This window comes from Trachemys scripta, chromosome 5 (genome assembly GCF_013100865.1).
Source record: "Trachemys scripta elegans isolate TJP31775 chromosome 5, CAS_Tse_1.0, whole genome shotgun sequence".
Classification (NCBI taxonomy): Eukaryota; Metazoa; Chordata; order Testudines; family Emydidae; genus Trachemys; species Trachemys scripta.
Genome location: NC_048302.1, coordinates 114,259,147 through 114,331,235, shown reverse-complemented (window position 1 = coordinate 114,331,235; position 72,089 = coordinate 114,259,147). Strand labels below are relative to the sequence as shown.

Sequence of the window (72,089 nt, the reverse complement as noted above, 5' to 3'; positions counted from 1 at the left end):
CACCAGCACGCAACTCAATGGTTAGATGTAAAGCCCAGCAGCACAATTCAGCACTTTATAGTTATGCAATTCAAATAATCAGCATAAACAGACAAACAAGGAGAGGCCTAGTGTCAAGTTATACATTCTGATCACATCTGTAAATACAGAAATTAGTAGTTGGTAAACTTCGATCGGCTACTGCTATTTATTTAGTTGGAGTTCTACAATACGAGCCCATGGTAGCCTCTGGGCTCATGTGAAGGGTTAAAATCCATAGCTTATGTAATAACTTGGTATATGGATCGTCAGCTCTCTTACAGGCCCAAGGTCCAGAGTTTGGTCAAGAGGTCAGAGGCCTAGCAACTAGCGATTAGCTAAGAGAAAGCAGAATAAATAAAGATAACTTTGTAAAAAGCAACAGAGGGTCCTGTGGCACCTTTAAGACTAACAGAAGTATTGGGAGCATAAGCTTTCGTGGGTAAGAACCTCACTTCTTCAGATGACTTTCAGATGAAGATAACTTTGCTTTGCTAAGATGAGCCAGTTCAGCAAAAATACCAGATGTTGGGGCAATAATTGTGTTTTATTCAAAATTGCAAAGAGAACAAATAAGTCCTGTTTCTGTTGTTTTGTTTCTTTGTAGGGAAATGTTCTTCCCAAACACTAACCTTGAGTTTATGAAAGGTTCAAGCATGTCAATATAGGATATGGCCTCCTCCCACCTCCCTTTCCCAGGGACCAAAGCCTGCCTTAAAATGAGCAACTTGAAAGACAATCTTTATTGCCATATACTTTCACTGTTTCTTTGCTTTAACCCCTAGGTATGTATCTGTTCGACAATCAGAGGAGTTGCTTCATTCCTATGGAACCCAAATCAGAATTCAACATATATTTTATACTAATAACATTTTATTAAAGTACTAATTAAATGTTAACTTGTTAACTTGAGACCATGGGCGGAGACATTATGTAACCTTTTGACCATTGGCTAATGTGCTATTTTGTCTTGCTGCTAAACCTATCCGGGGTGTGGAACTGCCTACCCCGTCACTTTCCCCCGCCCATGGAAAATCCATATATTCCATTGTAATCAATTGATTGATAGTGTCTCTGAGCCTAATAAGGTGACACTCCATCAGCGCTGTACGTAATAAACTCCTATGCTTGACTTCTACACGGTGTGGAGTTATGTCCTTCATCATGCATGTTGAAATGGATCTTTAATGGCCCACAGCTGGGCGGATTACCACCAGTACCATTATTCGGAAACCAATATGCTTAATGCACAGTAATTTATCTGAGAAAGAATCACACAAGCAGTTAAGGTTACACAGTACATATCTTTTCCAATAAGCCTCAGCTCCCCAAGCATAAACCCTCAGTAACTATGTTAGCTTTACAAAGTATCCTGATTGGCAAACAAAGCAGGTATATCTACCAATTCTAGATGAAGACTTCTTCTCTGCCCCTCTCAGGTACTTGGTCTATCAAGTGTCCGCTGAAGCAGGGTCTAGGTCATCCTGAGCCCTTCTGGTCCTAGAATCCCGCAAAGGTTCCTCAACGCAGGGCCTAGGTTGCCCTAGGCCCTCCGTCTCACAATGTCTTCAGATGTTAATTTGGGAACTAACTTAACTAATTTACTTTGCTTAGCATTTATACCTTTTGTTCTCAAAGGAGTCATGTCCTAGAAATATGCTCTGTGGGCGTTCATTACTGGTTTTCTTTAATTAACGTTTTAGAAGGGACTGCAAAGCAGACACAGACCATAGCTCAATCAATGTTTACCCTCGCATCCATCATTCACTTAAACTCTTAATGCAATGCCATCCAGAGTGGTCATTTTCACCCAAGTCAGCTTGAACCAAGCCCACTGATTGCATGTTTTTACGTCTTCTTTACTTTTTGAGTTGGTCCCCCAACTGATATTCGAAAGTTCTATGTTGAAACATACACGCAGATTGAGACTTTATTAACCATTCAAGTGCAGTTTCAGCACGTACAGTAATTTTCCACATCATTTATTTAATGCTAAGAGAATCCTGCTCCCAGAATCCTCTAGCAAATTCAGACATACCAAGCTATCCCAAACTCATGCTTACCACATTCATTCACATCAGTCTCAGCAATTCATAATAATTTGGTACCATCTCAACAATGCACACCACCTGAATTGCCAAATTTCAAATAAGTTGGGCCATTCCAACCTCTCATAGCCACTCACAACCTCCCAACCATCGTACACTCAAGCAAAAGCTGTCCTTTGTCCTCCTCTTTCCACATCCTACCCTACTTGTTTCCTACCCCACTTCAGCCCCTTTCCCCTTATCTGTCCAAGTCTTTGGTGGCTCTATCTCAGTTTTCCCAAACATACACAAGTTTTTGGTAGCTTTGCCTCTCTCCATACTTCCCCTATCCCGTGTCTCTCTGGCCCTTTCTTCACCTGCACTCTTATCTTAGTGTATCCACTGGTGACTGGCAAAGTCACTGCTACCATTTGCCTTCTCACATGTCCCTCCTAAGACTGGCTACTCCAGATGGTGCCAAAAGAACAGAGAGGAGGCTGACAGGTAGACGGGTGGGCAGACTGAGAAGGCCCAGTAACTATTTACTCCTCAGAAGAAATAATTTCTTGCAGTGAAAATAGGGATTTACCAGCTTTCCTCACCTCCTGTTCCTGCTTCACAGCCCCTTCTTGTGCCACTTGATACTTCAGAAAGATGGGCAGGCCTTGAAGCTTTATACTTTTCCATATGATTGTAGAAGCAACTGCAGAGCCCCGACCCTCAGAGAGGCTGCTGGTATAGGATTTATGCCTAGCATGTGCTGTTTAGCTGATGTGTAACTGTTGTGATAATGGGGTCTACACATGTGCCCTAATTGTGAGTTTAACTGTAGAAAGAGTGAAAATTTATGTAGTGCCACAAGGGAATCCCACAGGAATTGGTTCTTGGCCTATGCTTTTGACCATTTTTATCAATGACCTGGATGAAAACCTACAATCATCACTGATAAAGTTTACAGATGACAAAAAAAAAAAAAAAATAGGGGAGTGGTAAATAATGAAGACGATGGGTCACTGACTTAGAGCAATTTTGGTAAGCTAGGTGCAAGCAAACAATATATGTTTTAATATGGCTCAAAGCAAATGTATACATCAAGAAACAAATAATGGAGGCCATAGTTACAGAACAGGGGACTCTATCCTGGGAAGGAGTGACTCTGAAAAAAGATTTGAGGGTCATGGCAGATAACCAGCTAAATATAAGCTCCCAGTGTGACCCGGTGGCCAAAAGAGCAAATGTGATCCTGGGCTGCATAAACAGAAGAATCTTGAGTAGAAGTAGAGAAGTTATTTTGTCTCTGTTTGACACTGATGCAGCCAGTGCTGGGATACTGTGGCGATTTCTGGTGCCCACAATTCAAGAAGGATGTTAATAAATGGGAGAGTGTTCAAAGAAGAGCCATGAGAATGACTAAAGGATTAGAAAATATGCCTTCTAGTGAAAGACTTAAGGAGCTCAACCTATTTATCTTAACAGAGAAAGTTAAGGAGTGGCTAGATTATAGTCTCTATAAGTATCTACATGGGAACAAATATTTAATAATGGGCTCTTCAATCTAGCAGAGAAAGGTATAACATCATCCAATGGCTGGAAGTTGAAGCTAGACAAATTCAAACTGGAAATAAGGCATAAATGTTTGAGTGAGAGAGTAATTAACCACTGGAACAATTCACCAAGGGGTGTGGTGGATTCTCCATCACTGCAAATTTTTAAATCAAGATATGCTCTAGGAATTATTTTGGGGAAGTTCTATGGCTTGTGTTATACAGCAGATCAGACTAGATGATCACAATGGTCCCTTCTGGCCTTGGAATCTAGGAATAACCTACAACATCTAATGAGGAAAAATTCAAAAAGCAAGACAGACTGATTTAGTCCAAACTAAAAGGTCCACTGATGTAACTCAAGAACTGTGCTAAGATCTCTTGTTTATCAAGCGATGTGTGGAACCAGAGATCAATGAACCAAAATTGGTATGCTGACAACTAGGCCAACGGATGGACCATATAATGAGAGAACTGGCTATTTAACCCATCATGCCCTTTTGGTGTCCTTAAAGAAACTCTGGAAAAAAAATTAGCTGTTGGAGCAAGATTCACTGTCATGGCTGACACTCCCACCATCTCCTGGTCCCCCAGCCTTAGGGGACTCAGTTATTCTGATCCTGAGAGATGTCCTGACCAGACCAGGCCAGAGAGGGGGACCCAGATACCACTGAGACCTCTGCTGGAATTCAGCCAGAACCAACCACTACCTGGGATGTGAGAGTTCTGCCTACCTCCCACCCCACACGTCCTTTTCTTCCCCACATTATTTTTTCCTCTTTTCTATCTCTCTCCTATTTCCTTCCATATAATAAGGGTCTGGATTAGTCAGACAAAATGGCATATTTTGCAACACAGCTGTAAGCCTGTGTCCAGAAAAAGGCAGCTAAATGTAATACTCGAAATTACCTAATGATGGTACAAATTTGCCGAGTCTCAGAGTGACTAGTAAAACCGTGTGCTGTGCCTTCCTGCACTGAGGCTGCAAGTGAAAGTCAACACCAGAGACAAAAGCCGTATCTTCTGTCTTTGCTATTCTTTTATCTTCCCCGGTGTGTGTTTGTTTTGTTTTGTCTTGTCTTCTTAGGAAATTGGATCAGACTTTAACAGCAGTGGCAATAACAACAGCTCCAGCTCATCATAGTTAACTTTCTCTTTTTCCCCCCCAAAAAGGATAGTTATTACTATCTTTGCTACCATCTAAAAGACTGTCAGACAAGGTGTGGTTTTTTTTCCTTTTAAAAACTCTCTCCAACTAAAGGGAAAGGAACCAAAGGATGTTGTTAAAATGAAAGCCTTACTTAATGCTTCACATTTCAAATGCTTTCCCTATTTTTCCTTCTTTTCTGTATCGGAATAAAAGATTAAAATGACATGTTTACAATGGTACTCAGCAGGCTAAGCTCTCTGTATGCCAAACCTTGTTTAAAACTGGGTTAACACCTTTAATTCTGTGGGTCCCTTTATTCCATCTAAATGAATACAACTGAACTAACCACCAGAGTACCTTAGGGTACGTCTATACTTACCTCCGGGTCCGGCGGTAAGCAATCCATCTTCTGGGTTCGATTTATCGCTTCTTGTCTAGACGCGATAAATCAATTCCAGATCGATCCCAGAAGTGCTCGCCGTTGACGCCGGTACTCCTGCTCCGCGAGAGGAGTACGCGGAGTCGACAGGGGAGCCTGCCTGCCGCATCTGGACCCGCGGTAAGTTCGAACTAAGGTACTTCAACTTCAGCTACGTTATTCACGTAGCTGAAGTTGCGTATCTTAGTTCGAAGTGGGGGGTTAGTGTGGACCAGGCCCAAGTCTCAAATTGTTTCCAGCATGCTTCTAGAACTAATTCACTACAAATCTTTGGGCTAGATTGCGTCTTTAAGTAAAAAGGGGCAACAGAGAGCAGTCCAAGAACAATCCACAGAGAGACCGTGCCTTCAAGAGTGCTGCTCCCTGTGTACGTGGAGTGCAGAGTCCAGCCTATCCATTAGGATAGAGTAGATTATTCCTCCTTACCAGCCGCTTTTTGGAGCATTGCTCCTGAGGATGCAGGGAGCAGCGGGATGGCTATTGTGAGGGGCCCCTATGTGTCCGTGAAAGAGTGGGGAGAATTTCTTGTTTACGCCTCTGCAGCCATGCAGGAACAGGTCAAAACCCGGGCTGATGATAGAGATAAATAAATATTGCTGAAAACACTGTTCACTGTCCAAAAGCTCACTTTTGGTGCTGGGTTAGTGTTGCAAACTGCTCTGCAGAAACCAGTACTGAGGCGTCCCACCTCAGAGCAAATGGAAAACTCCAAAAAGAGAAAAACATGCCACTCCTGTTTTTTTCCCGATGGGAGCACTTCATGTTTGAGCAAAACAGACAATTTACAGTTGACTTATTCAGTAGCATAACCTTGGTTATTACGAACGCAGCAGACAAGATGTTAGCAAGAACCTGGGAGACTGGCATCCATATTTTGGCTATAGTTAATATCCTTTATAGCTTGCTATTTCCAATTTTAATTGAATTTGAAGCTGCTTTAATCTGGGCTAGTAGCCTACAGCAGTAATCTAAAACCAGTGAGACTCCTGTAAGCTTCTCTTGTGAAATACACACACGTATATATCCCAGACAGTGCTGTGCTGGAAAGAAAATATATCAAACTATATCGCTCCTCTGACAATGCAGCTAACCCTATTTTATGTGGTGTAAGTGTATTAACCATATAGCTCGGAGTAGACTAGGAAAATGGCCTGTATGTTGACAATGATAGATTCCCAAAACTGCAGAGGAGCCAGTCACTGCAGAAGCTGCCAAAGCAGGGACTGTTGCCCTTGAGGGGAAGGGTAAAATGGGGCCCAGCCAGGACCACCCCTCACCAGAGTATTGCCCTGGGCACAGTACTATGCAAGGGAGCTTTTCTTTCCATTTAGCAGATCACCTTCTAAGAAAATACAGCCATCATCATCATGGAACTAACATGTCTGATGCCATCACATTGTTCACTCTGCTTGTGTGTTCTACCTCTTCCCACACCCTGTGCCTTGTCTATTTAGATTGTAAGCTCTTTGGGGCAAGGATCTTCTATTACACTGCCTAACATAATGGGCCCCCATTCTGGGTTGGTCCTCAAGCATTTTCTGAATAAACATAATTCACAGTAATAATATTCCCCTCAACTGGCATTGAAAACACTTTAATTGACAATTTTGACAGGATATGTTTTTAAGCGAAGTTACAAAAAACGCAGTTGCCACATTGTCCCAACAGGTCTCAGTCAGACTGTCAGGAATGGTGCTGAAAATGTGTCTCTCCCTTCTATGCCAGCAGTTAAACCATTTTCAACTCCTGAGTTGTTGGGCAGGGAGGATCTACTGCCAGCAACGGGTCTTTATGGTTTTCCTGGAGGAGCTAGTCAATCCCTTCAGATTCAGAAGTTGTGCCAAATGGGCAGTGCAATGTATTGGCATATCGTGGATTTAAACTTGGGTTCTTGACTCAGTCCTAATGTCAACTGGAAGAAAAATGGTTTGTAAGCCTCTTAAGGGTGGGCAGCAGAGTCTGACCTAGAGGACCTAGAGGACCTCTGGGTGGGCGTGGGAAGGAGTAAGATGACAAAAATATTACTGACCAGTATAAAATAAAATGTTGAAGTCTAGAGTTGTGTGCGGTAGTCTTAGTATGGGATTGTGTAAGAATCAACATTTCTACAGCTCATTCATCTCAGAGAAGAGCTGATACAAAGCTGGGCTGCTTTTCATTTTAAAAAGAAATCTCTATTACCAGAAATGCCTATAAAACCGATAAAGCTGGTTATAAGGCTCACATATCTTTACACACATTTATTCAGTTTTATTTCCTGAGTGTAGGCTATAAATCAAACCACCAAACCCTTTTTGAAAAACTGAGTTTTACTCAGGCTATTATTTAAAATGGAGGGGCGGGGGGGAGAATGACCTCTCTCTACATCAGATATTATGAAATGCTGTTCATATTTCAAATAATATGATTTACAAGTTCTGCTTGTGGAGTTAAATTTAATAAAAATGAGACAAGATGCATGAGCCTCATAAAAAAAATTATCTGGCTCTTCTGAAGGAGAGGCTCTACCTTGTTTAATATCAGCTATTCTGTATATTTTGCATGCAGTGAGCCAAATTCTCTGCTGGGGTTATTGATTGACTTCAGTGAAGTTACTGACCTCAATGGACTTAGCCCCTCCATAGATTTTGACCTAATATCTTAAAACTGTTGACAGACAAACTGCATAGTTACCTCTCATCACTTTCTGGTGGATTTCTGATTCAAAACCTGACTGCTTTCCAGTAGTTATGTTACAGAGGGGGAAAGAAACATGAAATCTTGAGTTGAGCTACTGACTAACTTTTTTTCCTTTGATAATTTAATTGCACAAAGAAAGATTTTTTTTAAAAAGTGTAAGGAGATTTGTCATTATGTATTTAACTATATTACTACTTTTATGGCTACAACTGTTAATATTTGGAAGTACCTATTCTATCTAGGGAGGCTCCAGAGAGCCTATAATTAAGTTGTCTTGTCTGGAGAGTCCCCAAAATAAGCTTTTAATTTTACATTTGGAATTCCACATTTTGAATTACTATACGTGCAGGATTTTTGTTGATGTGTTTGAATTTAATCTGTTGAAATCTCAGGGTTATGAGTCAGTCTGTGAATACACTCATATTTTGAAGGCCTGGAGGACAGGTTTGCAAGCAACATAATTTGGCCTTGATTTTTTTTTTAATGATTTTGTGCCCTTGTCCTTCACCTTTAAGGTTTATTTTTATTATTCACTCCAATTTTGGGTGTATTCTGAGTTTATCATGATACACTGAACATGTGTTTATTAATAGAGCTGTTTAGAAACCAGAATTTCCATCCTGTGGGAAATTCTGACATTTTGAAATTAGTTTTCATCCTGAATTGAGCAAAAAAAGTTGAAATACTGATTATTTTTTTCCCACAGAACAGAAATTCTAAAACATTTTAATCTGGAAACGCCAGAGTGTTGTTCTGACATTTTCAATCAAAACAAAATGTTGTGATATTCCTGAATTGAAAATTCTTCATGTTGGTTTTGTTCTACATTAATCTGTGTCCCCTGTGGTGCCTCATAGGAGTTGTAGCTTGGGTTCCTTATGCCTCATTTCCTGTGTTGGAAGGAGTCCCCGATGGACTACAACTCCCATGATGTACCATGTCACGTGACTCCCATAATACACTGTGGCATCTTAACCAGAGGGGAAAAGGGAGTGCATTACAAAAGTTGTAGTCCAGACAAGACAATCAGTCCATAGAGGAGAGTGGGACATGAGGCACCACAGCAGCTCAGGCAAACACAGCTTAATGTTAGACTGACCCAAAATGAAACATTTTGATTTGGTTCAACCTGACCCAAAACAAAGCTAACTACTTCATTTTGATTTTCCTGATGAAAAACCCCAAAAGTTTGCAGAAAATGTTGATTTTATGGAAACTGCATTTTGATGGAAAATTCCTGACCAGCTCTGGTCATCAACATTTATGCTGAGCAACAGAACACTATTGCTGGTATCTACATGCATTTGACTAGGGTTACCATCCGTCCATATTTCCCCAGACATGTCCGGCTTTTACATCTCTAAATAGCCGTCCGGGAGGAATTGGTAACGAGGTTAAAATGTCCAGGGTTTTTTTCTCCCTCGCCTCCCTCCCTCCCTTCCATGCAGAGTGAGGCTGCTGATTGGGCGGCTGGGCTGATTGAGCTGCTCCCATTGGCCTCCAGCAGCCAGAGCCCTCCCCTGTTCCCCCCTCCCTCTGTCTGCAGCCCTGTGTAACACACAAACCGACCCACCGGGCAGCGTGTTTTGCTTACACATGGAGCCAGAATGGTAAGGGGAGTCCAGGGAGGGGGCAGTCAGGGAGCGGGGGACTGTTGGATGGGTCCCCAGCCTCCACCTGCCACCCCCCCTCCGCATCCCACCCCGTGGAACCCCCTCCCTGCCTGCCTCTCCCTTGCCTGCTTGTACTGCCAGAGCCAGCAGCAACTGCTGTCTGCTGCCCCCGGGTCCTAGCGTCCCCCATCCACTAATGGGAAGACAGGCTGCCCTTACCTGGGGGAGAGGGATAGCTCAGTGGTTTGAGCATTGGCCTGCTAAACCCAGGGTTGTGAGTTCAGTCCTTGAGGGGGCCACTTAGGGATCTGGGGCAAAATCTGTACTTGGTCCTGCTAGTGAAGGCAGGGGGCTGGACTCAATGACCTTTCAAGGTCCCTTCCAGTTCTAGGAGATAGGATATCTCCATTAATTTATTTATTTAATTTACCCTGCCCTTCCACCCTAGCCCTGAGCCTCTCCAACACCCCAAACCCCTCAGCCCCCCACACCCTAATCCTCTGCTCCATCCCTGAGCCCCCTCCTGCATCATGAACCCCTCATCCTAAGACCCACAGCCCTCACCCCTGTATTCCCAAACTCCCTCCCAAACCTCCTCCCTCTTCCCACACACCCTCTCCTGCCCTCAAGCTCCCTCCCAAAGCCTGCACCCCCTCCCTTTGCACCACCTCCCACCCCCAAACTCCATCCCAGAGCCTGCACCCTGCACCCCTCCTGCACCCTAAACCCCAGCCCAGGACCTGCACCCCAGACCTCCAACCCCCCTCCCAGAGCCTTAGGCAGGTGGGGGGGGGGGGTTCTGGGCACCACCAAAATTCCTACAACCTTACCACCCATGTGAGTGAATAAGGGTCAGGGCAGTCAGGGGACAAGTAGGGTTCTAGGGGAGCAGTTAGGGTGGGTGGTTCTCAGCAGGGGCAGTCAGGGGACAAGAAGCAGGAGGGGTTGGGGTTCTGAGGGGGGCAGTCAGGGGGTGGGAAGTGGGAGGGAGTGGATGGGGGCAGGGCTAGGGGAGGGCTCCCTCCCCCCAGTGTCCTCTTTTTTGATTGTAGAAATATGGTAACCCTAATTTGACTTCTATCTTTACTCGAAACACTGTTCATCACACTGAGTACTTGTTCCACTGGACTGATTGTTCCTGGTAAATACAAAGCAAATCCCAATCGGTGTAGAAATGTCTCGAACAAACATAGTTGTTCTTAAGCCTTTACTATCACCACCCACAAAACCACTTTGACCTAATGAAAAACAAGATCATTTCAGGCCCCTTAGGGAAGTTCCTGGGACACCAGGTCATCATTTGAAAAGTGGAACATATGGTCATTTTATATCTTCTGGTTTTGATTGTGTCACTTTCCAAAGTGCTTGTTCACAGATAACTCACTTCTAGAGAATAGCAAACGGAACGCCAATTAACCTTGCAAACCAGCCAGCTTTAAACGGTCCATGCTGTTGGAGTATAGACATTGTGAGTAAAATCCTGGCCCCACTGAAATCAATGGTAAAACTCCCATTAGGATTTCATATAGAGTTGGTTGGAGAAACATTGGCAGAACCATATTCTGTCAGAATATTCAGTTCCACCAAAACCAAAATATTTTGCAAAATTGGGTTGATGTCACTGGAATTTCTATTTGGAAGAAAACTGGGGGGGAAGTTCCAATGAAACATTTTGATTTTTTATTTGGAAATGACTTTATTTTCAATTTTTTTTTTTACTGTATTTTGTTTTATTACATGTAATACAAAATAAGTTTAAAATCAACACAAAGCAAGACATATCGATCACCGCAAAACAAAAAATGTTCAGAATTGTCCTTGGTGGAGAATTTTGAAGATGTTCAGGTTTTGTTCTGATCTGGAGCAAAACCTGATTTTGAAATCTCAAAATCCTTTGCAAAACGGAACTTTCATTCTCCACACAATTCTAACTTTACCTTTTCAATTTAGCCAATCTGCAAAGCTAGTTAACAGCCTTCACTGCTCTTCAGTTTTGGGAAGCCCAGAGCAAAACCTATTTCAAGCCATGGTAATTAAACACACTTTCAAGAGATCACATTAGTTTCAACAACGTCACCTTTAGAAGCTCAGATACTATGACAACGGGGCATGGGGTCTAGACAGACAGACAGACAGACAGACTATTCCCAAATGTGCCTCGCCAGAAAGAACACAACAGCTCACATGGATTCCAGCTCAGTCCATGTGCATATGTAACCCACACACCTCCTGGGTGTGGTGCTCTATCCCCTCTAGTGGCACCGAGACCACCGAGATTAATGAGTCTGCTACAGCCTTAGCTAATTGTCATGTAGCTTTTAGTTCATGCAGTAGAGGCTCATGCATTTACCTCTAGAGGTCCCAGGTTCAATCCTGCCTGCCGACGACCAGGGGTCTGTCAGTGTTACACATGCACTAAGATGATTAGCCCTTTAAAATTCATATGCTAATTTGCAAAATGTACTTATTGCAGCCTGTAGGCACATACACAACAATGTGAAAAAAAAATTAACATAAACAATTTCAACTCAAAAGAACTAAAAACTGCCAGAACCAAAAAAAGGAAATGTTAGTTCTTGTCAGCTACTTTCCACCATTAGTATGGTGAAAAATTTACCCACCAGAGGGAACCCTGCTAATCAGCCATGTGAGTTGTAATTAAAATGGAAACTTATTTCATGTAGATTAGTATTGCATCAAACTGCAAGTGATAATATATTGAACAGATTGCTCATTTCACAGGTGATCAATGAAAATTCCATTATTTTAAGACATATTAATACTTAGATCACAGAAAATACATTTAACAGAAACATTCCTTTCATAGTTTCAATGTTCTATTTAATAATTTGTTACTTTTTTATTAAATAACCATGCTGTAATAGAGGACTTTATCTGTGTATACACTAATCTGAAACAAAAAACAACATTCTTATGACAGACATACAGATGTTATTTTTATTGGTGTCAAAATACAATAAACAAAAAGGTCAGGACTGAAGTTAAGGAGTGGAATAGCTTATGAGCTTCAGCCAGAACTGTATTACACAAACAATGTTTGTAATATGGAATAAACTACAAAAGCCTGCGATTGTTGAAATTTGAGAGATCCAGTGGAAGACATGCAAAATACATTTAGGATTCTGGAAGCATGCTGTCTATGCAAAGGCCAACTAAACTTTGTCCAGTGAACGATGGTCCAATGCTTAGGGCACTAGCCTAGTGCAACCCAGTCTCCCAAGTAAGTTCCTGCTCTGCCACAGATTTCCTTCGTGACCCTGGGTGAATCACTTAGCCTCAATGTAGCTCACTTCTCCATCTGTAAAATGGGGATAACACTTCTGTACTTCACAGAAGAGTTGTGAGGATAAATACATCAACAATTATGAGGTGCTCAAGCACTGCAGTAATGGGAACCATACAGGCACCTTAGATGGATTTTTATACTCTATGAGCCAATTTTAGATCATCATTAAACATTCTTCTCATGCAGGTCTTTTTGGATTTTTGTGGTCTTTCTTTGACCCTGAAATTTTCTTGTATTTTATAATATTAAACTTCTCTAGCACAGTTAGGGCAACAGTTACACAGGATATATATCATGTGAATCCTCAGATCATGAGATTATAGTCCCAGGAGTGTCATAAGAACAGATTAATTATTTATCATAAAAACCTGTCATGAAAATGAATACATTTTGTGGTATTGCCGGTTCCCAGTTTTAATCTGTATCACGAAAAAGAACAATAATGAGAAGAGGAATTTGTCAGGCATTATAATTCTGTGATAAATCAGTCTCACTGTTATGAGATCAAAACCTGGCATACAATTTGTTTCACAACAGATGTTTGATCTTTGGGACTGATCCATTATTAATATTGCTAAAGTTTCTTGTAGCTTATACTGTCTAATAGTCCAATTAAGAGAAGGTTCTGTCCTAAACAGGGATCACTTGGATTTATATATATGGTTGGGTCTTTCTTAAAAATGAACTTTGGGCCAAATTCTCTGCTAGTATAAATGGGTACAGCTCTATTGTGCCATATATACCAGAAGAAATACTGGCCCTTAGTGCTCACGAAAGGTGCCAAATTGACAACAAATGGATCAGATCTCACTCCATTATTTACTCATGCAGATACTGAATGAGCAAAATGAGAGCCAAGAGATAGGTTGGTTGTCCATACAGTCAGCTAGTCTTTGGCCTCTCTGCCAAGACAGCCAGGAACTGTAACAAGCCTGCGTAGGCCTTGCTGGAGCCCTAGGCATGGCTAAACAGTATGAACTGAGGCTATGAATTAGGGTAGGGCTTGTTAGAATAGGAATATTGGGTGTCAGCTAACCAAGTAAGTGCATTCCTGACCTGACAGGATGGAACAGAAACAGACAGAGTTCTCAAGTAACTACGTAAACACATTCTTAAGAGATGGTACAAGAACACACTGATCTCTCGTAAAGGTAAAGAAGGGATGGCAGGATAATGGATGAGGATGTTACAGTCAAACTACCAGGTATAAGGATAAGGGTGGCAACTAACACCACCTGGAGTGTAATTCATAACTTGTTTGTATCAATGTATAAAAAGGAGCAGTCATAGGAGAGACATATTTGTACTAGTCTAGGGGCCAGCATCCAGGTGTGCTGATTGAACTGGAACCTTGTCATGGGCGTACATGTTAGTGTACCTGTAGCTCCTATGGGACACTATTATTGTGCTTTGTCGACAATAAACCTGGCTGAGCACCTTTGCCACTGAGCCAAGCCTGTGGTCTCTCTTTATGACTAACATTTGCAATCTGCTGAATCAACATGTTGCACTCTCTGCTAGTGCAGCTAACACCAGAGGTCCAAGAAAAGCAACACTAGCAACACTCTGAAGCACAAACAACAGCCTGTTTGCCCCATGGACACCTGCAGAGCAGGTGCTAAGTGAAGAGCTGTGAAAAGGCAATGACTTTTGATCCCTACAGCAACTAATCCAGGTTATTTTCAGATCAGAGGTGAAAAACTTGCATCCCATCGCCAGTGTCCTGAGACATAAGCAATACAGTTTATGAAGTCACCAGAGGTATATCTGATATACTCATTATCCCTTTGCCAAAAAATTCTCAGATCCACCATGCGAGGCTGGGGCACTCACATACCATAAAGGCGGAGATCATGAAAGTAGCTGGGGATGGATAGATGTTTGAATGCAATTCCCAGCCATTAGTTCTGTTTCCAAAACAGAAGAGTACTTTGGGGAATGACAGAGATTCTGTTACCCATGAAGCTAGGACAAGTCAAACAGTAAAATACTTTCTCTACTGCCATATCTATGAAAATATTTGAATCATCACTGGAGTCAGGCCACCTCCTTTTGAACTTTCCACCTGTTGAACAATACCTGCTATTCTCCTTATTTCCAAACTATTGCAACTCCCAGCTACATTCAAATGTCATATCACTATCTTTATTATAACAATGGCTGCCCACAACATCCATTATTCTCGGTCTTATGAAGTAAACATCCAGAATAACTGAGTAATTTGCTGCAGTTCTACAATGTACCAGAGGAGAAAACAGCCATTTCACCTAGTAGAAAATGGTCCTTAAAAGACATTAAAAAGGAGAGAAGCTTCTGGAGATACTGTAGTTGGCATTGGCAAGATGAGCTAGGGAAGGGATGGCCCATTGAGAGAGAGAGAGAGTGAGAGAGAGAGAGTGTGTTATTTATAAACTGCATCTGATCCAGAATTTTAGTCTCATGGGCTGCCTAGTTAACTCTACTTAGACAAAAAGCTTTTCGTTCCTTTAGTTTCAGCTGCATCAACAGACATGCTTTGAGCTAGGAGCTATTTTATCCTTGTAAGTGTTCACAATATGGTTTCAATATACCATAATCTTGTAATCAAACTCCTAGCAAAACTAGTATCAAAGAAAATAATAAACCATGGGAGACCAAGTTTTTTTAAACACAGTTACTGTAGCAATTTAGAAAGAACACACACCAGAAAGTAAAAAAGGCAAATTATGATGTTTAACCATTCCAACATGAAAGGGCACCTTTAAAATATTTATAGCGGCAAAACTACAGAAAAAATTAAATAGCTTCAAAAAAAAAGTCTCTAAGAATCCTTTCAAGATTTCAACTCCCAGCAATTTGAATTGGTTCAGCAATAAGGAGACAATAGAAGCCTGATAAAATGTTAAAGGCTTGCTTACCACAGATTGACTAGGAAGGGATGCTCAAGGCCCTGCATGATCTGTAGCTCCCGAAAGACATTCCGGACTTCATCTCTCTCAATACACTTTTGTTTATTCATGTATTTCATGGCATACATTTTCTTGGTGTCTCTCTTCTGCACAATGCACACCTAATAGACAGCAAAGTTAAAAACAGAAGTTTCACAGCTGCTACCCTTTTGGAATCACAGAAAAATATAACATTGTGACTTTAAAAAATATCCTTCTTCAATAATGATGATGATTACTCTAAGACTCTGAGGAGGAATAAATGCTGGTAACCAGTAGGATCCTGAGTGAGACCTCAACTTAGCTTTTATATAGCACTTTTCATTACTACATTTCAAAGTACTTTACAAAGGAGATATCATTATGTCCATTTTACAAATGGGGGAACTGAGGCACATAGAGGTGATGTGACTTGCCCAAGGTCATCCAGCAGGCTAATGGCAGAGCCAGGAACAGAACCCAGCCTGTTCTTGAGTTCCAGTCCAGTGCTCTGTCCACTGCCACACTGCCTCCTTTAGTTTAAAGCAGCAGTCCCCAAACTATTGAAGGCCACGCCCTTCCCTTATCCCTGTCCATGCCCTGCCCCTCCCCCTGAGTCACGAGTGGGATGTGGCTGGGGGAGTGGGGCACAATGTGGTCATGGCTAAGAGGGCCAAAGCTGGGGCCACAGGGATGGGGATGGGGCTGGGAACAGGGCCAGGGTCTCAGCAGTGGCCAGGGGCCAAAGCAAGAGCGGAGTCACAACTGGGCCACAGCGGGGGCCAACCGCCAGGCCCACAATCAGGTGCAGCTTCATCACTCCTGGCCTCACCCTGCCCCCAGCCTCAGCCCCAGGTGGGAGTGGAGCCCCACCAAGGCTGTGGACAAGGCCAGGTGTGGAGCTGGGAATGTGGCTGCAGGTGGGGCTGGAGCAGAGCTCAGGGCGGGGAGGGGCTGGATGGAGCACCCTCCACACCCTCAGGCCCTCCACACTCCCCACAAAGGTCCTGCCATGCTGCTCTAGGAGGGCACGCCCCATACTTTGGGAACCTCTGGTTTAACAAAAAGATCGTCCAGTGTCCTCATTCACACAAGCACATGCACATACCTGGACTATAATATAATCATAATTTCCTTGGATAATGAGCCACAAAATATCATCTAAATATCAGAGCTATTCTCTAACTATTGTTAAGGGAAAGATGATCTTGCTCATACTGGACTATCAAAGATTTTAAGGCTGAAAGAGATCGTTGCAATCATCTAATCTCAGGCCATAAATCACTTTGCTTTTGGTTTCTTGTACAGCCTTATTGACTCAAAGAGTAAAACAAACTAACGCAAAGTGATAATCTAGTCAGTGTAAGCAGAGACTAGCTTAACTCTGATCTGTGTAAAACTGGACTGACAGCCATATTTTTAAATAGCAGGCATTTCTAAGAACCACTCTGAAACTCCATCTGTGGTAACATTGGAATGTGGGGTTAAAATGTATCTGGGCCTGAAAGCAGTGAGTGATCTCACATTCACAACAAATGCTAAATACTGCAGCAAAACAATGTGGGCTAAGGATAGACTGAGAAGCTTTCCCATTCAATGCTCTTGTTCCTGCAGGCTTTTTTAAAGTCACCCCCTTGAAGGTGTTCTAACATACCTTTTGCTAGAATTTACCATGTTATTCCTATTTAGTATTTGTATAACAGTAGCATGCATGGGCTCCAATCAGAATCCAAGTCCCATTCTACTAAGCACTGTACAAATGCATAAAACATTCTATGAGAACTTCACCCATGCTTTAGCCAATTGTCTGGGTACACTGCAAGAAGGACAGGAGACACTTGTTATGGATTTTAATCAGGCTGCAACTTTATTATATAGATGTCTGGGACTATAAAATCAATTCTTCGGGGCTTCCACCAGCCCTACTTTGTTTCCATCCAAATCCCCCAGCCGACCTATGACTTGGACCTTACCATCCACCACCCTCGTAAGAGGGTTAAGGAGAGCTATGAGAACGGGGGGTTGCCTCCCTGCCGTACCAATCAGAGGAGTCCCCAACCCCCTTCCCCATTCTGTTCCTTTATCCAGTACCTCCTTTTAAGTCCTTTACCAGGCCATTTATCTGGTCACTGGCTGCCTTCCCTATGGAGTACCTGCACTGGACATCTGCCCCACACTTACAAAATAAGTTGTGACATATGGGCTACCACCTTTTCTTCTCACCAGAAAAGGTCCTCCCTCACACCTGCTGTGGGGAAGTGAAAAAAACCTCACTCCACTGAAGCCAATTCAGGTGGTGCAGGAAAAATTCCTTCCCAGTCCCCCTTTAAAACGAGCAACTAGCATAATGCCCACAGCAGGTCCTAACCCAGCCTGACATTCACGTCCTCTAGGGGAGGGAGGGAGGGTGCTGGTTACCTTTCTGCATGGAACAAAGAGACTTGCCCCACCCAGGTTTCGCACCTTTATTCCGGGGTGGGGGTGGGGGTGGGGAGGTTGAGTCATTGCTGGAAAGCTGACCACCGAGCACTTTTTTACAACAGTTTCTGACCTCCTTCCTCCACTATCACCACCACAAAGCAGAGGTGTCCTTCCTGGGTAAGCCCCAGACAAACTCTGCCCCACCTTAGTTGTGGTGCAGTCATTTATACCACATAAAATGGATGGAGGCAGGGGGACATACTCTTGGGGGGCCCCTGCAGGGCCCAGGGCAAATTGCGCAACTTGCTCCCTCCTCTGGGTGACCCTGGCAGGAACCATTGAAGACAGCCATAAGGCTGCCTTCTGAGTACCCCTAGCCTGTCCTAGCATAGGGAGTATCTTCTGGGGGTGGAAGGGCATGTCAGAGGTGGGGCCAGAGGAGAGACAGTGCTGCAAAGATTATAAGCAGTGCTGCATCCCATATAGCAGCCCGAGGAGGCTGCCATAATTTACGCTCCCCATGGCTAACTTACACCAGGGCGCTCCAGAGCAGCCAAGGTTTTGGAAGGGGCAAAGATGACTGAAAGTCACTTTAGGACTCCCTCCCTGGACTGGAGTTTCAGTGCACCAAACAGTTTCACCCACTGCAAGATTTTGCGGGGAAGGACAATCTAAAGGACATTTCGACAATTTTACTCACATTGAATAGCATTTTACACTTCAGTGACTTAAAGGGGAATATCATGAGTAAGGGGATCAGAATCTGGCCCTCAGAAATCATGACATACAAAGAGTAAGGGCAGGAAGAGGAATAGAATCAAATATACACAATTTATATATATTGGCAATTTTTTAAAGATGAAGTGAGTTCCAGCTAACTCCATCTGCTCTTCAAGACATCATAAATTGATGTGATGCCTACAAGAAATCAAATAGAGGTGGGTCTTAAGGAAAGGTTCAAAGAAGGAAAAGGTAGTGGCACTAAATCTATAAAGCTCTTTTGCAGAGTGCTCTGGATATTTACTTTAAGTATATGTTTATTTTTAAAATGGCTGTAGAATACAGTAGTTATACAACACAAACTTGATTGAGGAATATCAACTGAGGCAGTGGGATGAATAGTCCCTTGTTTATTCAAGATTGGGGGTTGAATGAGGACTAACGCTCAGAAAGAGACTGAGGCAATATTGGTAAACTGGGAAAGCATCCAAATATCTAAACAAAACATTGTTTCAAACGGAACTTTTTCATTTCAAAAATAAAACACGCTGCTTCACCATTTTCAAAACAATTTTCCAAAATGTTTTTGAAATGGAAAATTTATTGAAACCGACCCTTTCCTGTGAACAGTTTGTTTTGATGCATTGGCATTTTCTGGTGAAAAACATTTTGTCTAAAAACTCCCAAACATCTCTACTTAAGACTACCTCTCACCCTGTGTGATACTATCACAGCTGTGACCAGTGAAGGTATGGGAGTTACATACCATTAGTTTCAGAAAAAGGGAGCTGCTGGCAAGGTATCTTGCCTTTGGAATCTGTTTCTCTCCCATGATCATCACTGCCCAGAGTTTTCATAGTTCCAGTCACTCTGCAAAACCTATCACTTCTCTTAGGCAACTGCAGAGGAGGGGTTTTAAGATCTATTTGTTTTGCATTGGAGCTATTATACATATGCGCAGGTACAATATTTGGGCTACAGGATTTTAAAGTGTTTTATAAAATATTGTTTTTAAAATGGTGAAGTGCCTAGGGTTGGAAGATAGGTGCTGGAAAGTCAAACAAAATACTGGTACAGGAAAAAAATTGTGTGGCATTTTAAAGTGTGTTTAAATTAGTATGCATGCTTCAAATCCATCATTACTCAGGAAGAATGGAGAGGAGTCAGAGCAGTTGAACCCTCTAATTTCATTATAATGGTTTGTCACATAAAAGCTAGATTCTGGCCCAGACAGTCCACCCATGCAGGAGCACCTGGGACCTAGTTCCAGATCTGAAGGGATAATGCGAGCTGTATGACCACTGACACCTTCACGCCAAAGCAGGTGGGTGGAGAGTCAGGAAGGAGGACTGGGGAATGGGTTAAAACCCTGGCAGCACCCCAATGCTACAGCCAGCAGAGCTGTTATTGACATCAGCAAATTACTTTCCATCCCCTGAGAGGAAATGAGCAACAGGATCTGAGCCTTTCCAGGGCAGCTTTGGGACAGTGCAGCAATGGGTTGCCAGTTTCTATGGGCTGTGTCCTTGAGACCTAACCTAGTCCTGTGATGGAGTGTACGATCTCCACACCGGCGGACTAAGGATTAAAGAAGAGTACAGTGGCCCAGAAGGCCCTGCCCATCTGTATCTGCTGGGCATGCTCACATTGGAGGCTGGGCTCAAAAAGGGAGCAGCTCAGCTCAGTCTAGGTGGACACAACAGGGGAGCAGTTGAGGGTGAAGCTCCACATAGCTGAGACAGCTGCCATAAGCCCGTCACCCCACGGAATCTGGACTGCAGCTGATAGAGTAAGACTCTCTGAATGCAGTCAGAGAGAACTCCAGGGGGAATCCAGAAGCTGACTAGTGGCACTGATGTAGGAATCAAAGCTGGATAGGAAGCACCCCAGGGAATAGGTGTAAGGGTGCCTGCCTCTAAGCCACATATCTGAGTTATTATTTACAGGGTCCTGGGCTGGAACCTGGTAGAGCCAGGGCCAGCTCCAGGGTTTTGGCCGCCCCAAGCAGCCAAAAAAAAAAAAAGCCGTGATCGCGATCTGCGGCGGTAATTTGGCGGGAGGTCCTTCGCTCCGAGGTGGAGTGAGGGACCATCCGCCGAATTGCCGCCGAATACCTGGACGTGCCGCCCCTCTCCGGAGCGGCCGCCCCAAGCACCTGCTTGACAAGCTGGTGCCTGGAGCCGGCCCTGGGTAGAGCAAGAAGGGTCTGGGTTCCCCTACCACTGCCCACTGATGCTTGTCACTGGACAGCATGGCCCAGATCACTGCCACTAGGTGGTGCTGCCAGGCTCAGACATCAACCCCCTGACAATCCCTAAGGCATTATATGCTATTAACATATAAAGTTAAAGTCAGATTTTCAGATGTGAATAAATACAGCTTCTGATTGCCTTTCTTGATGATAGAAGGGGTCTAGTTATCAAGGAAAACAAGGATGATAAAGTTTTGGCTAAACCCATCAGTGATGTATAATGGTGAGCGCAATAAAAGTTTTAAGTGTTTTTTTTTCCTGATATAGTCAGTGGAAGTCTAATTATTAGTGAAAGAACTCAGGATAACTACAGGCTGAGTGCCAAGATGTCAATACAGCACCACCACAAGCTGTTACTTTTTTTTCCCTATTGTTGTTGTTATTCTCCCCAGTTCCCTATATGTGTATGGGAGCATTAAAAGATGGGGGAGGGAAGGTGAGAGGGAAAATGTTCAAACTTGTCCAAGCTCTGTAGGAGTGTAAAAAGCAGGCATTTCAGTGGATTTTCTTGATTCTCAGTCTGAAATTAAGTGAATGCTTATAGAATGCTAGATGCTCCAAACCACATTCCCGATGCACTATGTAAATCAACCAGTAATCGATTTTTTTACTCACCACCGAAAGCCCAGAAGTCATTCACTTACATGAACATTGGCTTACTTTTATTCCTTCCAATCCTTGGCCAGGATTGCAAGGTTTCCTCAGAAACCACCTGTTCTGTTACATTAAGAGCCTGCTTACTATAGGCCCCATTGAGATTTCTGTGAGACTGCTCAAAAAGTGAGGTGCTACAGTTTAAAGGTGGCAGAAATCAGTCTTAAGATACCAATAGGATCATGCAGTCAGCATGTCAAATCTGCTCTGACGTTTGAAATTAAGATAACTTTTATAAATATTGTGTTTAAATTGATTTTAAAAGTGCTTTAAACAAGCACCTGCTCCTGAAAGGGGCTAAACTCTCTCCACTCCCACTGAAGATGAGGGGGTTGAGCAATATGGAGGTGCTCATGATGGGCTCAGACCCTCTGTTATTATAGGATACACATGTAACTTGTAAAGATGTGACTTTAAAAAAACATAAAAGCAACTGTTATAATAACTTGTTCCTACACCTTTTTCAACATATAATTTTCTTTGAGATTAATGAGAATTTTCATTAAAATACTTAAAGTTTCTGGAAATCATGGAATGTTTGTATTGCTTAAATACTTTCAAATTATTGGAGACATAGGCCCCAACTCCGCGAGTGCTCCGGGGCTGGAGCACCCACGGGGAAAAAATTAGTGGGTGCTCTGCACCTACTGGCAGCCAAACTCTCCCCCACCGCCGCCACCGCACCTCCTCCTCCGCCTCCTCCCCCCCAAGCGCACCGCATCCCTGCTCCTCCGCCTACCTCCCAGCTTCCCGCCACCATCAAACAGCTGTTTGGCAGCTCTGGGAGGTCAGGGGAGGAGTGGGAATGTGGTGCACTCAGGGGAGGAGGCAGGGAAGAGGCGGGGCTGGGGCAGGGACTTGGGGAAGGAGTCGGAATAGGGGCAGGGAGGGAGTGGAGTTGGGGCAGGGACTTTGGGGAAGGGGTTGGAATAGGGGTGGGGCCTCATGGAAGGGGTGGAGTCAGGGCATGCTGGGGACAGAGAGGGGTGGAGCACCTACTGGCAGTAGCAGAAATTGGCACCTATGCTTGGAGACATTTTGAAACATGGACCACAACAAGTGCAAAAATAAAAATGGGAACACAAATTTGTAAAGAGAAACAGGCTAACTGATGTGTAAATGGGGAGGCCAGTGAACAGTTCCCTCATTTGCACATAAGTGTGGGATTCTGCACCTATTGTGCTCCCATTACAAATGTTATCCATTTAGAATTTCCTTGTGAATATCAAATCAATAATTAGAGCTCTGCACAGTTGATACCCCCAGCTTCAGTGTCAGTGTCAGCTGCTGAAATTGTCTATCAGTTTGGTTTTAGGGTATGTGATGCTGATTTTTAAAATGTCCCTTATGAAAATGTTCTTGCCACAGAGAGTTGTTTTTACATGCCTGAGCTGCTGTCGCTGGGAGATTGAATAGTCCCTTTCACCTGATAAAATCTAAAGACTGATATGTTTCCTCTAATTTTGTTCTCTTAAAGCTAGCAGCTGACAAAGAATCTGACAAGGGCAATATTCACACAGAGTTGCCTTCCCCATGGAGCCAGCTGGAGAGTGAAACTGATGTGATTATGACTTCAGAGCTAGATTGCGCCTTTGAGGCACAAACCAAAGTAAAGTCCAGTGCTGAGCTGCATTCTGCCTCTGAGTTCTCCAACATGCAAAGGGAGGACACACATCATTACACAAATTTGAGATCCAGTTTACACCCCCTGCTCAACAGGTCCCCAGGACCACAATTCTACCTAGCCCTCACACTGTTGTGTAATGGAGGTGGGGTCTGGAAAAGGATTTATTGTATAAAAAGATGGCAGAATTTGTCTCTTAACCAGTTTCAATCTGCTACCTGTACCCTGCAGAGAAATTCACTGTGCTGTGCAGTATCCCCACCTAGTCAAATGGCCCTGAACAAACACGTCCTCTACCAATGATGGGGATTGCTGAGAATCACTTTCCCTGCTGGAGAACATATACCTGTTACATCTCCCATCTATCCAGGAGAGTCACAATTCCAGGTGTTCTGTGCTGGGCTCTGGAGCAGCTGCCTAGGGGAGAAAACTGGGAGCAGAGGTGAGGCAGTTGCTCCTGTCTATGTCTGGGACAAACTTGCTAAGACAATAGATAATAGAGGTGTATAGGGACACAGAATCTATCTTCCACTCCTGATCTGTCCCCTCATGCTCCGAGCCACTAATATTCATGGTCTCAGCTAGGTGGCCGTGGCCATAGACTGGAGAAACTTAGAAAGGGGTTGGGGAATGGGTGTTATAGACCTGGCTTCACACCACTAAGGAATTTCCCTGACCCAGTGAACCCTCGGCTGCCCTTTTAAGGCATGACCAATACAAAACAGCTGGAACAGAGGCAAAACATCTAGCCCAGTATCTTCTCATGTCACTTCAAGCTCAAGAATATTTGTGGCCATATTGCCAAGAAACATTATTACAATGCACTGGTGCAGTGTGTTGCTGTTGCATAAACTGTAGATTATTAGAAAATACTTTGCCAATTATTCAGTAAAATAGACTATGATTGTGGGACTTATTCTGGTCTCACATCCGTTTTACACCAGTGTCGCTCCCTTGACTTCAGTAGAACTATTTCTGATTTATACCAGTGCCCAATAAGCATCAGATCTGAGCCTTGAGTCTCAACACCAGAGATCTATAGGAGAAGGAAGTGTTTGTACATTAAAATCATAATTTAATTTGAGGAGGTAAGATTGTCAGGGTTTGTTCTGGGGGCAGACAAGCAGGGCAATGACCCTGAATGCCAATTTCCAGGGAGTGCCACACTGCTTGGCTTTTTTATTTTGCTGTTTTTTCCACTCTGATTGGCTGGCTGTGGGGTGGTGTTCTGGGGTATTTTGGAGGGGTTTTGTTCTTTTTGTTTTGGATGCTGGTGGAATGGTGTTTCCACAAACGTTTTCTGCCCTAGCTAGTAAAATAGGGGCCGCTCCTGCAGACTGTTCAATGTACTTGACAATTTGAACAGAGAATTTGAAGAAGTCTGGTACAATAATATCCCTGGAAAGTAGACCCTGCACCTGAATACAAATTATCCTGCCTGTGCGAGCCTGCAATTACATGGTTACATCTGCAGTAAAGCTAAATGAAAATTATAGTATTTCATTCCTAGTCAATATTTGATTTATTGAATATCCAAATATATAATTTTTACTGTAATTTGATTAGACCCACATTTTACAGAACTCTATTAAGGAAGAAAAGAAAATCTAGTTAGCTCAGATGCAAGCACACACTTGCAATATTTGATAGGGTGTAAAACAACTGTTACCTGGACTTATTTTAGGAATTTGCAGTTTGAATGATTTTTTCAATTGTGTTCCCCGCTGGACTTGGTCAGCTTTGGGTATTAGAGGAAATATTAATGGTACAGTGCCCTGAACTTCGAAAGTTCCCTTCACCCAGAGATCTCAAGATACTGTGAAATATCAATGCCCTGTGGTACAGAGGAGAAAACTGGGAAAGTAGCTACTCAAACCATAGAGGAAGTTAGGGACGAAGTCAGTGGGACTGCTCACTTGTCCAAAGGTACATATATGCTTGTGTATCTTACTGAATCACTACCTAAATAAGGCTCAGAACTTAGGTCACTCAGTATTTAAGGACATCCTTTGCTGAATTGCAGCCTTAGCTGTCAGAGAAGCATCCTCCTGAGCAGGGTAAATAAACCTTTTTATTTCAGGAAAACTAATTTTACTCCTTTTTTTCTCCCCCTCCACATCCATGGCCCCTTTCCTATCCTGCTCACAGCCATTGTGGTATACTTTTTCACTTTCTCTAGTAAAAGAACTACTACTGTAGTTACGTATCAGAGGGGTAGCCGTGTTAGTCTGAATCTGTAAAAAGCAACAGAGGGTCCTGTGGCACCTTTGAGACTAACAGAAGTATTGGGAGCATAAGCTTTCGTGGGTAAGAACCTCACTTCTTCAGATGCAAGAAGTGAGGTTCTTGCATCTGAAGAAGTGAGGTTCTTACCCACGAAAGCTTATGCTCCCAATACTTCTGTTAGTCTCAAAGGTGCCACAGGACCCTCTGTTGCTTTTTACTGTAGTTACAAGACTGCATCTGCCCTGTCAATCTCAGTAGAGATAGTGCTCCTCTGAGAGAATGGTGCATGTTGGTATACGGTCATTTGAAAGTCCAGTGGCCACTTCTAAGGTCTTTATATCTCAAGAGCTCATCCTCCTATCTCCTGAGTGGCATGTGAGTTCTCATACAACAAATACTATTGCAGTAAAATATTGAAGATAAAGTGCCACTTGGGTGTCAACAAAAGTCAGGAAAAATGCTTTCTTGTTTTTAAGGCTGTCTCTAGGGAGACAGGGTAGCTGCTGAGGGAGTTAGCTCCAGAGGGGAAGAGAAGGACAGCTGATGGAGAGAATCACCTTGAGCATTGTGCACAAAAGCATGCTGAGCTGTGCAAAGTCCTTGCCTGGCTGTCATATCAGCTGCCACCTGCAGTCGAACCCTGCAGAGGTCTAAGGTTTCTGTAGCAACCACTGTAACTTTAAGATATATCTACATAGATGCTGCATCCCAGTAGCAGTAAAATATAAAGTTAGGGTGTCATAAAAAGTCCTATAGCCGTCACAAGACAAAAGAGGCCAAGGTGGCCATAAGAGGGGGAACAACAATCACCACTCCTTAAAATGGAAATTTAACAACATGATGAAGGAAGCCAGACTGAATGACAACATCTACTTCCTGAGCAGATGCAAGAAACACATCATCATCTCCAGAGGACTCTCCATCTCTAACCCTCGACCACTACATACAACTCCAAGTGTGTGGGAAAGCTCTCCAGAAGGACCTCGGAAAAACTGAGAAATCATCTTACATACTCCAGAAGGGAACTCCTCAAACAAGAAATTATCACATGCTCCCAAACACTTGAAGGAAAAAAAAAAATCAGGAAACCTACCTGGAGATCATTCAGGAAACTCAGAACAACCCTAAAAAAGGCTGATGTCCGCCATCCAACACAAAAACAAAAAGTGGAACCACCTCTGGGAGATACCATGACACCAGGACCCCCATGAGGACAATACACAACACCTCAACATCATCAACCTATCAAGACTGCCCCTAACTGGAACTGAAGTATCTGTACTCTCCAGGAGACTGGATTTCTGCCCCACCACAGAATCTGATACCATACTAACATGTGGAGAACTAGAAGAATCCTTCTGCTGACACCAGCTCAAGGAATTCTGTCACAACAAAGATACCACTACCCACAACTATCATATCCACACCAACAGTCATAAGAAAAAAAAGAATAATCTGACTGGACACCCTCCAGTAGACAAAAACATCCATTGCTTCAGGGGAAAAAAATCAGTGATATTCTCAGCAAATATTGTATCTACCACAATCTCTCCACTACTGACATAAGATAGCTATATAGCCAATTAAATCCAACTATCAGATAGCAATCAAACCAGCAGACAAAGGGGCACCATCATAGTCTTTAATAGTGATGACTACAACAGATGCAAAACCTGTAAACATATCTCCACTGCTACAATGATCAACACCTCCACACATAACACACCTTTCAAGATCCATGGATCATATACATGCCTATCACAACATGTGGCTTACCTCATCCAGTACATGAAATGCCGCAACAACAACTATGTGGGTGAAACCAGACAGTCACTATGCTCTTGAGCTCACAAAGAAAAGACAAAAACACCATATCATCCATGAGCAAACACTTTTCATAAATTGATCACTCCATATATGACCTCTTAGTCCTCTTCCTCCAAGGAAACCTGCGTAATACTGTCAAAAGATGAGTCTGGGAACTTAAATTCATAACTCCACTAGACCCTAAAAACCATGGACTTAAACAGAGACACTGGGTTTATGGCTCATTAGAACGATTTGTAACACACCCTACCGCCTGCTAGCATGTGTGAACCCCTTATGCTTAACAATCTGTCTCAACTTGTATCTAGCTCAGACGCTCTGGTTACCTTCCCCAGTCCTGAGAAAGAGCTCAAAAAGCTTGTCCCTTCCACCAGCAAAGGTTGGTTCAGTAAAAGATATTACCTCACCTATCTTGACCCAAAGGCAAGTCAAGAAAAATGCCGTGCTCTACAAGCACAAAATAAAATACAGGACATAAATCAGGGAGAGGGTATTACAACAGGTTCAGGCACAATTTACCAAAATAAGGAAATGAGGAGGCAACAACATTGTGCTTTGGTACTTTCTGTCAGGAGAAGGTTCCAGAAGGAGATTGACAGGTAAAGTTGGGATCAAAGTCATTCCTGAATGGATGGTAGGGGCTGAAGTGATTTGCTGAAAAAAAAATTTTTTGGAAACTGTGCTTTTGACATGTCCTCCTTGTGGATACCATAGGACAGGCCATTTTAACATGTGTTTTCTTCTTTTACTGTTTGTGAAAGAGACAGAAGATGGAGTGGAATTCTTTTGTGTTGCTTTGGGATAAATGAGTACATTATTGAGAAGACTATTTTGTTGCACTGACAACTGTACATTAAACAAATTATGTTAAAAGATGAGCAGCATGTTTCTGATTCTTCCTATTGTTCAGTGGATGCTCTAGGGGACTGTGAATCTAAATCCAAATGATAAAAAGGTTCAGAGAACTCTGCAGTCAACTGCACCCCAAACAAATACTCAGCACCAGGAAAGGCTCTCATATCGGGAATTACAAAAACAAAGTGCTTCATGAACCATTGTCTTCTAGGTAGCATTGCCATCTGCCCCACATAGCACTGACAAGAGTGGATCCACCAGCTAACTCCTGAAGAGCTCAGAGGGCTGTAGCATTCAGTTTTCCCTTCCCTTACAAAACAGCTACATCTGGCATAAAGAGCCAGGGCCTTTTGGGGAAGGCAGTGTTGTCAGGATGAGGGGGCAACTCTGAGGGAAAGAGAGTAATGCAAGGACCCCTCAAGAGTTAGGATCATTTGGATATACCTATGAATACTTATCCTGGATCTAACCTGTACCCCTGACAATGGAGTCAATAAGGATCTCTGTAGTTTCAGTTTGATGTGACATTCTAGTAGTACTGTGTGATAGTAAACAGTTACTGTGTTCCACCCCAGAGGTGGCTGAACCTCAGTGATATGGGAGAGGATACTTGAATACAGTTTTGCATGACACTCATTCCTGCAGTCTTACTCAGGCAAAACGTCTCATGAAATTCATTGGACTAAATGAAGATTTACAGCCAAAAGTTTGAAAGTCCGCTTGCAAAGTGATTTGGGCTTCTGCTGGATGAAGCACACTGTTACCTATGTAAGACCCGCGATCCTGAAAAATTTCATATATGGACTTAATCATAAGTGTGGGAGTAGCTCCAAAGTACACAGTGAGCATATGCTTAATCTAAATATCGCCTGAATCAAGGTCTAACTCATTATCATTATTTGATCTGGTGTCCAAGTTATATGCAAGCTTCAAATTTACCATTTCAAGCAATGGTCTCTCTCTAACATTTTCTTAACATGACTCCATCTGACTGCACAGCCTTGTATTTATCCATATGAAAATTTAAGATCTTGGTTATTACATGATTCTTTATTATATACTCATTTGTAAACAAGTCATTGGTTTTCCCCATTCTAGCACATGCTCATTGAATTGAAGAACCATTTTCCATCATAATTACATTTCAGCTTGTAGAACTTCACATGTATTTAAATCAATGTAAAAAGTATCTTTGTAACGGAAATATTTTAGTCATATTAAAATAGATAAATCAGGATCAGAACAAGATCATTCTTTTCTAGACAGCCTAACTGAGATGTCTGCTATACTTCTTTCATTTGGTTTTTTTGAAGTTGATTTCTTAGTCCTGCTAAACTCTATGGAAGATATTTACTTATAATCATATTTACACAATTAACTGAAGCAAATGTACTGTAGTCAGAGTAACTTAATTTAATGTACAACCAAAGTTGCACTTAATTTGATTGTGATCAAAATGCTTCAAAAATGCAACTCTCTCAGATAGCCTAACCAGAGTGAATGAGCACATCATATTAGTATGAAGAAATCTGCTGCTAGATTTTATCACCAAAAACAACAACAACTAAACATTGATTCTTACCTTTCCAAAACTCCCTTTCCCAATAGCTCGCAGTATTTGAAAGTGATCAAAATTAACTGTAAAAGCAAATAGAAAAGAGAGGAATAATAGTTTGTAAAATGCAGACTCAGGATCAGAAAGAGTTATTTAAAAATTAAAAATAATGCAATGTTGCCTTCTCTTGTGACTTGATCACAACTCTCATGATATTTAATGTTTTTCTTAAAATCCCAGGTCCTGGAAATGAAAATATGTTTGATGGGAGTGGGAGAAGCATTGTATGCAGTGTTGTTGTAGCCAGTTTGATCCCAGGATACTAGAGAGACAAAGTGAGTGAGGTGATATCTTTTATTGGAACAGCTTCTGTTAGGGTAAGAGAGAGAAGCTTTTGAGCTTACACAGAGATGACCTTCCCTCTTTAAAAATAGTTGTTGCAGAGAAAAGCCTGAAAGTATGAACTGAATGTAACCTAAATACTCAGAAACCAGTGGGTTAATTTTATTTTACTTAATTTTTTTAAAAAAATCTCACAATATTTTTTTGGGGGGCGGGGAGGTGCTAATTCGTGGTTTTTGAACATCTAGGATTGGCAATACTGGGCCAATGGAAGGGAGAGGGGGGAAATATATCCTAGTGAGAAGTGGATGACCACAACTGTTGCTTTCCCCATCCCCCACCCAGAGAGATAGGTGTCAATTCTGGCCCATGAGTGAATTTTGGGTTGCCTGATTCCACTCCTCTCCTGAGTCAGTCTTATTCACTTTTGAGGTCACTGGCTGTAGACCAATAACTGTCTACAGTTCCCCAGCACAGCAGAGATGGTTTGGAATTTTCATCATTTCATCCGCACTGCAAAATGCATTTTGCGGGGCTCCAGAATCAATGCCAACCTCATAGAGGCATTTCACATCAAAGATCAAAGATCTTCAGACAAGAGAAGCTACAGAAAGTGCAAAAAGTCTGGTTAAAAAAAATATGTGTTATTGTGATTATGTATGGGATCCTCCCCTCTGCCACAAACCTAGACACTCCGGGTATGTCTACACTGCAATTAGACACCTGGGGCTGGCCCATGCCAGCTGGCTCAGGCTACAGGGCTGTTTAATTGCACCATAGAAATTTAGGCTCAGGCTACAGAGGACCCTCCCACCTTGTAGGGTCCTAGAATCTGGGCAGCATTCCAAGCCTGAATGTCTACACCACAATTAAACAGCCCTGAGCCCAAGACAGCTGACAAGGGCTAGCCACAGGTGTCTAACTACAGTGTAGACACATTCTCAGTGAAAGCAAGTTACTTCTCTTCAGGTCTGATTTATTATTGAAAAGGTCATTCTCAAAATACTAATAACTAGTAAACTAAAAATTCCATACTAAAGTGTATCTGCACTTACACTTTCTTCACTCCTTCCCTCAGGTCCCAGCTCAGGCTACTCCCAACCTCTCTTGTAACCACATGGGATAATGAGCCAGCTGCACCAGTGAGTCAGCAAATCAGTTAATTGAACAGTTTTCAGCAGTATCATGATCTCCTAATAGGCAAACTGCCATCCTGTTACAGATATGCAACAGCAATGGTAGTAGTAACCACTCTCAGGGCCTCATCAATTTGTTCAGGCAGAAAATCCATTGAAGTGAAAGGGAGTTTGGATGGTGTGAAAGGATCCGCATCAGTCCTTCCCTATGTGGTTTGTTATCCCAGTGCAAAATGTAATTTAAGAAGAAACACACAATTTTCTTAGATGTAATACAAAGCCTACTTCAGAAGATTTTTATCTTAGCATAGAATGGATTTACTTCAGAGTCACACTAATATAAATTAAAGTAGTATCTGCCCTAGAGACGTTTGCATAACGGTGTGAGAGAGCAGATTTTGGATTTCCAGAACCTTTCTTAGTGGTAGTGTTCCATGAGCTAGATTGAAGGTCACACTACATTCTAAGCCCAGGTTAGGTGGTCGGGCTGGTAGGAAAGGCAAAAATCCATCATTATACTGGTAGTCTGAGCAAATTTGATATTGAGACACAACTATGGGAATGTGTGATTCAGTTTTTACAATCACTTGGCAGAACAGAATCACACTTTAAAGTGAAACCCAAAGGCTACAAAACCACATGAACTGAAAATGGCAAAATTTATTGAAACTTATTTAAAAAAAACCCCAAGAACTGGCAACTTGTGTGTTGTTCTAGCTTTGGCTGTCCATTTCTAATGTGCCTACCACTGTGTTAACTGGGCATCTGCAAAATTATGTATAGCACCTTTGCAAAGTTGCTCTGAAAATGTACCACTTCCGGCCAAAAAAACTACTCACAAATAAACAAAACTTCCTAGTCATACTTTATACATACCTGTTAAAAATATCTACCAGCCCAGGTCGAATGGGAGAGTAGAGCCTCTTAAGGTTGATGCCAGTTATATGACATGGTTGCAATTATACAATGGGGCTGCCTGTGATAGCAGGAGACTGGTCTTGATGACCCAGGAGCTCCCTTGCAGTTCTAAGTCCCTATGTATAGCAAGTCAATGGGAAGGGCTGACGTCTCAGTGTCACCCTGTAACAATGCTTGTAGTGTGTTTTGTTAACTCAATTAATGATATTTATAATATATTTAAATATTAGATAATTTTTGCTAACTTGCAGCATCTTCAAGGAAGCATTGTTGGTCCATTTGTTAGTGCTGCTATAACAAATATCTGCTTGATAATCATCAGGAATTGAACCCAAGAAGCAGGATACTAGAGTGTGAGCTAAACAAAGCAGTGGGTTAAAGGGGTGCAGTAGCAGAGTCATATCATCTACATGGATCAGGTACAGTGAGTATGCATAACACACACTGAAGAGTGGGCCTACACTACTGTTGGTGGAAAGCTTATCAAACAGATGAGTCTAATAATATTTTGCTCCAAATGAGGGCTTGCTGCTGAAAAAACTGTGCTCCCCTCCCTTGGCCCTGGGCATTCCAGGATTATTATTGATCAAAGCTGGTGTCCCGGTGATCTGTTCTTTCAATGATCCAGAACTAGTGAAGCCCCAATCCACCGAGGTTTCTGCTGTTTTATGCCCTCTTCCAGCTAGTCACGCTGCACAGCTGCACCCACTGAAGTCAGCCCAAAGGAGTGACTTGCAGGATCGGTGACCAGGATCTCAAAGCTGATCAGAGATGTACATCCCTTGTAGCATGTAAAGGTTAAAAGAGAGGGGCTCCCCTCCGCTCTTGATTAAATGGTAGAGAGTGATTTTTACCCCACTATTTGGCAGCTTTTCTCCTTTGCAAACAAGCTTAACTCTGTAACTCACATACTACACCCCTTTTGATATTTCTTATACATTGTATTGATTTGGTTTTAAACCAGACACCTCTGTTTAAAGAAAATGTCATTTAATTGAGCATGGCCTCCTGCCTGCACTCCTTAGGTAGGTAAAAGTCCTGTTTATGTGAATAGGAGTTTGGTCTCAGAAAGGATACGATTGGGCTCTTTAGCTAGGCCATAGACTGATTTTGGCTAGACCAGCGTAAGACTTGTTAGGCTGGATTTCCTCTCAATATAATTCAGGAGAAAATAAGTGAGAGAAGAATCAGGTTCATTGGCTTCAACTGACATACTGCAGACATGCAACAGGCAGAGCTTGGATCAGAGTCTGGGCCACTAAGGCTGGTTCCCAATTACAGCTGGATAGCATTTGATGTAGATTCGTCTCCAGCAATTTGAAATTAATTCCACACAAGTTACAACAGGGATATATTATATTGTTATACTGCACCGGATTGATTTTGAAATGATACATTTCAATAAGGGGGAGGGACAGCTCAGTGATTTGAGCATTGGCCTGCTAAACCCAGGGTTGTGAGTTCCAATCCTTGAGGGGGCCTTTTAGGGATCAGGGGGCAAAAATTGGTCCTGCTAGTGAAGGCAGGGGACTGGACTTGATGACCTTTCAAGGTCCCTTCCAGTTCCATGAGATAGGTATCTCTCCATATATTATATTTTATTTTTGTAAGAACCTAGATTAAACATTCATTTTTAGCTAGGGGAAGGAAGTTTATTAATGTTCTCTTCGACCCTATTTCTCTAAATGTTGTTCTTAATGGTTATCATTACTCTTAATGACTAGGATAATGTATTTATTATAGGGGATTTAAATGTAAATTGGACTTCTTCAAGAAGAAAATGATTAAATAAGGCATTTGTCCCTTTTGGTTTAACTCAGATTATTAATAAACCACATACGAGTGATTAAAAATACAGCCACAATAATTGATTTAATGTTCACAACTTTCACTCTCAGCATGAAGCTTAAGTGGAAGGTTCCACTTTTCAACCTAACATTAAGAGAAAACAATGTTGTCTTTGCGTGGGTTGCTATAAAACAAGTCCCTTACTTTAAATTTTAAAGTGAGTGTCTACTTCTAGGTACTGAAGTTAAGACGGGTAAGGTGGATCTGCCAGACAATGAAAAGGGACACAACCCAATTGGTAGTTGTCAGGCAGGTGAAAAGGAATCCTGGCTTCCTATAGCCATGCCAACCTGAACTGTGATCTTCATAGATAACAAAAACACAGGTTGAATCCTGGTCCTATTGAAGTCAGTGGCAAAGCTCCCTCACACCTTAGATTACAAACAGAGTTGTGGGGTCTGGGTCAATGCTTAGATAGACGCTCCAGCATCTCTTCTGCAAGAAGCAGTGCTGCTGATTCAGTAGGTGGCATTCTTTCCTCTAAGTCAGTGCTGACCCAGTGCTCTCAGCATGATGCTAGAGAAGGGTAAAGGGACATTTTTTCAGATGAGAGGTCAGTCAAAAGAGCAATATTCAATTTTAGGACTATGATATTTTAAACAGTAGACCTATCAGAGGTCAAGATGAACAGAAAAACATTAAATATAGCAGAGAAAGGTGTGGGGGGTAATATCTTTTTATTGGACCAACTTCTGTTGGTAAGAGAGACAAGCTTTGCAGCTTACACGGAGCTGTTCTTCAGGTCTGGGAAACTTACTCAGAGTGTCACAGCTAAATACAAGATGGAACAGATTGTTTAGCATAAGTAGTTAACACATGAAGAGCGCTATATATACTCTAAAGGTTGTCTCTCTCACTAATAGAACTTGGTCCAATAAAAGTTATTAGCCCATACACCTTTTCTCTCTAATATCCTGGCTACAACAACACTGCATACATTAAATATAGAAGTCAGCTTAGCAATACAGATGTGACTAACAGAGTATTGCAAACTAAATTGAGTACTACCTTAGTGTTATACTAGTCTATTGTCCTCAGGTATTGATTTTCATCCTTCCTTCTGACTTGCCTTTTCTTGTACTCGCCTTTTCTTATTTAATCACACAATTTGTATGTTCTTTTAGTGTGTTTTTCCCTGTTGTGAACATTCAAGACTGCAGTGCCACAGCTGATGCTGAGATGAGCCATGGCTGACCATGACCTCCAGTAGCTCCTGTGCTTAAAATATCATCAAGATCAGACAGTGTCTGTGCAATGAGGGTATCACAACTACACAGTTCTCATCCCTTAAAGTATTACACATCTAGCACTCTTGCAGAGACTGGCATTGTATCTAATGATGTTTTGCTAGTGTAACCCACACACGTTCTGGGTGTGGTGTTCTCAGGGCCGGCTCCAGGCACCAGCTAAGGAAGCCGGTGCTTGGGGCGGCCCATAAAAAGGGGCGGCATTCCGTCCGGTATCGGAGCGGCACGTCCGGGTCTTCGGCAGCGGGTCCCTCATTCCTTCTCTTCCTCTTTGAGCTGTTGCTGAAGCGGAGGAGAAGGAGTGAAGGACCCGCCGCCGAATTGCCGCCGAAGAAACGGCGTCATTGAGCTGCCGCCAAAGTGCTGCCGCTCGTCTTTTTTTTTTTTTTTTGCCGCTTGGGGCGGCAGAAAAGCTGGAGCCAACCCTGGTTGTTCTGTCCCATCTAGTGGCATCAAGACCACTTAGAGGAAGAGATAAAATGAGTCTGCTCTACAGTCTTAGCTAACAGCTATAGAGGCTCATGCACTAAGCTCTAGAGGTCCCAGGTTCAATCCTGCCTGCTGATGACCGAGAACTGTCGGTGTTACACTAGCACAGAACCCATGTGAGACAATGGTATGGCTGGCTTGAGAACTTGTTCTTTACCAGCAGTAATATGACTATTGCTCTTTTAAAAATAGTTTTCTTGGTATCCTTCACTTGGGAAGAAAACATTTCCTTCCCAACTTTGGGGGAAGTTGATGCATTTTATCTTTACTAGTTTTTAAGCAAGCACCATTTGCAAGTGGGTTATCATGTGTAGCATAATAGAGGTTAATGGTGCTTTACAAACATGTAGGAAAATAAAGTATCTCATGGAGACTGCAGTCTGAGAGCCTGATCTTGCATTTGTTACTCATTCAAATTTCCAACCAGCATGAGTGGGAGTTTTGACTAAGAATTCCAGGATCAGGCCCTACATTAGATCCAGCACAATGATTAAGGATTAGATGTCAGGAAGGGATTCTTTCCCCCAGTGTATTGTTTATTTTATTTTATTTTCTTCCTCTGAAGTATCAAGGATGGTCATGGCTGGAGATGGGACATTAGAGAGGACCGGGGCTCTGAGGTAGCAACGAGCATTCTCTCTTTCTCTCTCAGCTGCTTGGCTGGCTGGTTTTTGCTCACATGTTCAGGGTCTAACTGATCACTATATGTGATGTTCGGAAGGAATTTCCCCCCAGCTCAGATTGGCAGTGACCTCAGTGGTTTCTCACCTTCCTCTGCAGCATGAGTGTGTGGTTCACTTGCCAGGATTATCGGGGTATATCTCACTTAATCATTTCCCTGCCGCTGTGGAGGCCTGGGCCACTGGTGGCATCTCAGTCCCTCCTATTCTCTGCCTGTGGCACATAATAGTCTAGTCTCCTGTGGGTTGTAATACTTTGGTCTAATTTTGGTTGTTGAGTTTAGCGGTCAGGTGCTGGGTCCCATTGGTGGCCTGTGATATGCAGGAGGTCAGAGTGGATGATCTGGTGGTCTTTTCCAACCTTAAACTCTAAGACTACATTTGAGAGTGGGAGCAGATGTGCTAGAGCAGAGGTTATGAGTGGAAAGCAGGGAGTGACTCATGTGCTAAGTGTCCAGAAGAGAGGACTGTAGCACGAAACGCAACTAAAAGAATTCTGTAAGAATGTGTAAATTATAGTAAACCTTCATACAGACTCTTTAACTTAAATCTTTTTCTGACTCGTTGGCATGTCGATTTCCCCAAATCAGATTCCCTTACACTTATGTAAATGAATGCCGTTTTAGAGAAGTAATTCTAAGAGAATTTAAGCAAGCCTATAGGAGATCTAACTTGCTCATCAGCTCTGAGTCTGGCCCTTAGAATATAGATTTTACTTGGGCATTTTACAGAGTCTAGAAATTAGTTTGGATTCCCCTCCCCCATCCCTCTTCCACCCAAACAAATTCAGAAAACTTGAAATCAAGCCCCCCCCGGGGTGCCACCTGGAACTGAGGTACATATTTAGATCAATCAAAACATTTTGTAAATTCCTGTCAATTTCAGCTAATTGTTTCAGTTTAAAAAAGGGGGAGGAGGGAATCAGAAATGTTGAAACCGTTCCTGATCCCAGGTCTCCCATTTCTCAGGCCAGTACTCTCACAACCAGTCTATAGGGTGAGAGACCCATTGCAGAATAACCAATAACAGTGGTCTGGGCACTCCCATGGAGGACCTGCGTTTAAGTCCCTATGCCAGAGTGAGGAATTTGAATATGGGTCTTCCACATATCAGATAAATGTCCTAACCACTGGGCTACTGGATAGAAGGGGGTAGGAAGAGTTCTCCCTTCACTTCCAAATTTCCTTTCCTTTGATTAAAAAACAAATTTATAAACCTGCCAATACTTCCTAAATAAATTTAAAATACTGTTAAAGATGTCTAATATCAAAATAAAACATTCTGTTTTGGATCAAACAAAATACTTCATTCAACCCAAACCTATTTTTATTGACTTTTCAGTTTGCAGACAGTTCCAAAACGTTTTGGTTTGGGGCTGACCCAAAATGAAATTTTGTATTTTGTAACTGCCAACAAACCAAAAAATAAATAAAAAAACAATAGTTATTGGCACAGCTCTGGTTGTGAGGTGCTCAGATAATATGGTAATGGGTCCATTTCAATACTAAAAAATAGATAAAATAATACTCGGAGTTAATATAAATTAGCCATAGAGTTGAGTACGGAACCGGATGCCCAGTCCAGCCATACCGCCTCCCCGATGACATTGGTATAGCTGAAAGGATGTAACACAGCAGAAAGTTCCTAATGTGGTAAAAAGATATATATTGGAAAGTAAGATATACACATTTCCTGGTCTCCCACCCCTCAAAAAAAGTAGACCATTAGGAAAATAACATTCACATCACAGTCTATTGACTTTTTACAGCCACACTGCAGACAAACTGGATAATTTTCATGGAAATGTCTATTACTTATCCTTTTGCATAGACTATACAGAATTATATTCATAATGATGTGGTAAAATAGAGTCCTTTACATGCATTCACCCCACTTGCATTATTCATGAGTGGTGCAGTGATTCGAGCTGAATAAAAATAAGCAAACCATTATTTTCACACAGATCATTACATATTTGATGCATGCCACATCGGATAGGAACACAAAATTTCCACTCACTGATTTGTAGGTTTACTTAGAAATTTAATTTAAAATATTCTCATTTGCAGCATCATTTGTTCAATTGTAACTTACATGTGGCTGAGGTGATGATATGAAAACAGGGTGGATTTTGTAGAGTGCTGACTTACCTATTGTGTGCTCAATGTGGCTGAGATATATTTATTATGTAAAAATATCATTAGCCCAATTATATTAATAAGTGCTATTTGAAGAATTTTACACTCCATAAAATAAAACATATACCTCAGCTTAAGTGGTATAGATGCAGATATATACAACTTTAGCATTGCTGAAAAGAATGCATAGGAATTTGATTTGAAATTGTTTAGGCAACTCAGTAGATGTTGGTATCTAGATGTTGCTATTCTGAGCTAGACTTTTCCTAATTTTTCCTAGGTGATCCCACTGACTTCATTCAGTTGCACAGGTGTAACTGAGACCAAAATATGATCCAAGTTCATACAGCTGAAAAAAATCAAAACCATGACTGAGTCTTTATGAAGCAAAAGCAAAAACCACATGGCATTTGAAGCAGGGGAACATTAGTTGCTCTATTAATTCCCCGTATAAAGTTCTAGAAATCCAAGGCATTTGGATGAAACTGTTTCTACTTTGCATGCATCATCCATTTCACATGATACAGAACTCTAATAAATCAGTTACTACCTAGGACTATGCACCAGAACACTCTGCTGCACACCAGCGCCGCTTTGAACTTCACAGGTCTTCAGCGATAGAATGGAGACCTTCTGCTTTAAGAACACAATTTGTTTCCCCACCACCACCATTTGAGCCAAATGACCCTATCGGCTGTTAGAAGCACAGAGTTTATGACACACAGTTGAGCAGATCTGATTGCACACAGTAGAGAACAGTAGAACTTGGGCCTGATCCTGCAATGGGTTCCCCTGTGTCTACGTGGAGTTCAGTATGGCTCTGTATCTCACTACTGTGATACAGGTACACCACCTCTCTGTTTCTTCCAAACTGGAAATTTTAAAATTGCATTAGTTTTTTAAAATTACAAGGAATACAAAGGGAACAGAGTCTTGCAGCTCTTTCTAGCACCAGTTTCATATGCTGTAACCTAGCCAGAGTTTTCTTCCATAAAAGATAGGGTTACCACATTACAATATACTTTAAAAGGTTTGCCTAGAGACAATGCTTCACAATGAAACACTCAGCCAAGGAGCTAGATTTTGATTCAAGTCTCTCTTGTGCCTTAAACATCTGGTAATTTTTTTACATTCTGCTTCCATTTCATATGTAACTCAGAGAACTAGAATAGCTAAATATTAATTTTTCCTTGTGGATTCAACATGTACCTTTTACTCATTTGGCAGTATTGTTATTGAGTTTTCAAGGGCTCTCCAGTATGCTTTTTCCATTTGGTTATTTTGTAAATTCTAAGGCTTTTTGAACAGACAGAGATATGATGATTACAAGCCACAAGGTTGTTCTGGCAGTATCTAAGTAAATTTGCGCAGACATCACAGTTTGTTAAACTGCTACTGTATTTGCATACACAAGCACAGAAGATGAATAGCCAGCTATATGCAGTTATGTATTCAGCTGCCATAATGGAGTCTTGAAGGTGAACAAATATATACAGGAGAAACATGACAAGTACTTAAAAATTAGATTAAGGGCATAACGTGTTATATTAGATGGAATCTTAGTCCATATTGCTCTTTTTATAAAAAATGCATTAGCAAAGAGAGATAATGTTTAAACTGGGTATAAAACACAAGCTTTTGTTGACAGAACATTAAAAGCAGCTGTACCTTGAGGCAAGCAGAGAATAAGACTGGGTACCTAAAAGAAGTTTGAGATTAGAATATGCCACCAATACATATACATTTGATTAGGAAGATGGGAAGAACATGGTAATTAGGAAAACGATAGGTATTTGGAGAGAAAGATAACAGCAATTTCAAGGGTGATCTTTTATTTCACTAATGCTACATTTTTCTATCATTGCATTTCAGAGCTTTGCATTTAAACTGAATGAAGACATTTCAATTCTTCAAGCTTAATGACTGTTTTAAGACAAATTTACCTGCTGTTTCTAATGACTGTTTTAATCATTCTCTTAATTATTTTCTTAATTATCTACAGTCTGTTTGGATTGAGGAAGATCTGAAGACTTTTGTATGTGCAAAAACTGATAACCAGAGCCAAGTGAAAAGTGGAAAAAAATAGTTCTGTTAATATTTGTTTGAATTTGAAAATAAATTTCAGTTTGACCATATTTGTGAACTAGCGGTGTTCAGAAAATGTAATTTCTATCCTAAAGGAAATTGGCATTTTAACACTTTGTTTTTGTCCCAAAACAGGATGAAATATTGAAATATCAGAAATGTTTGCAGAATGAAGTGTTCAGAAATCTATCAATTTGTAAATCTCAAAAAATTCAATTTTTGTATTGAAATGAAAAGTTGGGTTTTTCTGACATTTTGAATTTTTTTTTGACATTTTGAAATATCAAAATTAGTTGAGCAAAAACTGGAAATTCTGATATTTCAACATTTTTGTCATCCTGAATTAGAATGACAAATTGAAATATCAGTTTTGTTCATAGAACAAAAAGTTCAGAGAAATTTCTGTTTGGGAATGGTGAACTGTTTGTTTCAGCATTTTCAGTCAAAACAGAACATTCTAATATGCCTGAATGGAAAAGTTTCATTTCAATTTGTTAAACTGATCAGAATTGTTTCATTTCAAGTCAGTTCAACATTATAAATGCACCTTATGATGGTTTATTGCAGGGGTGGCCAACCTGTGGTTCCGGAGCCTATTGCAGCTCTTCAGAAGTTAATATGCAGCTCCTTGTATAGGCACCGACTCCGGGGCTGGAGCTACAGGTGCCAACTTTCCAATGTGCTGGGGGATGCTCACTGCTCAACCCCTGCCTCTACCACAGGCCCTGCCCCCACTCCACCCCTTCCTGCTCCCTCCCCTGAGCCTGCCGTGCCCTCGCTCCTCCCCGTCAGAGCCTCCTGCATGAAACAGTCATGAAACAGTTATGAAACAGCTGATCAGGAGGTGCAGGGAGGGAGGAGAAGGTGCTGATTGGCGGGGCTGCCAGTGGGTGGAAGGTGCTGGGAGCAGAGGGTGAAGCTGCTGAGGAGCTGCTGACATATTACTGTGGCTCTTTGGCAATGTACATTGGTAAATTCTGGCTCCTTCTCAGGCTCAGGTTGGCCACCCATGGTTTATTGCCTCAAGAGAGTTGTAGATGGGGTGACTAATGCCCTCATTCTCCCCCATGGACCAGGCTCCATCTCCCATAATGTAACCACAGCCACATGACTCCTAGGATGCATGACACCACTTAGTCACAGGGAACATTCTGTTTATCATGGGTGATATAGTCCAGTCAGGGAGCCCAGCTCATAGGAGAGAATGGGGACATCAGTCACTCAAATGACAGCTCCATAAGACAATGCACCACAATGGGGAAACACAGTTTAATGTTGAACTGACTCCAAATGAAACACTTTGTTTTGGTTTTCCCAACAGAAAATCAAATTAGTGAAAAATTGACATTTCCCATGGAAAAAAAATTGATTTTGTAGAAACTATATTTTCTGCTGAAAAATCATTCCAATGGAAAAATTTCTTGCAAAAATAGAATAAATTTGATTTTGACAAAACTCCTTGGCTTTTCATAGAAACTCTTTCCTTTAATCCTCTTACCAGTAAGTACATCAAATATCAGCACTAAATTTGTGATACGTTTCCATGTTGCATGGTCTGAGGACAAGAATGGGAGCCAGTAACACTTGGGATGAAACCCTATGCCTGGTGAAGTCAATGGGAGTTTTGCCAGTGGAACCAGGATTTCACTTCTGAGTTCTGTAACTGGCTCTGTTACTGACCTTGAGTGTATCACTTAAGCCAAAGTTTTTCGTAAGTGTCCAATAAAATTTGAGTGTCTCAATTTTGGGTGCCCAACTTGAGATTTAGGCCTTAATTTCCTTGCCTCAGTTTCCCAGATATCTTCAGAGAACATCCAAATATTAATTCAGGTTACTTCAATAGAAAACAGACGTTTTCCCCCCGTCCCTCCCAAAGAATGCACCTAAGTACTATTTAAATGCCCAAATGTGGCTCATATTTAGGTGACAACATAGGAAAATTGTTCCCACATTGTGTAATACAATAAAAGTAATTTCCTGAAACCAAAATACTTTTTGTTTACTAGTGTCGTGTAAAGTAAATATGATCAATTTCAACCACTTAGAAAACAGAAAAATGTTACATTTTCTGGCATAAAATTGAATGATTATTTTTATTCTAGAAGCTTTGGTTTCTGTTTCTGTTTGCCAAGGACATACAGAAAGAAGACATATCATTATGTCCATAGCAATTATTCTAACCACAGATTTCAATTATATCAAGAGAATCCAAAACATGTAGTCCTCTTGATATTTTTTTTTAATTCCATAGCTTTAGGCTCACTGGATATTTTAAAAAAAGCCTCCCATTGACTCAATCTTTTCTCGATTAAACCACACATTTACTTTTACCAGCTGCCACCACTGGACCAAGAAACAGGATTCTGCAGAAGACTCTTTTCCTTCACGTACTGTAAAGTACATGGTTTAGCTGAATAGGTGTGTTTATTTTAATATAGGATGAAATGTTAAAATTCTTGATGTAAGAGTTCTGAATACCTCTTTATATGTATTCACGTTTTTAATCAATCACCTCGTGCACTAGACTTCCTTTTCAAAAGTAAACTACTTGGATTAGAGAGAGACCATTATAAATTACTGTCCCAAGCTTGTGCACTGAAAAAAGTTTTCCCCCTTAACTGTATTAATTTTGGTGGGTTACGCATTTTGGAGAGGCACTAGAGTGACCTGCCATTTTATACTAAGAATCCTATTACCAATAGACTAGAATGATAAAGTGTAGTCCACTAAAGTAAAGCAAATCTTGGTTATCCAACAACAATATATTCCCTGAGCACAACAATGTGAATTTGGAAATCATTAAGCAGAAGGCAGCATCAGGGGCGGAGCGGAGGGGAAAACAAAGTTGCTCAGGAGGAAGCTTCAAAGGATCACATTCTCAAAGCCTAATCTCACTTTTGAGCCCGCAATTTGCAACCGCAAAACAACTGCAGGTGCAATTTTGCATCCGCAGTTATGTACAGGCAACATGTAATCATTTACATATTCAGTTATGATTGTATCTGACATTTAAATGATGTAGGTTGTGCCTACAATTATTTTCACCTACAAAAATCATACTGTTAAATGCAAATAGGCAGTAAAAATACATCAAACAACTAATTGAGACCCTTAATTTTCCTCTTTCAGCAAGGTACTAACAAATTGCAATTATTACAGCTTCACTGTGGCAGGGATTTAGATACAAGCTCTAGGCTAGGGGCCTGACTATGCTACATGTCAGGGCCATTTCTAATGAAAACCAAGATAAGTCAACAAAACCAAACTACATTAGTAAACAAACCCCCTATTTCATACTGAAGCACTGAGGGAGGCCATTCTATACATCCTAGGTTCTCGGAGAGAAGAGAGACTTGTTACCAAATCACTGAAGTCAATTGCAAAACTCCTATTGCCTTCTGTGGGACCAGGGTTTAGCTCCAAGAGTCCAGTTGTGTCCTTTTCCCAAAGAGCCTACTGGAATCTCTAAGGTGTGCCTCATGGTAACCTTAGCAAAAGCTTCTTCAGAAAGCCTAGGCACTGAAACTAAAGGGAATTCCTAAAGTTGTCCTGAAGAAAAGAGTACTGTATCAGTGGAAGGTCATGTTTGGCTTGTGCACTGCTCCATATGTATTTATAATGGTTATTAGATTAATTATTTGTCCTCTTAGAGTAGAGATGTCCATTTACTTACATATCATGATTGCATCAGTGAGAAGAGCCATATTTCTCTGCCACAGTCCTTCTTAAGAGCATTAGATTTACTAGTAAATAAACAGAACTTTCCAGGATCCATCAGCCTTGAAAACTAGTTATTGGTTGGTCCAAAACAGAATTCTTAAAAATCTGAGTCTGAAAGTTATGGGTGCTTCTGTCATATTTAGTAAGATTGTTGTATTACAAGGCATGGAGGAATATTCATTGGATGTCAGGAAAATAGTAAGTATTTGGAAAGCAAATCTTTGATTGTCATAGCCTGGTTGAGTATATATGAGCAGTAGGGGTGGCTAAGTTTATTCAGAAAAAATAATTTGATGAAAAATTGCTTTTTGGAGAATATGAAAATTCTCAAAAAAATCTGATATTTTTATTAAACGGTTTGAAACAAAAATGTCATTTCAAATTGATCCTACTGAATTGAAATGAGAATTTTTAATTTTGAATCAAATAAAAAATTACTTGGGTTTTGGAATCCCTCTGGTCTCTCTCTTTTTCACCTTTCTCCTTTTTTGTTTTTTGTTTTTGTTTCCCCCCCCCCTTTTCCAGTGGAAAAGAGGAAGAGAAGGGGAAGGATAGGAAAAAGGAACAGACAAACAAACACCACAACAGAAAGTTTTCATTATTTTTTGTATTGAAATGAATTTATTGAATTTCAAATTTATTCTAAAATACATTTTGTTTCCAACCATTTAGTTGAAAAACCAGAACATTTCAGGAAAAATTCTGAACAAAATGAACATTTGTCAGTTTATTTAAAATGTTTCATGGAAAAGAATCCCCAGTTTTCAGCTAGCCCTAATAAATGAGCCAGATTCTCTATTGCCCAGCACCTGTGTTATCATTTACACAAGCACAAAGTAGATGTAAAACACAATTAAATCAGAATGTGAATAATTGGCATAAAACTTTGCACTGGCATAAGTCACTACACAAGGTGCAAGCAATGGAGTTTCTGGCCCAATGTGGTGGAGGGGCTACTTATTAATCAAGTTCATTATGGTAGTACCTATGGACCAACCAAGAATGGGGCCCCATTGTGCTAAGCACTGTATAAAACACAGTAGCAGACATTCCTGCCTCAAAGAGCTTACAATCTGAATAGACAAGACAGACACAGGGCAGGTGAAGGGGCGGAACACACCAGGAAAGCGAACAATGTGATGGCAACAAACATGTTACTTCCATGTTTTGTTTTGGTGGTTTGTTTCTTTGTTTTTGTGGGTTTAGTTAGGAGAGGATTAGCTAAAAGGAAAGAAAAAGGGAAGGAAGAGAAAACATGAAGAGAAGGAGGTTGAGAGGAATGGCAGGAGAGGAGAGAAGAGAAGAGGGGCCGGTGTGTAATGAAGCTGAGGTGAAGAGACTGTGAGGGAGAGGGAGAGAGAGGTTTGGTGCAAACAACCAATCAGCATGGGGCAGAGAAAGTACAATCAAAACTGGAGAACGTTCTCTGAATGTCTGAAGATTCCTGTTTTGGCTGCTTCTGCTTGGGGAATAAATTACTAATCAACATAAAGGTGGCAGAATACCTAATCTGTTTTTAATCCTACATCAACTACCCCAATTTAATAAAAAGGATGAAAAAATTCTTGTTAAGAGGGAAAAAATGAAGAGGATGAAGTAATTAGATAATTCATATAGATCTACATCTATCAAATTTACAATGTTAATACTGAATAAAGTCCATAAAGCCTGGAATTTATCCCTTTTCACTGATGTAGAATCAAACTCTTTGCCATACCACTAAAGTACACTGACTCTGATCCTTCAAATTTCTCATAATATGTGCCAGAAATAAACTTTGTTTTTAAATAACCTGCTAACAGGCCTTTTGACTTAAATGGAAATCTAAGAAGAACTACACTCCAACCTGCCTGAATGTTACTTGGAGTGTTACATGTGTCAGTGTGATTTAAATGAATGAAGTCTAAGATAGGACTGCCATTATTCAAAAGCAAAGTTGTGCGAAATATAAAGTCCTAATAAAACCTATCAATCCATTTATGAGTCTCATCTTAATGGGTTTTAAATCCTTCAACATTAACAAAAAAGGAAACTTCAAATATAGCCGAAAAAGTTGAACAGAAAATACAAGGAATGCACGGTCTGCTCCAGCTGCAATAAGTCAGCTGGTCAATAAGATAGGGGTCTACCCCGTTAATGCACAGTATGTGCTAAGAGGGACACAAATATGGAGAATAGAAAGTGTTCACCTAAGACAAGAATGGCTCTGTAATGTAACTGCTGTGATCTGAGCTGCACATGGCGGATAATATGTTCTACCTGTTATTGTTTGGGCCAATTCCAAATACCAATCAATGGTGTGAGCACAAGCAAGGTAAAATTTCCTTGACAAAAACATTGGATTAAAAACAACAGTTGTTGAGACAACCCAATAGGAGAAGTGACAAGAGGAATCCAGAATAACTGCTAATAATGATTACTATTACCGAGGGAAAATATAGATTGGTGTAATTTCCAAATGAGAATATAACATAAGCCAAAAAGGGACCAATGGGTTCAAAAAGGTGCAGGCGTATAAGTGAGTTAATGGATGCTGTTCATAACCCTGAGTCCTCAGATTACAGAGCAAAATTGTACCTGGCTGACTGAAGATACAAACCAGAGTCTGGTTTCTAAGCCACCTCTCTTGAGTATAGGGCTGTGCAGAGTTGCACCATCCCAGAAGGTACATAAGGAAGATCATTCTCTGCTGCTACTCCTCATGCATGATGGAGTGCAATCTGACCCAGCCAGAGGCAGTGGGGTGAGGGAGGCACCAGGCTTCCAGAGCATGAGCACAAGTCCTTTACATGGACAACCATGGCCTCCTCTGGATCACGTGGGCAAGACCTGCACTTATTTTGCATAACCCTCTTTTTATGAAGCCTGCCTCCAATTCAGCTACTCTGGAGCAATATCTGAGGAGTACCCTAAGGAGATTTCTTCCCTTTTAGCCCCCAAAGGGTTTTCCTGCAGGAAAATTGATCAAGTGCGCACTGCAGTTAGTTAGAAAAGGGATCATGCTTGACGGACAGGTGCTTGCTAATTTATAACACTTAATATTCAAGGGGAAGACATTTGTTTGGACTTCTTATATTGTCATTGTCTACACACCACCATCAACCATGAAATTACTGAAAAACCACTGTAATTACTGACTGTGTACAGTAACTGCTCACTTAGCGTTGTAGTTATGTTCCTGAAAAATGCGACTGTAAGCGAAACGATGTTAAGTGAATCCAATTTCCCCATAAGAATTAATGTAAATGGGGGGGTTAGGTTCCAGGGAAATTTTTTTTCACCAGGCAAAAGACTATATTATATATTGTGACAGACCCAGACTAGTGAGGTACAGGAGTCTGGTAGAGGGCAAATATACTGGTCACTGGATGAGTAGTTTTCTGTTCCCTGAGTGACCAGAGCAGGGGCTGCACTAGAGTAATCAGGAACCTGCTAGAACCAATTAAGATAGGCAGGATAATTAAGACACCTGGAGCCAATTAAGAAACTGCTAGAATCAATTAGGACAGGCTAGCTAATCAGGGCACCTGAGTTTAAAAAGGACCTCACTTCAGTTTGTGGCGTGCATGTGAGGAGCTGGGAGTAAGAGGAGCTAAGAGTAGGAAGACATATCGCTGGAAGACTGAGGAGTGCAAGCATTATCAAACACCAGGAGAAAGGTCCTGTGGTGAGGATAAAGAAGGTGTTGGGAGGAGGCCAGGGGGAAGTAGCCCAGGGAGTTGTAGCTGTCGCGCAGCTGTACCAGGAGTCACTCTAGACAGCTGCAGTCCACAGGGCCCTGGGCTGGAACCCGGAGTAGAGGGCGGACCCGGGTTACCCCCAAACCTCCTAACTCCTGATCAAACATAGGAGGATTTGACCTGGACTGTGGCTTCTACCAGAGGGGAAGGTCTCTGGGCTGTTTCCTGACCCACATGGTGAATCTGTGAGGTGAGCAAATCCGCCAATAAGCGCAGGACCCACCTAGGTAGAGGAGGAACTTTGTCACACACACACACAGTATAAGTTTTAAACAAACAATTTAATACTAGGTTTCAGAGTAGCAGCCGTGTTAGTCTGTATCCGCAAAAAGAAGAACAGGAGTACTTTTAATACTAGTACACAGTGATGATGATTGTGAAGTTTGGTTGAGGTGGAGGAGTCAAAGGGTGGGATATTTTTCAGGGAATGCTTTACTGCTAAATGATGAACTAGCAATTGACTGAACCCTTGAGGGTTAACCCTCTCAGTCTACAAGGCCGCAGGAATGCAGGAAGGGGAGATAGCATCGCAGACAGAGACACACACTGTCACTGTATGTGTGAGAGAGATGTGCATTTCCCCTTTAAGTACACTGCCTTGTTAAATTAGATCAGCTTGCTGAGACCGCAGCTGCCTTATGTTTGCGGCGGGGAGGTTGGACAAAGTATGATGAAGGTCTGCTGTATTCCACTGAAATTTTTTGAAGTAAAAAATCCATGGACAACCATAAAAACAAATATTTTACTGCCTTTTTAAACAATCTCAAGGTAAAAACCACACAGGTTAAGGCAGCTGTGTAGCAATAATTGTATTTGGGAGTCGTGGAAATGGTACAGGTAACAGTTGTGGTGCTACAAGAAGGAAGTTTTTGGTTTGATAATAAAACCCAGTTATATAAATGTAACTGTATGTGCAACTCCATGCAGTCACATTGAATGGAAGCTTGGTAATTAAATTATACCAGGGGGTCAGGTAGAGTGGCTACTACCACAACTATGCCTCTGTCCCCAGAAGCCTTTACAGCCTTTCTAAGGGAAAATGGGGGCCCTTTTCCCACAGAAATGGTCTATAAGGGACTGCTGCAGGCAGCAGGTGAAAAAATAATCTAATCAAAATTATTTAACTACTGGGTAATGTAATCAAAATCACTAAAGAAATCTAAGGGGTTTCTATTGAAACCTAACTTGGCTGCCCCTGGCTGTCTCTAGTTGTACAACATGGAAGTGTAATCGGGGTACAGTTGGGTAAAAGAGTAATCACAGTGCAAGAAATGTTAGGCAACAGATAATTTTATGTGTGTGCACAGGAAAAGGAAAAGGGGAGCAATGATGGGAACACTGAGCCTTGGGGTGGCTCTGGGGAATTGGACTGTCGCTTTGGGAGTGTATAAAAACTCTGTGGGCATGGGAAGGCAGTTGCACCTTGTGTAAAATTAATATGGCTAATATAATGTTATAGAGGTTAAACTATGGAAGAAATATGCATTTTCCCAGGACATGTGCAGTGTATATTGGAGAAGGGGTAAAAGAAATGCAAATTAAACATGGTACTTAATTAAAATCCTATTAGGGCTCCAAAAAGAGCCACAATAGGTTGTGCTTTCTTTTTCAGATCTGTGTGTGTGTTTTGGAGCAGGAGATGAAAGTGGAAAGTAATCAGAACTCTGGTAAAAGTAAAATGTTTCCCTTTTAAGACAGTCTCTGAGCTGCTAATAGCTTTGGAGCCAAAAGCAAGCCAGAAAACCTCTGTGTGGATGCAAATTTCCTAACTGATGGAGGAAGGAGAATTGTCCATAAGTAGCAGCACAAAGGACCTGCAAATAATAAATACATCTGGTCAGCAAACAAGCTACTAGAAGACTCAGATTATGGCCCTCCAGGAAAGGGAGGTGAAAAAACAAGTCAAGCCTGAAAATAAGGGGGACAGGTTAACCCTAAGGGGTGTGTGTGTGTACAGAGCAGAAATCTAAAGTTATCTCTCAGCTATTATCTGAGAATAAACTTAAACCTTGGTACATCAGAGAAACTCGCAAACCTGGTCTGTTGTACAAGAGGGGAAACTGAGGTACACCACCTCATGAATTTCATAAATGACCAGAGTGGGGTAATTCAGTAGCCTAACTATAGAACAAAATAAGGACAGCCTGAGGGTAATTCTTCTGTTTTTATGCAATTAGCAAGGAAATTTGTAAAAGGAAGTGGTATTATTATTAAGCAATAATCTGTCCCCACCAGGGGATGGAAATTGTTTCTTTTGTTTTTCAGACACTCTACAAGCAAGCTGGCGCCAGCAGAAGAATAACCCAGAATACCATGGATCTGTGTTTGTCTGTGATGTTTGTCTTGTTGCTAGCATTGTTGTGTTTCAATAAACAAAAAACCTCATGATGTGGGTGGGGGATGGCTTCAAAAGGCTGACCTGGGGGGGGAGGGGGAGAGGGAGATGTGTATGGAAATGCAAAATGCTCAACTAGGAGGCCAGCACCTGTGTAACAGCTACCATGGTACCTGGAAACGGAATGGCAACTAAGGTGGGCTCCAAAAGCCCTATGAGAAGGGGAGAAGTTTGCTGGGAATCAATGGAGGGGGTTGTAAAAATGGTGTAAATCAAAGAAGATGTTTAAATATGCCCCTCTCCTATGACTATGGAGTAGCAGGATCAATGGCCTATGGCAAGAGGTAGACAATTGGGTGTACTGTGTATAAGGTGTTTTGCTGAGACTGTACATATTACTAGGGGGCACAATTACACCAGCCCATAACCAAACTACACACATCTGCATGCTGCTATCTGGACTTTGATGCACAAATGGATCTGTAAATCTTATTGCTGTAAATAAACCTGGGCATACTGCCTGATTCCATACCAAGTGGTTAAGTTGGTTTAAACAATAACCCATTTCTCTGTGGACATTCAATGAACTTATACTATAAACAAAAGCACACAAAACCGCCAGGGACAGTTTGTTGCAACTGGACCCATTAAAATCTTAACCCTGTCGAAGGAGGAGAAGCAGTGTTTTGGTGGTGGCTCGGATGTTGGACCATACTGCAGTGGTCAGAACTCTGTGTTGCTGTGAATTGTTAACTGTACCTGTGTTATGTTGCATATAGAGATAACCTATAAGTAATGTAGTAAGTCCTCCCCACCCCGCAGTGTGCTAGACAACCCAGACCCAATCTTCTCGGGCCCACTCTAATGGGAAGTCTGGAACACTAATTGGAATAGAATAGAATACTACAGAAGGGGCAGTGGGACAAATGGAATATCAACACCTTCCACTGTAAGGCCTGGCCCTATCAGGAAATGTGTTGCCCTATGTCCTATGCTTTTCCAGGAATACCTAGGCTGCAGGATCCCAAAAGAAAAAGGTAAAAAGGGGATGGAGTGTTAGGACATAGATATTCAGGCCTGTCTGCAAAGGCTTATACTTTAAGAATTTTTGTCACTTAGCTAGTTATAGAGGTATAAAAGAATCAAAATCACTGTCTGCTGGTGTAAGGGCCTTCTCTCACTGTGACAGTCTGAGGCCTGTTCTTAGGCTAAGGCCTTTGACTAAGCAGCAGAGGCAGCCATAAGCTGGGAAGCGAACGGTCACATCCTCACATTCCAAACTAGTCACATTGAAATAAGGCCATCTGGGGCTATTAGCCAGGTGATCCGATCTATCGACCCCAGAGAAAGGGAAGAGCCTAGAAGATGTAAAAGGAAACTTAGTTTCATAGCATCCTGTTTGGCAAAAACTCACTTGTCAATAGCTGGGATGTGAAATCCTCATTTCTTTAAAAAGAAGAACAGGAGTACTTGTGGCACCTTAGAGACTAACAAATTTATTAGAGCATAAGCTTTCGTGGACTACAGCCCACTTCTTCGGATGCATATAGAATGGAACATATATTGAGGAGATATATATACACACATACAGAGAGCATAAACAGGTGGGAGTTGTCTTACCAACTCTGAGAGGCCAATTAATTAAGAGAAAAAAAACTTTTGAAGTGATAATCAAGCTAGCCCAGTACAGACAGTTTGATAATAAGTGTGAGAATACTTACAAGGGGAGATAGATTCAATGTTTGTAATGGCTCAGCCATTCCCAGTCCTTATTCAAACCGGAGTTGATTGTGTCTAGTTTGCATATCAATTCTAGCTCAGCAGTCTCTCTTTGGAGTCTGTTTTTGAAGTTTTTCTGTTGTAATATAGCCACCCGCAGGTCTGTCACTGAATGACCAAACAGGTTAAAGTGTTCTCCCACTGGTTTTTGAGTATTTTGATTCCTGATGTCAGATTTGTGTCCATTAATTCTTTTGCGTAGAGACTGTCCGGTTTGGCCAATGTACATGGCAGAGGGGCATTGCTGGCACATGATGGCATATATCACATTGGTAGATGTGCAGGTGAACGAGCCCCTGATGGTATGGCTGATGTGATTAGGTCCTATGATGATGTCACTTGAATAGATATGTGGACAGAGTTGGCATCGGGCTTTGTTACAAGGATAGGTTCCTGGGTCAGTGGTTTTGTTCAGTGATGTGTGGTTGCTGGTGAGTATTTGCTTTAGGTTGGGGGGTTGTCTGTAAGCGAGGACAGGTCTGTCTCCCAAGATCTGTGAGAGTAAAGGATCATCTTTCAGGATAGGTTGTAGATCTCTGATGATGCGCTGGAGAGGTTTTAGTTGGGGGCTGAAGGTGACAGCTAGTGGTGTTCTGTTATTTTCTTTGTTGGGCCTGTCTTGTAGGAGGTGACTTCTGGGTACTCGTCTGGCTCTGTCAATCTGTTTTTTCACTTCAGCAGGTGGGTATTGTAGTTTTAAGAATGCTTGATAGAGATCTTGTAGGTGCTTGTCTCTATCCGAGGGATTGGAGCAAATGCGGTTATATCTTAGAGCTTGGCTGTAGACAATGGATCGTGTGGTGTGTCCTGGATGGAAGCTGGAGGCATGTAGGTAAGTGTAGCATGTGCCAGCAATGCCCCTCTGCCATGTACATTGGCCAAACCGGACAGTCTCTACGCAAAAGAATTAATGGACACAAATCTGACATCAGGAATCAAAATACTCAAAAAACAGTGGGAGAACACTTTAACCTGTCTGGTCATTCAGTGACAGACTTGCGGGTGGCTATATTACAACAGAAAAACTTCTAAAACAGACTCCAAAGAGAGACTGCTGAGCTAGAATTGATATGCAAACTAGACACAATCAACTCCGGTTTGAATAAGGACTGGGAATGGCTGAGCCATTACAAACATTGACTCTATCTCCCCTTGTAAGTATTCTCACACTTATTATCAAACTGTCTGTACTGGGCTAGCTTGATTATCACTTCAAAAGTTTTTTTTCTCTTAATTAATTGGCCTCTCAGAGTTGGTAAGACAACTCCCACCTGTTTATGCTCTCTGTATGTGTGTGTATATATATCTCCTCAATATATGTTCCATTCTATATGCATCCGAAGAAGTGGGCTGTAGTCCACGAAAGCTTATGCTCTAATAAATTTGTTAGTCTCTAAGGTGCCACAAGTACTCCTGTTCTTCTTTTTGCGGATACAGACTAACACGGCTGTTACTCTGAAACCTCATTTCTTTGTTGTTCTATCACTGTAGTCCCCATTTCCCTATTGTTTGTCTGTATAATCTCTGTCTGGTTCTGTGATTGTTTTTAATCTGCTGTATAATTAATTTTGTTGGGTGTAAACTAATTAAGGTGGTGGGATATAATTGGTTAAATAATCATGTTACAATATGTTAGGATTGGTTAGTTAAATTTCAGTAAAATGATTGGTTAAGGTATAGCTAAGCAAAACTTAAGTTTTACTATATAGTCTGCAGTCAATCAGGAAGTAAAGGGGGGGTGAAATGGGAACAGGGAATGGGGGTGGGGGAATTGGAACAGGGACACAGGCAAGGCTATGTGGTGTCAGGCTAGGTGGGAAGGGGGACACTGAGGAAGGAAACTGGAATCATGCTTGTTGGACGTTCACCCCAATAAACATCAAATTGTTTGCACCTTTGGACTTTGGGTATTGTTGCTCTCTGTCCATGCGAGAAGGACCAGGGAAGTGAGTGGGTGAAGGAATAAGCCCTCTAAGAAGGGGTTGTTGCTACTGATCTTATTGGTGTGTTTACATGCAAAAGAATATAACATTTAGGTAATCCATCTTATACTGTAAAAAGGCTATTTTTATATGGATAACTTGTTTGAGTGGAAAGTAATTGGAATGCAAGTTACAGTCTGAATGACTCTGGCACATAGCCTTTCATAAAGTAGTAATTTATAAAAATCCATTATTGAAAACTCATAAGTCAGTGAATTTCAATTTTTTTTTAATAACAATAAAAGTTTAATTAAAGATCCTTTTTTGCTGCTATTGAGAACTGTTCTGATACAGGACAGTTTTAGTTCAAAAAAGCTATTAACCTAGTAGCAACATTGGAAACATCAGAAGTCATTGGAGAACAATGGAATCAATGTACAAGACCTTATCACAGACACAGAATAGCAAGCAAGCCTTTGTGAGTCTATGTGCTGTTTGTAACCCTCTTGAAGGGTAAACGTGATATTGAAACCAAGTAGAAAAGTTTCAGACTCTGTCCAAAATTTAAAATATCCTAAAGACCTTTCATAACCAAATACAGCTCCATTAGTTGAGTCAAAGGGGCTCAACTGGATGGGAAACATCTTCCCATCTGCAAAAGTTTGAGATTTCAAAAAGTGTTCCCATTCTGCTTTGGGTGAAACCCAGACCTTTTTAACTTCTTTGTGGGGAAACTAACTAACAGGCTATTCGTGGGGGCAACTATCTCAATCTCTCCTGCTGGAGCTGTTGCACTGTGTATAAATAAATTAATTAAATATTCATCGGGTCTGTAGCAGGCTAGCAAGCCTAGTGGTCTGGGTCTCTGACTGTAGTCTCTCTGTCAGTTTGTCCCAGGATGGTTTAGTTGGCCAGCGGGCACAGTTGTCTGGGCTGCTGAGTCCAGTCCTTCGGTCAGTCTGTAGAGGGGTGGTTTGAGCGGTCGGCTGGCCAGTTGGTCTGGCCCTCCAATTCTAGCCTTTCTGCTAGTTCAAGGTGTCCCTGCCCTCTGGATGAGGTTTTAGAAGCACTGGCCTCTTTGATGGCAGTAACCCCTATCTCTTCCCTCCTTGGGTAGCTCCAGGGTGGGTAGGGAAACCCTAAGTTCAGCCAGCCCACCTGCTACCTTCCCCTGAGCCACTTCCTACCACCATTACATCTCTGATTGGGGCATGGTCACTTAGCAACTTTACTTCCAAACCCCCATAGTTTAGGGCCAGTGCCTGCAGCCTTCTTGAACCCTTGCTCACAGTTCCCCCTCCCCCTTGGGGAGCATCTAGGAATGTGGGGAAGACTCAGAGTCAGTTCCCCTCAATAGAAGCTGCCTCTCCTGTTGCTGCTGCTGACTGGTGTTCCTCCAGGAAATGGTCTCTTTCTACCCTCCTCCTTCCCCAGATAGGGCTGCTGGTCTTCTCCCAGGAGCATGCTCAGCAGTGCCTGAGGGGTGGGGACTCCCTGGCCTAGTACTGCTCCAGCCCTTCTTCTGTCTCTGCTTTAGTGTGGGGTTTGTAAATGCCACAACAGGGTCAAAAAGAGAGTGATTCTAGAGCTTGGTGGTTAGGACACTCAGCTGGGAAGTGGAAGATTCAGGGGCTTGCATCTGGGTTTCCCACTTTCCAGGTGAGTGCTATAACCAACTGGCTATTCTGGAGTGATCCCTTTGTTTCCTCTCCCCCACTTCTGGACCTGAGAAACCTCTTTCAATGCAAGTTTTGTCAAAACAGATACATTCCCACAAAAAGTTTCAGTTCATATTCAAAGCCAAAGAGTTGCTATTTTGTGGTTCCAGTTAGGATACCTCCCATTCCACTCTGGGATCCATTGCTTTTATGAAATTTCCACCATTCAGTCTGCCATTTGGGATCAAAATCTTTTGAGAGCATCTTGCAAGGTTTCATTACCATCAAATCCAAACCCAAAAACTTGAACCCTGAAACTAGTTTTATTTAGGATCCCCAAACCACCACCTTGTCTCATCTTCTTTTGACAAGATATTTGGCAATCACAGCCATAATTCCCTTATCAGAAACGTGGAGACCTATTTTAAAATATGATTTTGAGATCTGATGAAAATTCCGTACCCTGCTTACATCCATCTCACACAAGACAGTTGTGTAGTTATCTATTTAAGGATAGCATTGGTACTTGTGGTCCTGATAAAGCAGGTAAATATCTAGATTGCTGCAGAAAGTACATACAGTGAATACCTTAAAATGCACCAGTTTTGACTTTGATCAAGCTACCTCACTATTTCCTAAGCTTCCCTGTACTTTCCTCTAGGGAATACCTCAAATGGTGATATAAAACTATTTTCAGATGGCTAGCAATATTCTTAATCACACTGAATAACACCTAAGTGGTTAGAAGTGGATGAGACCAGTCATGAAGTAAGGAGTTAGTAAATATGAGTAAGGACATAGGAATCTGGACCAAATAGCTATAGTTATGGAACTAGTAAGTCCGGAAGTGAAATAAGCAAGATTTAAAGCAAAGCTAATATGGCATGACACAGGAGAAGTGAGCCAAAAGAAGGAGCAACAAGAATATGCACAGCTGGTTAATAAAGATTAATATCTAGAACACAGCTTCTTCTTTTAATGACAGAAGTTATTAGCTGCGCAGCACAGCGAGCAATTCACAGAAGATAAAACTGTTCATTGCAGCATGGGTGGTAGTCTAAAATTTGAAGCACACATGTAGTAATAGTAACTCAATCCAGTTCCTTATCATCATGATAATACCATAATAGACACAAGATGTTTAATTATAAATATTCAATAAATATGGGGCTCAATCCTGCAGTCCTCCAACCTGCACATAAATGTATGTTGATATCAGTGGGAGTATTGAGCATGCAAGAGCTCATATGCATATGCCATATGTATATGGTTTATATTTATGGGACCTGGGGTAAAATCTTGACCCTATTTGAAATCAATGTCATTGACTTCCATGGGGACAGGATTTCACCCTGGATCATAGCCAAGTTGAGATTCCACACTTTGTCATAATAAGAGTACGAGGTACAGTAAAACCTCATTATGATGGCCCTTGCTCATGGCACCCTCATGAAATAGTAGTATGATTTCAACTATCCCCATATTTACTGTGCATATGTTACCTCATGATGGGATGCAGACATAAAATATCTAGACATCATTAATGACTGCTTCTTGGAGCAGCTACTCCTGGAACCCACAAGGGGAAATGTAATTCTTGATTTAGTCCTAAGTGGAGCACAGGATCTGGTCCCAAAGGTGAATATAGCTGAACCGCTCAGTAGTAGCGGCCATAATATAATTGAATTTTTATTTAACATCTTTTTAGGGGAGAAAATATCAAAGAAACCCACCACAGTAGCATTTAACTTCTAAAAGGGGAACAAAAAAATGAGGAAGCTAGTTAAATGGAAATTAAAAGGAATAGTCACAAGGGTGAATTGCCTACAAGCTGCATGGAAACTGTTTTAAAAAACCCACAATAGAGGCTCAAACTAAATTTATACCCCCAAACAATAAAAAAACAGTAAGAGGACCAAAAACTGCAACCATGGCTAAACAGAGTAAAAAGGTGGTTAGAGACAAAAAGACATCCTTTTAAAACTGGAAGTCAAATTCTGTGGAGGAAAATAGAAAGAAGCATAAATTCTGGCAAGTCAAGTGTAAAAAAAGAAGGCCAAAAAATAATCTGAAGAGCAACAAGGAAAGCAGCAAAAATTTTTAAGTACATCAGAGGCAAATAGCCTGCCAAATAATCAGTGGGACCATTGGATGATCAAGGTGCTAAAGGAGTGTTTACGGAATACAAGGCTGTTATGAAAAAGCGAAATGAATTCTTTGCATCAGTCTTCACTACAGCAGATGTGAGGGCCAAAATCATGGCACTGTTAATTGATTTTTGTTTCAGTCCTTCAGGCAAAACTACTTTTAAAATCAATGGAAGTTTTGGATGAGAATGAATAATCAATCATCTTCAGTATTTTGCCCTAATTTTGAAGAACTAGAATGAGAAAAGTGAGAAAGTAAAAATAAATAAAAGCAATTGAATATATTAATATATCCAACATAAGAAAAGAGCTACAAGGTGTGGATTTGAGTCAGATAACCAAACTACTGTGCAGATTTGATAGGAAGTAATAAGAATCAGCATATTAATATAGAGATAACAGGGAAAGTATCACAAATATATAAAGGTACAGTATATTTTAAGAATATGGGTTTCATAAAAGAAAATACTGAAGAGGCTTATTACATTTGACAGAACAAATAAAGCTCAAACATTAGTACTGGTGTGCTGCCTCTGTCTCCAGTAAATGTTTTATAATTATACTGCAGAGGGCAAGATTTAAGAAGAAAATGCCTGGGTATTAATTAGGAATAAATGAAAGTAAATTCTTCATATTCTACTAAATAAGTATATCAAAAAATAGGGTACCATATTCATAAAAGCATTGTGAGATTTATGTGTTTAAAATAAAGCAGTGTGTGAGAGAGAATAGAAGATGTAGACAGAGTGGAACAGATTTTGATTGTAGATTATAATGGAAGACCCATTCTAGTTACAGAAGAAACTGAGCATATGTGAGAAAATGATAAAAACTGATATATAAAATAAAGAGTGAAATAAAATTGGACTGCCCAAGACTATTTCTTTGGAATACACTGAAAATGAAGAGTTTCTGAAAGATCAAAGAATTCTAGACTGGGAAGGGCAGCAAAAACAATATTCTGTATAATTGAACTAGTGGTATAAAAAAACAGGGGCATCAAATTGTTTATCCATATTTCCGACAGATCTGAAAGCAGTTGCATTGGCAAAAAACAAAATTGTCCAAGTGTCTTGCAGATTCTAGGCTACTCATTTGTATTGGTTGATTTATGTATGGAGATATTTATATTGATGCCTTTTGCCAATACCCCTGCTGCCTTACGTCATTAAAATCCAATTTCTAACCAGACTACAGCAAACTGCCTGTTAGTTACCAGGCCTCCTCCCTGACATTCCCTAATACCAAAATCAAGCCATAGATAAGCCAGACAAGTCTTATACCATCCATTGAAGATTTCCAAACACAGGCTTTGACGGATTAAGCAGATTCAAGATACCCTACCACTGAGAACACTGTTGCCAGCAGTGAAAAGTCTGAGCTGCAGAATCAACAGGGAAGGCAACTCAGCCAGTTTTACAGATCAAACCCAACACTGTGAATTGCACTTGGAAATAAATTGGAAGCCAGTGCAATCTCTGGAACACAAACATAATGATAGAATTGTAGGACTGGCAGGGACCTTGAGAGGTCGTCTACCCCAGTCTCCTGCACTCAAAGCATCATTAAATATTAACTAGACCATCCCTGACAACTGTTTGTCTAACCTGCTCTTAAAAATCTCCAATGATGGAGATCCCACAACCTCCCTAGGCAATTTATTCCAGTGCTTAACTACCCTGAGAGTTAGGAAGTTTTTCCTAATGTCCAGCCTAAACCACCCTTGCTGCAGTTTAAGCCCATTGTTTCTTGACCTATCCTCCGAGGTTAAAGAGAACGATTTTTCTCCCTCTTCTTGTAACAGTTATCATGTCCCCTCTCAGTCTTTTCTTCTCCAGACTAAACAAACCCAATGTTTTCAATCTTCCCTCATAGATCATGTTTTCTAGACCTTTAAGTATTTTTGTTGCTCTTCTCTGGACTTTTTCCAATTTGTCCACATCTTTCCTGAAATGTGACACCCAGAACTGGACACAATACTCCAACTGAGGACTGATCAGTGTGGAGCAGAGTGTTACACTACTGGCTCATATTTAGCTTGTGATCCACTATGACCCCCAGACCTCTTTCTGCAGTACTCCTTCCTAGGCAGTCATTTCCCATTTTGTACGTGTGCAACTGACTGTTCCTTCCTAAGTGGAGTACTTTGCATTCGTCCTTATTGAATTTCATCCTATTTATTTCAGACCATTTCTCCAGTTTGTCCAGATCATTTTGAATTTTAATCCTATCCTCCAGAGTACTTGCAACCCCTCCCAGCTTGGTATCATCAGCAAACTTTACAAGTATACTCTTTTTGCCATTATCTAAATCATTGATGAAGATATTGAACAGAACCAGACCCAGAACTGATCCCTGCCGGACACCACTTGATATGCCCTTCCAATTTGACTGTGAACCACTGATAATTAATCTCTGGGAATGGTTTTCCAACCAGTTATGCACCCACCTTATAGTAGTTCCATCTAGGTTGTATTTCCCTAGTTAGTTTATGAGAAGGTCATGTGAGACAGTAACAAAAGCCTTACTAAAGTCAAGATATACCACATCTACCACTTCCCCACCCCATACACAAGGTGTTAGCTTGTCAAAGCAAACTATCAGGTTGGTTTGACATGATGTGTTCTTGACAAATCCATGCTGACTGTTACTTATCATCTTACCATCTTCTAGGTGTTTGCAAATTGATTGCTTAATTATTTGCTCCATTATCTTTCCAGATACTGAACTTAAGCTGACTGGTCTGTAATTCCCCAGGTTGTCCTTCTTCCCCATTTTATAGATTGGCACTCTATTTGCCCTTTTCTTGTCCTCTGGAATCTCTCCCGTCTTCCATGACTTTTTGAAGATAGTATCAGAGGGGTAGTTGTGCTAGTCTGGATCTGTAAAAAGCAACCGAGAGTCCTGTGGCACCTTTAAGACTAACAGATGTATTGGAGCATAAGCTTTCGTGGGTGCATCTGACGAAGTGGGTATTCACCCATGAAAGCTTATGCTCTAATACATCTGTTAGCCTTAAAGGTGCCACAGGACTCTCTGTTGCTTTTTGAAGATAATCACTGATGGCTCAGATACCTCCTCAGTCAGCTCCTTGAGTATTCTAGGATGTATTTTATCACGGTCTGGTCACTTGAAAACATCTCACATGTATAAGTAATTTTTAACCTGTTCTTTCCCTATTTTAGCCTCTGATCCTACCTCATTTTCACTGGCATTCATCAAGTTACATGTCCAACTGCTCCTAAACTTTTTGGTGAAAATAAACAAAGAGTCATTTAGTACTTCTGCCATTTCCACATTTTCTGTTACTGTATTTACCCACTCATTGAGTAATGGGCCTACCCGGTCCTTGGTCTTCCTCTTGCTTCTAACATATTTGTAGAATGTTTTCTTGTTAGCTTTTATGTCTCTAGCTAGTTTAAGCTTGTTTTGTGCCTTTCTAATTTTGTCCCTACATACTTGTGTCATTTGTTTGTATTCATCCTTTGTAATTTGACCTAGTTTCCATTTTTTTGCACCACTCTTGAGTTTCAGACCATTGAAGATCTCCTGGCTAAGCCAGGGTGGTCTCTTGCCATAATTCCTAGCTTTCCTACGCAGTGGGATAGTTTGCTCTTGTGCACTTAATAATGTCTCTGAAAAACTGCCAACTCTCCTGAACTGTTTTCCCCCTTAGACTTGCTGCCCATAGAATCTTACCTACCAACTTCCTGAGTTTGCTAAAGTCTGCCTTCTTGAAATCCATTGTCTTTATTGTGCTGTTTTTCCTCCTACCTAATGCCAGCTGTTTTTCCTCCTACCTAATGCCTGTGTGATGCATGGCTAGAAAGGGTTAAACATCCTGCAAAATAAATAACCCTCAAAAGACACGTGGGGAGCTAATGTTTATGTTTTTGTGTATTAAAACCAGAGGAGGTTACCCTAGTCAGAGTGGGAGCTGACTAGAGTACTGAACAAATCTTTTGGCAATTGAGACAGAAAAGGATGGCTACATTTTGGGCAAAACAAATGGAGGAAAGTTAACATTTCCTAACAGTTGCCACACTATGATATCTGAGAGATACCAGAGTATATCTCTATGCTGAGAACATTTCACTTTTGTGTGGAAGCTATTGGCAAACGTTGACTGTTTAATGGTGACCAATGTATAACAGCAGTTTTTCCTGACTTGATGAAGTCCTGCAAATAGGCTATGGTCTACAACTTTTTGTTTTTGCCAGATGTCTGCAAAGCAAGAGTATGAAAGGAAAAGGTTGGCAGTACTAAAACAAAAAAACAAAACAAACCCCCCCAACACCACCTCTTGCTTACTGCTCAAGGAACTAATGCCATGATTATTTTCCTGGCCAAAATTTCTGATTTCTGAATCTAAAACTTTGGGAATTTTAGGAGCCACATCAATTTTCTTGAGCAAGAAATTAAGCTGGACCAGAACTGTATCCCTGCATGTGCTGACATGTCAGAGGGTAAAGGAAAGGAAACTATTGGATGTGGGCAAACCCAAGTGCAGTGTTAGTTTTGCAATATCAAAAACCAAAACCTCACATAGTTCATATAAATATAATCTTATCTGAACCAGTCCTAATTTGGTTCCAGTTATGGCCAAACAGCTGAAAATCAACCTAAAACTCAACTTTGTTCCATGATACAAAATGTTGGGCTTCTCCTCTCACCTGCACCTATTGGCAGCAAATGTAGAGCATGGACAGAATTATTTTGTGTGTGTGAAGTAGTTTCCTCATGCTGAGTGAATACTTAGACACATGAAGTTGATATTGTCCTTGGAAGTGGTTAGTATACTGGAGACTAAATTCCACTGACAAATCCTTCTTTACAGGAAGGGAAGGATGAAATCAGTACACATTAGCCTATTCTGCTTACAAAGCAACTAATCTGCATTTATTATATGTGCAAAACTAACTGGAGTCAATGGGGTTTCAGCCTAAAAAAGCAGTGTCAGACTATAGCCCCAAGATATATTTAAGGAAATTCATTACCAAGATAAGGGTCTTTCTGAGGGGTAATAGTTTTTAAACTACTTTCTCCTGTTGCAAGGGAACTGGTATATATCAGTGTGCCCTAGTGACTAGAGGACTGGACTGGGATTCAGGAGATCTGGATTCTATTTTTGGCTCCACTGTCAGCCTGCTGGATGACATTAGACAAGTCACTTCACCTCTGTGGCTCAGTTTTCCCTATCTATGAAGTGGAGATGATGTTTACCTCCTTTGAGATCTACTGCAGAGAAGTCTATAAAAGAGCTGGGTATTATTATATGCACACAGTTTAGGGGAAAAAAGGCTCCAGAACTGCAAAGGTTTATACCTGTGCCTAGCTGGGCACTGTGTGTGGTCCAACTGAAGTCAGTGAGACTGCTTTCAGTGCACAACGTTAAGCCTGTGTGCAAGTCTTCTCAGGACTGGGACCTAGCTTGGTATCTTCAGGTTAGGTTATAGTATCTGCCAGTTCACCACTTTACCCCTTCCTATTAACATTACCTCAGTCTCCTTGTAGTTAAGTTTGAAGTCTTTCATTGAGGATCCAATTTCCACCTTTTGTCTCTTGTCCTACACTTCAATTGTAAGCTTCTTAGGAAAGTGACCATTTTTTGGTTCTGTTTTTGTACAGCCCTTACCATAATAGGATTCTGGTCCTCAACTGGGGCTGCTAAGCACTATGGTAACACAAATAATAAATAATAATGAAATTGCTGCTAAGGGTTGATACATAAGTAGAAAAGATAACTGTATAAATCAACATAGCCAGAAGTGGAAAAAATGTTAATGGCTTCTTACTTTTATATTTGGTCTCTGCAGTAGCTTGACATTGAGCTCAGGTGGTAAAGCTTTAAAAAAAACAACAACAAAAAACCTATATTTTATTTTTTAAAATAATACAAAGAAAAATGGCTTTGGAGCAATTGTATAGGTCAAAATGGGATTTTTTTCTCCCTATCCAAAGACAAATGCTAGCGGGGAGTCAGAATACTCTTCTTTCTAAAGAAGAAAATAAAGTGGATTGTAATCACCAAGGTTTGAATTACATAGACAAAATATAATTCAGAGCTCAGGGTGATCCCCATTCTGAATTCATTACTTTCATCTGGAGCTATTATAATTTATCTTGTCCATACTGTATATATTAGCACTCATAATTCATTTTATTGACTCATTTTACTGTAACTGTTCTTTTAAAGTTATGGACTAACATGCAAGGTCTCTCTGAAACACAGATTTTTGGCCCTAAATTGGAACAGCTTCTTTGCAGCTGTTATGTTGATCTTTCAGACATTATCAATTATAGTCATGTGGCAACAGGCTGATAGCTGCTATCTGATCATTAGCAAGAAGTTAGACACTACATATCCTGTTTTGCATCAGATTCATTGCGATCTTTACCTATTGCTCCAAATTGGCTCCAAGTGCAACCTCACGTGTCAGTTTTGCCTATTCACTTTTATATACCTCCAGCTGCTGCTGTAGTTTAGCCGTTATTTACCACCCTTAACCCCCTCTAATCCATGCTAATCCAGGCATTTTTATTCATTAATATCTCTTCATATACTTTATGTATTCATCACAAGCTGTCAGTCTGGTGAGCTAGTCACTTAATTGTCAGCTTCTCTGCATTCTACTAGCAACTTCAACATCTTCCTTTAAAATGAGGGTCTTCCATGAAGCTTTTTCAAGGATGACATACAAGTCACAATACTTAAAAATAGCATTTAGAATTTGGATGAATAGATCATGCATTCCTTGCACACACACACACACACACACACACACACACACACACACACACACACACACACACACACACACCCTACTTTGTTTCAACTGCTTTGGTCCATTATGAGATTTCTACAGTAATAATACAGAAAAGGCAGAGGTATTCAATAAATATTTCAGTTTTGTTTTTGGGAAAGAAGCAGTGACTGAAAAAGATTTGGGGGTCATGATGGATAATCATCTGAACATGAGCTCCCAGTGCAAAATAGCTAATATAATCCTTGGATGCATACCAGGGGAATCCTGAGTAAGAGTAGTGGGGTTATATTACCTCTGTATTTAGCACTGTTGTGATCACTGCTCGAATATTGTGTACAGTTCTGAGTGTCCACAACTCAAAAAAATATGTTGATAAATGGGAGAGAGTTCAGAGATGGACCATGAGAATGATTAAAGACATAGAAAACCTAACCCAGTGGTTCCCAAACTTGGTTCGTGCTTGTTCAGGGTAAGCCCCTGGCAGGCCACGAGATGGTTTGTTTACCTGAGCATCCACAGGTATGGCCACTCGCAGCTCCCAGTGGCTGCGGTTCACCGTTCCCAGCCAATGGGAGCCGCGGGAAGTGGTGCGGGCTGGGCCTAGGCTGACCAGAGACCAGATAGCAAGTGTGAAAAATATTTGGACAGGGCATGAGGGGTAATAGGAGCCTATATATATATATATATATATATATATATATAAAGGCCCCAAATATAGGGACTGTCCCTATAAAATTGGGACATCTGGTCACCCTAGCCGGGCCACCTCTTCCTGCAGCTCCCATTGGCCGGGAACGGCGAACTATGGCCACTGGGAGCTGCAAGCGGCTGTACCTACGGATGCTCAGGTAAACAAACCATCTCGTGGCCTGCCAGGGGCTTACCCTGAACAAGCCGTGAACCAAATTTGGGAACCACTGATCTAACCTTATAATGATTCAGCTCCTTGAGTTTCTCTATTTAGCTTAACAAATAGTTTAAGGGGTTAAATAGATTTCAGTCTAAGAGGACCTACCTGGGAAACAAATATTTAATAATGAGCTCTTCAGTCTAGCAGAGAAAAGTATAACACAATCCCCAATGGCTGGAAGTTGATGCTAGACAAATTCAGACTACAAATAAGGTGCACATTTTTAACAGGGAAGGTAATTAACCACTGGGTTAATTTATAGAGTTGTGGTAGATTCTTTCTCACTGGCAATTTGTAAATCAAGATTGGTTGTTTTTTTTTAAAGTTACGCTCTAAGAATTATTTTGGGGAAGTTTTATGGCCTGTCGTATAAATGGGTCAGACTTTATGATTACAATGATCCCTTCCGGTCTTGGAATCTATAAATGTATAAGATTATAATTGCGAAAGGAATGTAGCAGTAAGCCTATGGTCTGTGTTTTCAGCATGATTGGAGGCATTGCCACTGACTCAGGCCTTGATTTAGGAAAGTCATTGGTACTTCAGAAGGTGCTTAAGTGCTGTACTAAATCAAGAACTCACTGTATAGCCTGTAGCTGAGTCATTAATGACACCATGCTTCATTTCTATTACACCAGATTACAATTATATTATGCAACAATATACAGTAATATTGACCAGCCTTACAGGGATTTTGTGAATCTAAATGTTTTTAAAGAGCTTTGAACACCTCAAATTAAAGTTGCTATATAACGCAACTTTACTATGGATTTAAACTTTACTATGGATTTAACTTTACTCTTATTTTAAAAACATACATGTGATTTATTTGAACAATTTAGCAAAATTTCTTCTAAAACTCATTTCACAGTGATGGTTGAAGGCTAAGCCATTGCTATCCCAAACACAGACATAGGCAGAGATGATTTTTAAGGCGTAAACTCTACTGTTGTATTAGACCTGGGAATGGAGCCTCACAATCAAGCTCAATTCTCCTTTGAGGGGGGATTGGTGACTATTGGTGACTAAATTGCCCAGGCTTTACCAGACATTAGTGTGGTGCCTGTTGTCTCCATGCAGTTTCACAGTGACCCATCAAGAAGGCTTCAGGTGTAAGGGATCCATTAAGTTACAGCTGTTTAAATTAAACAAAGTTATGGTATAAGACAATTTAATGCCTAGGTTTTCATACCACATCCATCACTATGACGTGTGAGTGCCATATGATATATGCATTTCTTTATTTTGCCCACCACATGGAGAAACCAGCAACACTGTGTCCAATACATTGAATCATTTTCTTCCAATTAGATCCTCAAATATGCATATACAACTCCCATTCATTTTGATTATACTGGAACTGATAAGTATAGTTATTACCAGGCAAAATTAGCCCAGCTCCACAATGAAGCTATTCTCAGTTGCTACTATATTTTTTCCTGTTCGTATTGCATCTTCAGTACTCTGTATAGCAGACAATTCAGTACTCTGTTAGGCAAACAGTGACACACTTGGGTCCGGTGACACTATGAAGTACAAAGTGTTTTGGATTAAACCCTAAAGGTGCAATTTGCAAAGACCAAGGGGTTTTGTGCTCCTAAATCACTTAGGCGCTTTGGAAAATCCCACCCTAAATGCTTATTTGTAACTCAGCCAATGCCATTGTATTTATAACTTATATAAATAACAGAAACATTGTTTCTAATAAAATAAGCTAACATTTCAATATAAATGAACTCTTCTGAACTGGAAGTGTGTTGTAAACATACTACTTTAAAAGCAAACATGAAGTTGATGTTAGAAGCTTCCAGAATTAATAAAAACAAAGAATAAATAATAATTTGATAGACATCTTAGTAAAATACATCTACATTATATGAAATATGATTATTTTAGCATAATTACTAATAACTGCACAATGGAAATGGTTTTCTGTAGGAAAAGGACAAAGTGGCATGAAGTTTTCTTCATACGAATTCACAGCTGAAATGTGTCTATTTGCTCTGATGACTGGGGCTTCATTGCAAAAAGTGGTGTGTTACATTGAGACAAGCTAACTCCAGATAGCCCTCCTGATGTAAAATCCGAGTGAAGACAAAGCACCGGTAGTTTTTACTTTGATGTAGCTAGCTGAGGTCAACCCTGTGTCTTCCGCCTGGACCCTGTCTCGTCTAGCTACATGGACTTAAAAACTACCTGTGCCTTGTGTCCATTAGGATTTTACATTAAGAGATCTATCTTGATGTATACACACCTTTTTTGCAATGAAGACATAGCCTGAATGACTTTTGGTGAATTACTCAATTTTGCCCTGATGCAGATCAATCAACAATATCAGTCCACAAAACATAGTCAGCTACTAAATAAGTTGCAATGTATTTTGTAAAAGTAATGAGGTCTTATTATTATGATCTCTCATCTCAGTACTCTGCTATTAAATCTTTGCTGAGAAGTAGGGAGCAACAACTGGGTTTTGTGTCTGAAATGAGAATTAATGAGGACCTGCTTTTTAAAATACTTTAAATTTTACCTAATTCCTCTATACTGACAGAACAATAAAAATGTCTTAAGTGTCTTCAGAAGATCATATTACTGGAGAGTTTTTTAAGATGTATTACAGACACATTACAAATATTTGGAAACTAAGGCAGTGCAATGTAATCTGTTGTACCATAACATCCCTTGAATAAAATCTATATCCTTTAATGAGTTTAGAACTATTGGGAAATGAACATGTTCAAAATTCAGTGTGAACTCTCCGTATATACAAAAATATATAGCACACATATACATAACATCAAAAGCATTACCAGTGATGATATACATCTATTCTTTAAAATTACAACATACATTCTCTCTACTTCAGAAAGCTACAGTGGTTGAATTCAACAGTTGGAAATTTTTAATTAAATATTGTTTGTTTTTAAGAGAAATATACATAAATGTAATATAAGTATTAAAGAACCATCATACTTAATAAAAGCTCTCTACTAGTTCAAAGCACTTCTTTAAATATAGAATACAGAGTGCACTGTAGTATTATCTATGAGAGTGTGAAATCTCCAAGTAACATAGCAGACTCAAAGTTTCAAAAAGTAGGGGGGAAATGTATAATGTTGATGGGACCATGCATCACTATTTAAAACATGTAATAACATGCTAATGCAAAGAGTCAGTTGGACAGGAAAATAGAAAGAAACTCCCCTCCAATTCAAGTCTGAACTCATAAGAACATAAACTCCATTCACAAACATATGCAACTACATGTGGTGTAAAACCTGGTGGACAGTGTGAAACTGAGCAATTAGCTACATTAAGAGTGAACAATTCGTGCTACATAAATATAGGATAGTTAACAAAAATCGGGTCTGAGTCCGTTTATTTATTTTAACCCAAGGACAATAAACCCCTAAGTGACCCAAACAAATCTTGAACTGGAGATTATTAAAAAGGAAGAGAGTGAACTAGAAGGGCAGCTTGGTGAGAAGCGGGGGGGAGGGGGGGCAGTACAAGGGACAATGGACAGCTCCTTACTTACCATCTTCATTCTCATCAAACACGGGAGTTTTGTGGGAGTGATTGCCACCCATATTATTCCACAGCTTCTTCCACATCCCCAGCCACAGTCTCCACAGGGCGAACGGCCAGCATCCCAAGGGAGAAGGGGGCGAATTCCAGACAAAGAAACCAGCCCAAATAGCGGGGGGGAGGGGGTTGATCGCACTTCCCAGCAGCGTCCCGAGCTCGGATCCCTCCCTGCCTCTCGCTGGCTCTGGAACTAGGAGGGAGTCCCTGCATCCCCTTCCATGCTCTCACGCCTTCAACCTCCCCTCCACGCCCAGGACTCTCTTCCGATCGCCGCTCCGAGCCGAGCTGCGGCTGCTCGGGGAATCCTCGGTGGTGTTAGAAATCATCCTGCGAAATGAAAGTGATCCATCTGCCTCTGACAGGGATTGCTGCTGCTACTTACTAACTTGATCCATATTTCATAGCAGACAGTCAGGGGAGGGAGGGGCGCTGAAGGGAGGGAGAGAGGAGGCGTGGGTCCTGCTGATGGTTGTCCTTGGTAAAAGGTAAAAGCTGGATCTACCTGGAGCCTACTGAGTTTGGTACCCAAGATCCCAAATTCCGCTTCCTAAAGTGAGGACATGATAGCCACTCCTATTGTTCCCGGACCCCAACACAGCCCAGCACATCAGAGCTACAAAAACCAGGCTCCAGCACCAAGATCCTGCTAGTTCCAGCCAACTTTTGGCCCAACGCCCCCCAGTTCCACTGGCCAAACAGAGAAAAGTGAAGCCACACCTGTGGTATCAAAACCAGGTCTCTGATGCACCGCAGTGCAACCTCGCTGCAAAAACTTGGTTTCAGCATCTGGACCTTGCCAAATATAGCCTAGAAACACAGAAGTATGTGACCATCCGAAAAGACAAGTGTTTCCACTTTTCCACAAAAAACAGCTCCTGGTTGTAAGAAAACTGGACCCCAAATCTGAACTCCAACATCTGCTGTAAGAAAGCTGCAGAAACTCCGGTTCAGCATCTGTATCCCCCTGGATGGAGCTAATATTAGGTGGCAGCCCCCTTCCCCCACATACTTTTGTTATCTACATTTAGAATCTAGGCACTTCTATAGAGTCCACCAGAATACTCTGGATCCCAACATATTATGCTGCAAAAACTTGCAGCCAAGGCCCGGACCTGAATTTTGAGGTGCTATGGTATATGAGGGTCTAGATTTTAAAGGTGAAGTAGGAGCAACTAAATAAGTTCTCCATTTAAGTGGTAGAATTTCGTGACTGGGACCAAAAATTGTCTGGATCCAGTAGGATCCAAGTGGCAGATCCGGGTTTTTTTGTGGCACTATTATGTTGGGGGCTGGGAGTTTTTTTGGCTCACTGGGAGCTGCGAGACTTGTTCTCCATTTGCCCATTTAGGTAATGGAATTTGGAGATCTGGGGTTAAAATCTGGGAGGATCCAACACTCCCCGGGACACCGCATCTTTCTCAGATACTGCCCGGTGGCAGTGAAGGGTGCGGTTTGCGCATTAGGGCGAAGTCTATTGACTTGTTCCTGCTCATCCTTAATAAGTGAGGCTTCGTCTGCAAACGAATGGGCCATTACACAGGGAAGGGCCGGTTGCTAAAGTTTGCTGCATATCTCACCCCTAGGGGCACTTAAAGCAGTGGAATTTGGGGTCGGGGTCAGAGGCACAGGTTGGACAGTTCTCTCCAGCTGTGTGTGCCAAGTGATGGAGTTATACATGAAACGTGCTGGGAAACAAACTGGCCCATGGCAGATCATGGCACGTTTATTTCTGTTCCGGGGCTGATCTTACAGCTGCAGGTGAGGAGGATCTGCGGTAAACAACATGCAGTTAAACAAATGGGGAAAGGCAGAGCCCAGCCCAAGGGAGTGTGGGGACTTGATCCTAGCACAGAAAGGGTTAACGAGTCTAAACAAACACCCCGTCCCCAGTAAACATTTGAGATGTTCAGCCTTACAATGCCACCTGCTGGCTCAACTAAACACACTCTTGTCTGTGCAATACGACGGTCGGTCGTGTGATCATTATTGCTAGGCATCAGGGGAAGTCAGCGTAAGGTACCTAATCAGGGCACAACAACAATCGTCTGGATGATAAACTGCTGCTTTTTGTTGTGGGTGCTGTTAAATAGACACAGTCTAATTCTCTTGTAGGTATAGTTTTATAGAGGAGATTCTCCAACTCTGGTGACGGAGGGGGGTGAGTTTATTTTCTTTAACACTGACCTGGTCGTTTGCTGAGCAAACTAACCACACTACAAATTAGCACACTTTGTGGGTCTTATTTTCTGACTCCTGTCAAAAAAATTTGCCTCGGTGCTTTAGAGTACACTGAAACCCCGCCAGGAGAGATGAGTGTGGGAAATGCTGTTATAGGTCTCTTGTCCCACGATAATCATATCAGGCCATGAAGTTCGAGAATGAATTCAGTAACTCTTACAGGGTCCTTTGTAAGGGCTTGATCCAAATTGTCAAATCTGAAGAGTATCACTTTCTTTACAATATTACATTCAAAAGCATGGGTTGGTGTTAAAGCCTGCTCCCAAGAGTGGATATCTGTTGATCCCATCTTTAACCTGGCTCTAGCCTTCTTCCCAAACTGCTTTATCATATGGCCATAGATGAGGTCACCCCCGGGGGAATTTGCTTGGTTCAAGCCTCTCTTTTGAATCTTCTAGATCATGAGAAATAAGTTTCTGAAGCCAGGGTACTCAATTGGATCTGTGTGCACGTTTTTAGAATCTTCTCTTTGTCTTTCCTCTTGACTACTCCATCTTCTGTGTTTTGCAATGGCTCTATCCTCAGCTTTGTAGTGAGCATGCTAATCTTGGCTTAATGGTCAACTAGCATATTTGCAGACTCTGTC

General features: G+C 41.3%; 1 protein-coding gene across 1 annotated transcript; it reads right to left on the bottom strand.

Annotated features, from left to right (window-relative positions):
- Positions 1–15,670: 15,670 nt before the first annotated feature.
- On the bottom strand, positions 15,671–70,231 carry LOC117878363 (serine/threonine-protein kinase 32B-like). Its single transcript, XM_034772536.1, has 3 exons — positions 69,216–70,231; positions 29,844–29,899; positions 15,671–15,826 (listed from the first exon to the last, which is right to left on the bottom strand). The coding sequence occupies exons 1-3, from the start codon at positions 69,289–69,291 to the stop codon at positions 15,671–15,673; spliced, it is 288 nt and encodes a 95-aa protein (XP_034628427.1). The 5' UTR covers positions 69,292–70,231.
- Positions 70,232–72,089: the final 1,858 nt, after the last annotated feature.

Bases quoted from the DNA above. Each gene is read 5' to 3' on its own strand.
- LOC117878363 (XM_034772536.1), bottom strand. From the start codon at position 69,291: ATGTGGAAGAAGCTGTGGAATAATATGGGTGGCAATCACTCCCACAAA. The intron at 29,900-69,215 runs GTAAGTAAGGAG...TTGCTTTTACAG, and splicing joins GTTTGATGAGAATGAAGATG to TTAATTTTGATCACTTTCAA. The intron at 15,827-29,843 runs GTAAGAATCAAT...GCTGTCTATTAG, and splicing joins GGAAAGGGAGTTTTGGAAAG to GTGTGCATTGTGCAGAAGAG.